We start from the raw sequence: 63,701 nt of genomic DNA on the forward strand, positions 1-63,701 counted from the left end.
AAATGCGACTGCAGATATGTTAGCCAAAGAGTCAGCCCTAACAGAAGAAGAAATGTTTGAACCTGAACCTCTCGAAGGTTTCAGCAGTTCAAAAAACAGACACGCATATCCCTTCTTTTGCGGAAGAACAAGAAAAAGATGCAACTTTGTCCAAAAGGACAGAAACCACCACTACTGTGAACCGCACCTGCAGACGGTCCATGGTTACAAATCGAGTACATTGGTCCATTACCATCAGGTAAAAATGGTCTCAGGTATGCATTGGTTGTAGTAGATGTTTTTTCTAAATGGGTTGAAATTTTACCTGTCAGGAAAGATGATGCTTTGTCTACAGCTAGAGCATTAGTTAATCGTGTCTTTTGTACTTGGGGGATCCCAAGAATGATTACCTCTGATCGAGGAAGTCACTTCACAGGAAAAATCATGCGAGCAGTTTGTGCTATTCTAGGGGTACAACAACAGTTTCATGTACCTTACCATCCACAGTCTGCTGGTATTGTGGAAAGGATGAATAAGACAATAAAATCCAGAATTGCCAAAATGTTATTGGACAAAGGTGATACTTGGGTGGATGCAGTACCTTTTGTACTGTTGAGTGTTAGAGGAACAACTTCCTACACAACTCAGTTTACTCCTTTTGAACTAATAACAGGAAGGAAAATGCCATTGATTTTCCCACATGAACCATTTTTGTCCACATCTCAAAAAGATGCTGTTGCAAGGTCCAAATGGTTGCAATTGTTGCAGGAAAACTTGAAAACCATTCTTCCACATGAATGCAGAGGATGAAGCCACCATATGAATCCAAATTCAAAAAAGGGGCTCTAGTCATGATTAAAACTTTCAGGAAGAGTGGACCTTGGGAAAGTAACTGGGAAGGTCCCTTTGAAATAATCGACACCATGGGACAAGTTATGATCCTAGTGCGACCAGCATCCAACATGGTTAAAAATATCCGCAGACAGCAAAAATTGTGGGTACATGTTGATCAATGCAAATTGTGTATTGCAAAATAATGATACTGCATTTCTTTTAGGAAGAAATGGATTCCAATAAGAGCTGGAATACGGAATACCATGTCCTTGATGGAAGGGATTCAACACCAATCCTTCAAGAAAAGTTTCCCAGGAAAAGCTACTATTTGATGGAACTACATTTCTGCTACTTTGTACTATTTCAATTGTGATCTACGCAGAAGACATTTTATATCATGGAACAAATACTAGTGAAGTGAATGGACATATCAAAGGAACTTTACATTCACGAAAACCAAGAGGATCAAGTATACAAAATCTAATAGATGAAGACAAACCGGACGATTCAGTAGATATTACTGGAAACATTTGCATGGGTTATGGTGTAAAATGCTGAATTGAGCTACACTTCATAAACGACACTTAATATTACATGCTGCCATAGGACCTAAGTCTAAATTTACACAATTACAAGGAGATTAGATACATTATTAGATACATTATGTATCACATGACATGACAGGCATATGGGAATGTAATCCTACAGATGTGTTATACTGGAATATAGAGATAAGAGGTGAAGAGAAAGCTGTGTGGTCGGGTGATATTACTAATGATATGCTTGCAAAAGGGACATTTAGAACATCCGAAACAGAGATTGTGTTAAAGACACAAGTTTTGGGGAAATTTTTTTATCTTTCATTACTTTCTATTACAGAAGGAGATGAAGATTGGGTAAAAACATGGAATTTCCCAATAACCAGAGAATCAGTACAAGTATCTGTAGTTTTTACAGTAACAAATACGATCGCTCCAGAAGTAAGGGTTGCACCACAAGCAGTACATAGTCAAGAAAATATGTCTCCTCTTGAATTGAAATTCAACACAAGGTTAGAGTTACCTCCCTAGTCTTTGTTAACTTGGACCAGAAACAAATTATTTTTGGGAAGTTTTTCAAATGGTCCAACAAATGTTATACATAGAAGTCAATATGGGAATGTGAGATGGTTGGATAAGAATTTTGATTTTTCTCTAGATAATCGATCTCCTAGGGATTCGGGACTTTACCAATGTTGTGTTTTAACTAAAAATAATTATAAACAATGTAAAGATGTAAATTTTTTGTCAGCAGTAGATAATGTATGTACACAGACAAGGTTTCAACCATCTACTCCTTTCCAAATCAATCAATTCCAATCTAAACCTCTATTAAGGGATGGAGTGTTGATGACTATTGTCTGGACTTTTAACATGTCTAGTTGGAAAATCTCATCCAGATATCCCCAATGTCAATCACATCTCATTAACATGGAAATGGGAATAGAACAATGGTTTGGGAAAAGAACTTCAACACAGGTTAGAAGTAAGAGGGGGATATTAGAAGGTATTTTGGGGGGGATTAGGAACAGTGGGAAGTTTAATTAACACTATGGACATTCATACACTTAAATCAGATTTGGAAAATATTGGGTATATTGGATGTAAAGGGGTAAAAATTCAGAAAAGTTTGAATCAACTCCTTGAGAAGATGGTTTTGAACACTGCTGCTGTGTTGGGATCTTCAGTGTCACATCTACAAGATGCTACTTTAGCTCTAATAGAAAGTGAACAGGAATCCCAATGGCCAGAGCATGTCTAGAAATTCAGATTGAATATGCCACCAATCTGAAAATGATTGCACAGGCATTGCAGAGTGGAATTACACCTTTAGGAATAATGAGAAATTTGCCTGCAGAAGATAATTTTAGATCACACAGATTTGTGGGTAAATAAGTGGTTAGGATGTGAACAGAACATTTGTATAGGAATATGGCTAATCCCAATATCGGGAAGAGAAGAAACCATGGTTCCTATAACTGTTCTGGGAATTCCTGTTAGTAATACACAATTACTATATTATCTATTACAGGACACAGATTTTGCATTTGATGGCACAAACACTGGACAATTAGACATTTCTTCATACTTACATTTTGTTTGTAAGGTAATGTGTCTACCTGGACAGGATAAAGTCATTTATAACTCGTGTTTCCATAATCATACCTCATGTCATGCCAGAGTTGAGAATGTGCACACGATACATGACTTGGTGACCCCAATAAGCTCAAACAAAATTTGTTTCCAAGTTATGTCAGAAAAATATGTCATTTCTGCATTCTTCTCATCTTGTGTACATGCTGAAAATCTGACAATAGGTTTATATTATATTGAGGGAAATGTGAAAAATATCTCCAAGAAGGAAGGAAGTATTAATATTACGTCAATAGGGACAAGAAATCAGAAAATCCTTCCGATACAGTTCAATTTGTCCCAAATAAATAATTTCCCTTGGGATATGTGGACAAATGAGATAAAGAAAGACAAAGGTTTGTTAACAAAACAACTAAAAGAAGCTGAAATTGTATTCAGACATGAACAAGGTAACTTAAATGATGTTGAACATGAGTGGACAAGTATGTCAGCCTCATCTTGGAGGAGAAATCTAGGAAGATCAGTTACTAGTTGGTCACAGTCTTCAGCGAAAATGGCAGCAGGAAATGTATTATCCAATCCAATCATAATCATATTTATTTTGATCTTGCTGTGTATCATTTATCAGATTTTAATAACGTGTAAAATTAAGAAAATATATAAAAAAATAATGACAGAAATGAAAAAGGAGGATGATATTTTAAGAGAAATGCTAAAAAGAAAAAAATATAACTTTTTGAGTGAATTTTTATTTTTAATTTTTCATTCAGAAGCTTTTGGGAACTCTGATGACATTCAGTACAGGAGTTGATACAAGGTTTTCAGAATAAAGAATGAATGTGATACGAATGGTGAGAGAATGAGTTTAGGATTGATTATGATATTTCTTAAATCAATCAGGGGGGACTGTAAAATATTAATCTCTTATGATAAAAAATACATAATAAGTCAATATGGGTTATTTGGAGATAACTAATGATCCTTTTAAAGGTCATTAGACATATGCCAACATGAGGTAATTGTGCACGTAGTCAAAATACATATTCCATTACTAGGTTTGCCTTAATATGGAGACGCTACGAATATATTAGCAAGTCGCCATATTGGGTTATGAAACTGTAAAAATAGTCTTCAATGTATGTCTATGAGGCAAGATGGTATATAAGGAGAGGCAGTTGTATGGAGAGTAGATATCTCACACCTTGAGAATCTCCACCACGGATCATCTCATGCTTCTAAGACTGGATATGTAAGAACTTATAATTGTTTCTTTTCTCTTTTTAACCTTATACCTCTTTGTGTGCTATGAACTATTTTTTCCGTTTTTGTAATCACTTGTGAATGAACATTAAATAAGCTTTTGTTTTATCCACACAACTCAAGATTGCTTTTCTTCTCTCTTCACCGTGTCCTTACCTAGAGTAAGGAAGTGTTTAATTTTTCTAACAAACCGAACCTTATATTGGATGGGCTTGACCTTAAGGTGAAGTTATCGAGAAGTAAGGATGCTTTTTGTCTCATGTCCGCAGAAGCCGACTCGTTCAAGGTGCAAATCTTACAGGCCGCTCTCTATGTAAAGAGGGTGCAAGTCTCACCGGCTGTCCATATAGGCCACTGCCAGGCAGTACTAGCGGCCACCGCCAAATATGCACTTGATCGGGCTTGTTTAAAAGTTTACAGTATTCCAGCTGGTACGCGCGTAAGAAACCACGAAAATATCTTCCTCGGGCAGCTACCTAAAACCGTTATATTAGGTTTTGTCAATAATGAAGCATTTAGCGGCACGATTAATAAAAATCCATTGCTGTTCCATCATTATAATGTGAACCACGCCGTGCTATACCTGGACGGACAACAGATCCATGCAAGGCCCTTCCAGCCTAATTTTAATGTCGATTTAGCAGTCAGGGAGTATATGGCACTTGCGCACATATCTGGCAAGTACAAGTCTGATAGCGGACTGTCAATAGACCGTGAAGAATTTATGGATGGCCACCGCTTGAGTAGGAGAATTCTCCCATGCTATCAGTGACGTGCATGAGGTGAGCTGAGTTCATTGGACATGACCTCGGCTCATCTTTATGCCGTCACAGCCAGACACTGAGAAGCTTCACTGAGGAGCTTCTCAGTGTCTGCAGCATGGCAAGCTGGATGGCAGCATTCTGCTGCTGTGCAGCCTGTCATGTCAATGTAGCAGAGCTGAAGCTGTCCTGGGAACCATGGAAAGGTAAGGATGAGGTTGCTTTATTATTTTTCTTTTATTGCAGGAGATCGTTGGCTTCAGCTGGAATGGGCGTGACGGTAAGTATGGTTTAATTTAGAATAAAGGATTGTGTGTTTATTTAAATTAAAGGACTTTATTCTGGGTGTTTGTGGTTTTTTTTAACTTTGACTATTGGGTTAGTAATGGGGGTGTCTTATAGACGCCTCTCCATTACTAACCTGGGCTTGATGTCAGCTGGCATTATAAGCTGACATCAACCCCAACCTTATTACCCACTGCCACCGCTACAGGGCAGTGAAAAGAGCGAGGCTAAGTGCCAGAATTGGCGCATCCTGTGGATGCGCCATTTCTGGGGCGGCTGACGACTGGTGTTTCTAGCCTGGGAGGGGGCCAGTATTCATGGCATCCTTCCTGGGCTATTAATATCAGCCCCCAGCTGTCTGCCTAGCCTTTGCTAGCTATTAAAATAGGGGGAACCTCACGTCATTTTTTTTTTGGGTCCCCAATTTTAATAGCTAGTAAAGGCTATGTATTCAGCTGGGGGCTCATATTAGTAGCCTGGGAAGCTCAATGGGTATTACGCCCTTCCCAGGCTTCAAACATCTGCCCCAACCGTCTGCTTAACCTCCGCTAGAGACAAAAATTACGGGGAACTCCACGCCAATTTTTTTTTTTAATAAATCCTTTATTTTAACACTAAATGACAAGTGCAGTAACCAACACTGTCACTGTACTTATTATATATGTGACTGACATGTTTCTCTCTATCTAATCTATGTGTGATTCTCTATTCTTTCTGTTCTAAATTGTCGGGTACCGATGTATGCCGCTGATGAATTGCCGGCCAGCTTTTTTAAAGAGACAAAAACACTATTATTTTTTTTTAATAAATCCTTTATTTTAACACTAAATAACAAGTACAGTAACCAACACTGTCACTGTACTTATTATATATGTGATTGACATGTTTCTATCTATCTAATCTATGTGTGATGCTCTATTCTTTCTGTTCTAAATTGTCGGGTACTGGTGTATGCCGCTGATGAATTGCTGGCTGGCTTTTTTAAAGAGACGGGTTCATGAAAATCGCAGGGCACTTGTGTGTTCCAAGTGCCCTGCTATGTTTTTCATACACCCTCCTATATACCCTGCCTGCCTGTCTGCCTATATATTCTGCCTGCCTGATGTTTAATTGAGCACTGTTCCCATCGATTTGGCAATTTTTGACCTTCTGCAGACCGCCGGGGGGGGACGGTTCACCAGAAAAATGCTCGAGTTTGCCATAGACTTACATTGGGCTCGTTGCTCTGGTCGAGCACCCGAGTATTCCAATGTGCTCGACCCGAGCTTCGAGCACCCGAGCATTTTAGTGCTCGCTCATCACTAATCCTCACCAGTGCTTAGTAAATGATCTGTTAATTAGTGAGTGTGTATAAAAAGAAGCCCAGCACCCCAGACCTTCACTTGAACTGCAACTTGAGCTCTGACAACATGCCAAAAATCCACCCTGAAACCAAAGCCTTGATTATCAAGAGGCTGAAGACCAAATCCACTGCAGAGGTGGCTGGCACCTTTAATATGTCTCAGCGTCAAATACAAAGAATTAAAAAAAGATTTGAAGAGACTGGACAAGCCCAGGTCCAGCAGACCCCGCAAGACAACTGCTCAGGAGAAACGTTTGTTGGTTAGAAAATCCAAAGCAAGCCCCTCTTCCACTGCAGCAGAGCTCCAACAGGCCTGGTCACCTCAAGTCCCTGTGTCAACTAGAACAGTTTGTAGGATTCTGTCTCAAAATGGCCTCCATGGTCGAATCAGTGCCCAAAAGCCAGCACTAAACAAAAGGCAAATAAAAAAATGCGTGGCATTTACAAAGTCCCACAGCCTGCTAAACAGATGGATGCTGGAAAAGTGGAAGAAGGTGGATTTCTCTGATGAATCTTCAGTAGAATTACACCACAGCTGCTGCAAATACTGCAGGAGACCTACTGGAGCCCATATGAATCCATAATACACCCAGAAAACAGTTAAATTTGGTGGTGGAAAGATCATGGTCTGGGGTTACATTCAGTATGGGGGTGTGTGAAACATTTGCATAGTGGAAGGCAATATCAATAGCCTAAAATATCAAGAAGTCTTAGCTACCTCTTACATTCCAAATCATAAAAGGGGTCAAATTCTGCAGCAGGATGGTGCTCCATTTCATACATCCATCTCTACAAAAATTCCTCCAGGCAAAAAAGATCAAGGTGCTCAAGGACTGGCCAGCCCAGTCACCAGACATGAACATCATTGAGCATGTTTGGGGTAGGATGAAAGAGGAAGCTTGGAAGACCAAACCAAACTCTAGATGAACTCTGGGAGGCATGTAAGACTGCATTCTTTGCTATTCCTGATGACTTCATTAATAAATTGTATAAATCATTGTTGAACCGCATGGATGCAGTCCTTCAAGCTTATGGAAGTCACACAAAATATTAAATATGACTAATAGCACCACAACTTCATTCACCAATGTTATGCAACATACAATGTGTTCCAAATTATTAGGCAAATAATAGTTTCTCAGATTTTCCCAAATTACCTATATGAATTGCTGTCATTGTAATTTTCCAGTCAAATAACTATTAGAGTACAATTGAAAGGTTTTTGTACAAACTGCCTATGATAACAGTATATTTGAAAAATAAAACACTCAAACTGCACTCAAAATGCATGTTCCAAATTATTATGCACAGCAGAGTTTTCAACCTTTTCATTTTAATAAAGAACAAAAAAATGTTCATTTTTGAAATTATAAGCATTAGCAGGTTATTACAAACTGAAATCAAACAGTTTTCAACTCAAAACTTTACTCTAGGTGATGTTACATTTGCACATAGGACCGCTTGTTCGAAAGGAGCTTCTGAACTCTCTCGTCCATTGAATTTGTCAGGTTTTGGATGGTTTCTGCTTCAATTGTTTTGCATGAGGACAGAATACCCTCCCAGAGCTGTTGCTTAGATGTGAACTGCCTCCCACCATCATAGACACTCCTTTTGATGATGCTCCAGAGGTTCTCAATGGGGTTGAGGTCAGGGGAGTATGGGGGCCACACCATAAGTTTGTCCCCTTTTATGCCCATAGCAGCCAGAGATGCAGATGTGTTATGTGCAGCATGAGACGGGGCATGAGACTGGAACACAGTGTATATTTGTATTTTAAGATAATTATTTGTTTGAATATCACATTACTTTCTGTGGGCGACAAAACTTTTGCCTTGCCAAAATCTGACCATTCTGTGTTCATTAAATGATCAATATTTCAGCATTGATGCCAATTTATTTTCTTAACCTAAACCAAATTTGGGAGGGTTTCAGCTTTCAAAAGAGTAATTTATAAAACCAATGGATGAATATAACGTCAGGTTATAAGATTTTATTGACATAACATGGATAAGCGACATAACTTCTGTCAGGGAGTGTACAGAGCGCATATTTGCAGGTGTGCCACCATGTGACTTGCTGCTGTCTGAGAGAGTGAACAAGAGACCCGCCGCCTTCATTATCAACACGGATCCCTTAGGTCGTCCCGGTCGGCACTGAATATTAATAGTGCTTTGCAATGATAAAAAGACCATATTTTTCGATAGTTACAGGTTCGAGCCAAATAATATTTTATTTCCCCGTGATTTTGCGACATTCTTGAATAGGAACTATGCGGCATATGCCTATCAAAATCGGCAGTTGCATGATACATTTAGTAGTGTGTGCGGACATTTCTGTGTATCTTTTCTGAATCATTTTGCCCGGGGGCTGACCTATAAGAAGATATTGAGCTTCTTCAATACAAATTTAAATCAAATTGGGCAAATAGTGACCCCGTTTCTGAAGAATAATCTATGTCCTGCACATTCATCCTATAGAACAAGCTACCTTTATAAGCAGCATTGTTTGGCCCTTTGTGATAAAAGCTAAAATTATCGTTATAGTTGCTAATGCGATAATGAATTCTTTGATTGCAGACATAAATTAGGTTTATTTTCTAGTGAGTAAAAATACACTTTTTCTGTGTTACCCTAGTATGGCGGTGTTTAGCTGACAATGTGATGTGTAATTGCTTTGAGCTGACCACACGGCTGCATCACGCTATCAGATGATAACACTGGACACTATCTGGTCAGGAGGAGGCGTTGCTGGGTTAGTGGTCATTTTATCTGGTAGCCAGGGCACCTAGCTGGTAATCGCTCTAAAAACAGTCTCTGACCATGCGGAAAATGATGCTGGCCCTGCGACATCCTCAATGTGTAGAGGTCAGCGGTCTGAGACGCGCTTGTAAAATGCCTGTGCTACTACATATTATGAAATACTTTTTATATTATTCTGAACACTTGTAAAACATTTTTTTAAATTCAACACCTTATGTTATTGTAATGCTTTACATCACTCTGTAATTTGGCTGAACTGTGATGTGTCTGATACATTCTATTTTTTTATAAAATCATTAAAACTTATAAAGTGCCTTCATATTCACTGTGCAGTACAACAACATAATAATAATAGTGAATTTGATAGTGACATACATAATATGCCACGATCAAATTCAACCAAATTCAAACAACATAATAATAATAATAATAATAATAGCCCCCGGACATTTAATTGACAGTAACACTATCAAATCTATTTTAATTGTGTCACTATCAAATTCATTGTGCAGCACAGACCCAAAAATAATAATAAACCCCGGAAATTGATAGTAACATTATCAAATCAATTAATTTATCAAAATTAAATGATTTGATAATGACCCTATCAATTTCAATTGATACACTAATAACACTATCAATTTCATAGTGTCAAAGGGGAGGGGTCAAGCTCTTCAAAAAGGGGAGGGGTTAGACAGTTTGATACACTTTGATGGGGACGGGGCACCTGTCAGATTGAGTTTGATGGATTATATGAAATCTCTACTACTAGTATTTTAACTCAGGAGTGAGAGCCGAAACCAGACGAGGAACAATCAGAGAAAAGGTATAATAGAAACAAGTCACCACTTCTGAATTTTTGACCCACTTCTGGTTTTGGCTCCCACTTTTTACGGATCCGGGTGATGGAGCCTCTGTGCTGCGGTGCAAGGAGGGACCAGAGGGGCGTAACTAAGTATTTACTTGGACTGACCAAGGTCGCACGGCGGTTCAATCGACTCCGTGAACCAGGGAGGGACTGAGCAGAGGGACCAGGTGCCACTCTGGGCCAGACCTTGTATGAGAGCAGGTGACTTCCGCGGGTCAGATGGCAGGGACTGACCGGTACAGCAGATGAGCACGGCAGGCAGGCTGACGGGTGGTCCGGGTAGACGGACCGGCGGACACCATGGGTAACTGGCAGGAGATTCTAGGTAGGCAGGGTGGCCAGCACGACTGGTAACAGGCAGGAGCCTCCAGGCAGGCAGGCTGGTAGGCACACCAGGTAACAGGCAGGAGCCTCCAGGTAGGCCGGCTGGTAGGCACGGCGGGTAGCAGGCAAGAGCCTCCAGGTAGGCAGACTGGTAGGCACGGCAGGTAACAGGCAGGAGCTTCCAGGTAGGCAGGCTGGTAGGCACGACAGGTAACAGGCAGGAGCCTCCAGGTAGGCAGGCTGGTAGGCACGAAAGGTAACAGGCAGGAGCCTATAGGTAGGCTGGCTGGCAGGCACCACAGGTTACTGGTAAGTTCTCCGGGTTGGCAGACTGGCCAAGCCCATAGACAGACTGGCGGGTTGGACCGTTGGCAGACTGTCGGGCTGGAGTGTGTACTGGCTGGCGGAGACAGGTAACAGGTAAAGGCTCCGGATAAGCGAACTGGCCAAGCCCATAGACAGACTGGCGGTTAAAAAAGGTTGGAGGGTAGCATTTGTGCTTGGATTTTAGAGAGCTCAATAAAATAACGGTTCACAATCCCTATCCTTTACCCCTTATACCGGACCAGTTTAACCAATTATCTGGAGCTGCATGGTTTTCCAAATGTGACTTGAGAGGGGTATACAACCTTATACTCATACGTCAGGGTGACGAATGGAAGACCGCATTCAATACCAGGGCTGTGGAGTCGATAAGCTAAACCTCTGACTCAGACTCCTCAATTTCCATGACACCAACTCCGACTCCCTCATACATGGCTCATGTTTAATTTACTGTAGCACAGGTTCATCTCAGCTAAAAGTCTAGACCCTTAGATCAGGGATAGGACAGATATTTACAGGACATTTCATAACTTTCCCAAATTCTTATGAAAAAAATATTCCCCACAAACTGCATTGAACTACTGTACCCAATTTATTATATATTTTAGGAGTTGGAGTCGGTTCATTTTATACCGACTCCATCAAAATGGAATCGGACTTTGACTCCACAGCCCTGTTCAATACTCCTCAATGTAATTTTGAAAATTTAGTGATGTAATTTGGGTTAACCAATGCTCTGGCCGTCTTTCAAACTTTCATACATTTTTTGCTTATTGGTGGGTAGATTTGTGGTGATTTACCCAGATGACATTGATTAATTCACATACTCTGGAGGAGCATTGTGAGCATGTCAGACAGTTTCTCCAGGTTCCATATGACAACCATTTATTTGCCAAACTGGAGAAATGTAAATTTGAGATCCAGCACATAAGGTGACTGTCTTGACCGATCATAAGAACCTGTTGTATATTGATGGTGCTAAGTGCATAAACACCAGACAGGCTTGGTGGGCCCTGTATTTTTTGCCCGCTTAGATTTTGCCATTACTTATCTCCCCAGATCTAAGAATGCTAACACGAAATTCCAGTCAAGATTCTTAGTGAGGTGGTGAAGATCTCAGGCACCATATTCAGGATGCTGAGGACAGTGTGAAGGAAGGTTTACCTATAAACAAACTTTATGTACCTCCCTCTTTACGCGTAGATCTTCTTAATGAAGTACATGATTCCGTTTTAGCTATGTGGGTTCGTCTGCCACTTGGAGATCTCTTTCTAGGTCCTTTGGTTTCAGAATGCTCTTAAGGATATTGAAGGGTATGTCTGTAAATACAAAGTCTGTGCCAGGGCTAAAGCCTCTCATCAAGGTCAGCGGGTTATCTCTTTCCTAACGATGTTCCGTCGCAGCCCTGGACCCACGTCCATGTACTTTGTCACCGATTTGCTGAACACTGGTAGTAACACTGTAGTGTTGTTGGTGGTGTACAGTTTTAGCAAAATGGTTCTTTTGGTCCCTCTTCAAAAGCTGCTTGGGTATCAAGCTGTCTTTTCTCTCAGTCTATCATCCCGAGACTAATGGACAAACGGAAAGAATGAACCAGGGAATAGAGCAGTATTAGGGAATTAGGGATGTTTTGTCTGCTCTAATCAGAAAGACAGGGTGGAATTTCTGCCCCTTACAAAGTGTGCGCTAAATAAACATTCCTCAAAGGGTACTTAGACCTTGCCTTTTTTAGCTGCGGTAGTTTTCATCCAGTGTTTGGGATTTTTTCAGGATTACAGTCCTCTATGCCAGAGGAGGAGAGATTTTGTTCCCAATTAATTAAGGTGTGGAGGGAGGTCGAAAGGTATCTTTTGGTAACTGGTGACCAGGCCAAAAGAGGTGCTAATCGCAGACGTAGGAAGGCTCCTGTCTTTAGGGTGGGGGGATTTTGTGTGGTTGTCCTCAAAAACTCTGCGCTTAAAGATCACAGCTAGAAAGTTTGCACTTAAATTTGTAAGTTCTTATAAAATTAAAATTTTAAATCCTGTGATATTTAAGTTGCAACTTCCTTTTGCCTGGAAAATCAATAATTCTTTCCATTCTTCTCTTTTAAAAAAAATTTGAGGGGACCTCAAGACATAATTGAGGTGGATTTGGAAGGGTATCGGGAGTATGAGGTAGGGCGAGTTCTTGGTTCCAGGTGGGTCAGGTGCTGTCTGCATTATCTCATTAAGTAAAAGATAATGGTCCTTAAGATAATTCCTAGAGGGAGCTTAAGGAGATAATTAAGTAGCAGGAAGAAAGGGTTTGGGTTCATGGAGAACTAGGCAGACTTTTCTGTCAGCTACAGGCTCTACGATAGAGACAGGCTGCAGTTCTAATGGGGAGGGTGCAGCTGTGCTGGGGAAAAACTGGCTAGATGGATGGAGGAGCTTTCAAACTAGGATGTGGGGGAGGGAGGGTAGCTGTGCAAATAAGGGGGTAGAGTAGACAGAGTGACACAGTAGGGGTCAATGAGGATTTAGGGGGGCTGGAACATTCAAGTGCTAATAGTATTAAATGTCTGCAGACAAATGCAAGAAGTCTTGAAAACAAAATGAATGAATTAGAGACTCTTCTGTCAGCCACAGATTACGATGTAGTGGCCATTACGGAAACCTGGCTGGATGAAAGCTTGGGTGATAAACAGAGAGGGTTACACTACATTCAAAAGGATAGGAAAGAAAAGAAGGTAGAGGGGTGGGTAATTTTGTTAAATCCAACTTAAGACCTTTTAGCTCAATGACAACATAAGGGGAAGCTTCGACAATGTAGAGCACACATGCCCAACTTTGGGTGATTATATTTGGCCTGCGATATCAGAACCACCACACCTATGTGGGGTTATTATTCTGCATAGAGGACTTTGTGTAGCCCATTATACTGTATGGAAAGCTATGTAGGGCCCATTATACTGTATGGAAAGCTATACGGGGCCCACTAAACTGTATGGAGGACTATGTGGGGCTCATTATACTGTATACTGGTTGGCCCACGACTTTGTTCAAGTTTTTCATTTTGGCCTTCTGCGTGTTTTGAGTTTTACATTCCTGATGTAAAATCAGTATGGGTAATGTACATGGAAATGGCAATAATGGAAAGCTGCTAATTGGACTTTGCTACAAGCCTCCTAATATAGCTGAACACGTAGAGGATGATATGCCACAACAAATTAAAAAGGAAACAAAAACAAGTCATGTTCAAAAGTGTTGGCTCCCTTGAAATTGTTCCAGAAAATGAAGTAATTCTCCCAGAAAATTATTGCAATTACACTTTTTGTTATACACGTTTATTTTCTTTGTGTGTATTGGAACAACACAAGAAAACAGAGAAAAAAAGGCAAATTGAACAAAATTTCACACAAAACCACATAAAATGGGCCTGAAAAAATTGTTGGCACCTTGCCAAAATTGTGGGTAAACAACTTTTTTTCAAGCACGTGAAGCTTGTTCAAACGCAATTGTGGCAAGTAACAGGTGTGGGCAATGTGAAAATCACACCTAAAACCAGATAAAAAAGGGAGAAGTTGATTCAATCTTTGCATTGTGTGCATGCATATGCCACACTAAGCATGGAGAAATCAGAAGAAGAAGAGAACTGTCTGAGGACTTGAGAACCAAAATTGTTGAAAAATATCAACAATTTCAAGATTACAAGTCCATCTTCAGAGATCCGGATGTTCCTTTGTCCATGGTGCGCAATATAATCAATACATTTACAATTCATACAGTCAAATAGGGTGGAGGTTCAAAGATGTTTTGGGGTTGTTTTTCTGCCTCTGGCACTTGGCACCCTGACTGTGTGCAAGGCATCATAAAATCTGAAGATTAGCAAAGGATTTGGGGTCACAATGTAGTGCCTAGTGTCAGAAAGCTGGGTTTGCGTCCTAGGTCATGTGTCTTCCAGCATGACAATGACATACTTCAAGAAGAACCTAGAAATGGATGGAAACAAAGTGCTTGAGCGTTCTGACCAGCAAGGAGTCAGGAGCTAAATCCCATTGAACACATGTGGAAAGATCTTAAAATTGCTGTTTGGAGAAAAATACTAAAATTTGGGAGTCCTCAGTGGTTGATACCTTTTAATGGCTAACTGAAAAGGTTGCAAATTGCAAGCTTTCGAGACTACTCAGGTCTCTTTATCAACACGAAATCTGAAGTCTCATATTTATACACAACAGGGCACAGGAATAATGCAATAGATAAGACAAGTGACGTGAAGCAGAACTATCAGTATGGGAGAGGGAGAAGCAGTTGTGGCCGTAAATATTGGAACAGTTCAAAGATAAAGAGTGCGAAAGTTTTATTGTCCTGTGTCTGAGGTTTGGTTCATGATTGTGATGCCCTTAAATGGATTTGTCTTAGCTGATGTAAAAAGACAAATCCATGTGTCACATTCATTCCTGCTCTGTGTCAAAGGTTGTCATAACTCTGTCTCTCTGAGATTTGAAGTTACCTTTTAATACAAATAGTTTCATGTCCATGATGCTGTGATCAGGGATACAAAAATATTTTGTAACAAGTAGGTCTATTCTTTAATTGTATGGCGATGAGAATTCATCCGTGTTCTAAGTTTTTGCCCTGTCTCCCCTACATACAGACCCCCAGTTGGACATTTGGTACATATAATTAAGTACACTACATTAGATGTGATGCATCTGAAAGTACCTGGGATCTTGTGGTCCTGATGTGAGTTGGGAATCTTTATCTTGTCCGTGGTCATTATAAATGGACAGGTTTTACAGTTACAGTTGGTGAGGATGAATTTTGTAAGCTTCACCACAAAGGTGAAACTATCCTCCCGGTCAGTTTGCTTTCCCTCCCAGTATCTTTTCATGCTAACAATGTTAGGTTTCTGGGAGATTATACTTGTTCCTTTTATTTTAGGTTCTCCTTAGCTTGACTTCTTTGCCCTATATGAATATGTTTTACTTTCTCACTCAGGGTTTTCATATATTTCTTCATATTTTCCTTTCCCCTTGTTCACAGTGTTGCGACCTCCCCTCTGGTTCCTCAGGAGGCACGAGAAACTCATCAACGGCCTATTAGGGAGTTAGGTCCATGGTGGCGTTTTTAGTTGTGCAGCTAGGGCCTTTCTAGTCTGTACAGAGACTAGTTGGGTGTGGCTGCAGCATTCTTACCTGGGTGGTTTCTCCGGTGGCTATCAAGATGCCCTTACAGGTTAAAACATTTTCCACATACTGAACATGAAAAAGGCTTTTCCCCTGTGTGGGTTCTCTGATGTGTATTAAGTTGTGATTTCTGTACAAAACATTTTCCACAATCTGAACATGATAAAGGCTTCTCCCCTGTGTGAGTTCTCTGGTGCTTAACAAAATCTGATTTCTGGCTAAAACATTTTCCACATTCTGAACAGGAAAAAGGCTTCTCCCCTGTGTGAGTTCTCTGATGTTTGGTAAGATTTGATTTCTTTGAAAAACATTTCCCACATTCTGAACATGAAAATGGCTTCTCCCCTGTGTGAGTTCTCTGGTGCCTAACAAGATCCGATTTCTGCTTAAAACATTTTTCACATTCTGAACATGAAAAAGGCTTCTCTCCTGTGTGAGTTCTCTGGTGCTTAACAAAATCTGATTTCTGGTTAAAACATTTTCCACATTCTGAACATGGAAAAGGCTTCTTCCCTGTGTGAGTTCTCTGATGTTTGCAAAGATTTGATTTCTTTGCAAAACATTTCCCACATTCTGAACATGAAAATGGCTTCTCTCCTGTGTGAGTTCTCTGATGTGTGATAAGATTTGATTTCTCTGTAAAGCAGTTCCCACATTCGGAACATGAAAATGGCTTCTCTCCTGTGTGGGTTTTCTGGTGCCTAACAAGATCTGATTTCTGGTTAAAACATTTTTCACATTCTGAACATGAAAAAGGCTTCTCTCCTGTGTGAGTTCTCTGGTGCCTAACAAGATCTGATTTCTGATTAAAACATCTCCAACATGTGGAACAAGAAAATCTATTCTTCGCTGTGTGAATTTTTTTATGTTTATGAAAACACTTTTTAAGGGAAAAACTATTTCTATATTCTGAACCTGAAAATGGCTTCTTTGCTTTAGGAGCAATTTGTTTTTTAATGCTTATTTTGTGACTTTCATTTTCCTGAGTAGTCTGTAATGAATCAGAAGATAGAACCTGTTTCAAAGGATCAGATGACAGATCTTTGCTGTGAAGGGATGATGGTATATCTGGAGAAATGGCATTAATTTCAATTGTATTCTGTTGGATATCAAAATTATCTGATTTGAAAATTGAAGATGTCAGCTGTCCCTCTGATCTCCTGGTACAATCATCTGCCAAGAATAAAAACAATTATTATTTTTTAATAAAAAATTGTTGAATTTTATATTTTTGAACATCTCTACTTAAACTGTCTGAAAAAATGGCAAGTTTTGCAAAAAAATTTACTCCTCACCTCGACAATGACAGTTCACAGTCTAATAGACAACCTCATAGCATGAACCAGTATAGTGTGGTGTTCAATTGTTTGTTCATTCTGCCTCCCAAATATGGAATAAAAAGCCACCAATGTTATGTAGGCGAAAATAATACCAATAAAAACTTCTACTCATCTCACAAAAAAACAAGTCCCCACTCAGGTCCATCATCTGTCAATGGAAAAACAGAGGTTTCCACATTATTAGTGGCTCAAAGGCTCTTGAAAAGCAACATGGCTTCCATAAACCAATCCAGCAATATCCGCTCTCCCAAAGTCAGATCTCCCCCTCACTTCTGAGCCTTGCAGTGTGCCCAAACCACATTTAGCATCTATGAATTCGGCATTACTATAATGAGAAGAACCCACTTAATTTACGGTTTGTGTGTCTCCTAAAGCACAATCTGGGCACTATGTGTTGGGTTATAAAACGACAAATGTGCAATTTTCACTCTACAACATCCGCTGCGTGCTAATTTCAGGAAAGTGACTGTGGAGTCAAAATAGTCACTACTCCTATAGATTAATTCACTGAGGATTATAATTTCCAAAATGGAGTCACTTCATGGTGATTTATACTGCTCTGGTTTTCGGCCATTTTGTAACATTAGGGCTTCTGAAAATGGTGTGTCCCATCTCCTCTGGGATCTCCTTGTGCGACGTCTGTTTCTGTCACCAGGAAGCGTCTTATTCAATATGTAGGCGGCGCTGGAGGAGACATCAGAAAAAGAAGCTCTGGGCGGTGCAGGCTCTGTTCAGCCACCAATAACCCCAGCCCCCTGAGGAAGCCAGACATGGCGAAACTTGTTGGGGAGGATATGTATATATTTTAGTTAGCACTATGGAACCTGTGTATGTCCTAAATAATCTGACCAACCAATCTATGAACTACAGGCACAGAGTAAGACTATAATGAATATAATGAGCTCATGATATCAGATGTATTCTAATACTATACAGTTTCAAGAGACTTATTATTATAGTAAGGAAAACAAAAGCAGTTGGAGTGCCAATGGGGAAGAGCCTGACGTTTGGGGGGGGGAATGAAGGGGGAGGATGTTGTGACCACTCACCTGGTCCTGTTGTGCAAAGGGGCCCCGCACAACAAGGGAAAAAGCTTCCAGGTGGGAGTCTGTAAGATGACCGCAGCTTAGCAGAGACTGCTGTAAGGAGTTTCTGTCGGCTACAGAGGTCACATGACCGGGACCATGTGACCAAAGTGGGCGTTCCACAATGACATCACGGCAGGTCCTGTAGAAGGCTAGTTGTAAACAGAGCAGCTTCCACCGCTCTCCACAGGGGAGATTAGCAATCAAGAAAGAAAGAAGTGTGCGGTGTTAGGGAAGCGCTAGAACAACTAGACAGGGGATTAGGTTATAACACACAAACCTTTTATTGTTTAATACGCTCTCTAACGCCACGACGCGTTTCGATAGCAGAAGCTATCTTCCTCAGCTAGATACTATCTGATCTACCTGAGATAGGAGGTCCTCCTCCACAGCAACACCCTCTAGTTGAGTAAGCAGGTGAGGTGTATGCCGAACATATGAAGGCAGGGAGATCTCAAAAGGACGCAATATTCTGTCAATGTAAATACCGTTATTTTGTGATAGCGAATCTACTCCAGCAACCATAGGGAGACTTTTTAATGGACTGAGGACCTTATGGACCTTCGGGAGTGCATAGAAGGTAGGTACTGTTGGTGTTTCAGGTTTGAGATATTCAAATTCATTATTTGAGAATAGACGTCTTTTTCTGCCCTCTTCTAAGTTATCAAGCAAGATAACCCTTCAGGTGTTTCACAGGAATTGATGGTATGTGGAAGGAAAAAAAAATGAACATTTAACTATTTTTCACAGAAATATTAATTTACACCCAATTTTTTTTTGTCTTATAAGGGTAACAGGAGAAAATGGACACCAAAATTAGTTGTGCTTTTTCTACTGAGCGCGCCGATACCCCTCATGGGGGAAACAACTGTTTGAAGTATGGTGAGCACCTTGAACCCACATGTTCGTCACAGAAAAAGTTTATAATGTTGAGACGTGAAAATACAGAAAATCTAATTTTTCCCACAAAAATGTTTTTATTTGGCCCCAAATTTAGCTTTTTCACAAGGGTAACAAGTAAAATTGCACCACACAATTTGTTGTCCAATTTCTCCTGAGTACGCAGATACCCCATATGTGGGGGAAAACTACTGTGGGGGCGCATGCCACGCCTCAGAAAGGAAGGAGTGACGTTTCTTTGATGGAATGGTCCGCGGGTGTCATGTCATGTTTGGAGAGCCCCTGATGTGCCTAAACAGAGGAAAACTTCCACAAGTGACCCCATTTTGGAAACTAGACCCCTTAAGGAATTTATCTACCATATTTTTTGGACTATAAGAAAAATTAGTTAAAAAGTGTGTGCGTCATAGTCCGGAGGCAGCTTCCTATGATGGATGAGAACGCTGACACCGCGTTCTCCCCGATCACAGAGAGAGCTGCTGTTTACTCTCCTTCTCTGCACTAATCTATGTGATTGTTGCAGAGCAGGAGAGAAAGCTTACCGACAGAACAGAGGCTGCAGGAGCTGAGCAGCTGAAGTACCTTCTGCAACAAGAATTCCACACCTTTCAGGTCATGTGACTAATCACATATCCTGAAATGTACTTAACTTAATAAAGTGGAATGCTCTGCAGATGCTCTTCTGTTGCAGCCTCCGTACAGGACCCGATCAGGAACTGCAGGATGTGGTAATGTATAGTGTGTGTGTGTGTGTGTGTGTGTGTGTGTGTGTGTGTGTGTGTGTGTGTGTGTGTGTGTGTGTGTGCATACAGCAGAGCTGTTTGTGTGTGTATATGTGCATACAGCAGAGCGGTTTGTGTGTGTATATGTGCATACAGCAGAGCTGTTTGTGTGTGTATATGTGCATACAGCAGAGCTGTTTGTGTGTGGATATGTGCATACAGCAGAGCTGTTTGTGTGTGTATATGTGCATACAGCAGAGCTGTTTGTGTGTGTGTATATGTGCATACAGCAGAGCTGTTTGTGTGTGTATATGTGCATACAGCAGAGCTGTTTGTGTGTGTATATGTGCATACAGCAGAGCTGTTTGTGTGTGTATATGTGCATTTGTAAGAGAATGAGAAGTCCTAATATTCTGAGCAGCCATGATAAACCTAGCAGCCATCTTGTTCAGAAGTTTGAGAACTGAGTTTTGCAGCTAATGAGATGCATGTCCTACACATGTCCTAGTCACAATGGCGCCATAAAATGATGTCAGTGCCATTAGCAGGTATGGTTAGTATTCACAAAGGTTAATGGGAACATCTGCAGAATTGTGAAAGTAAATAAGTGGTGTTATAAGGTAGTAAATAATGTTATTGTAATAGTGGTATAGAAATTAGGACAATATAGTTGTCAATATGTCATTTCTTAAGTAAGGACATGGGAATTTATGGATTGAATGGAGTTTGGTAAAAATACTCATGAATATTGTCATGTTGCATGATCACATTGTTGTTCTAAAATGCACGTCCTCCCTGCAGTATGATGTTATCATGTATACGCCTTTTGCCACAATATGTAGTTCCTTTGTTTAAGCTATGCATAAAAAGGCTCGGATACTGTTGTACGGGGCAATTCTATCGCCAGTCTACAGGTAGTTCATCGCCAAGGCCACACCATGGCCAGATATCCCAATGCTGTTTTGCTTATCTAGATACCTGTGAGTGTCAAGTGTATTTTCCCTGCCTGCATTCTGAACTGTTCTGCCGTGTAACTCTGAATAAACTTCATTCTCTGCTTTGAAGAATTATCTACACTATTTTCCAGGATCTTCCAGTTCTCAGTAAGGACTTTCTTACAATTGGCGCAGCCAGCCAGGAGGAGCGGCTCAGGAGAGCTGCCTGCAGAAGAACCAAAGGAGAGGATTGTAGATGAGCAGCTAGAGACTGGAAAGGTAGAAAAGGCGTGGCGCCACGTGTAAATCGCTCAAAGTAAGCCAACCGGATAGAGGACCCCTCGTGGAGCGCTTCAAGCCTGCCAGAATTTATAAGAAAACTACAAAAGCGAAGGACTATAAAAATATATGTGCAACAAAGAAGAAACCTCTACGTGAGTTATCTACAAGGACGTGAAGAAGACGTTGTGAGCCCTGTAGCAATGAGGCTTTAAAAGGCGGAGGGAGACGCCTGGCAAGCGTAGCGAGAGAGGCTGGAAACGCGGCCACACCTCTTTTGGTCGACTCAGACCGGCAAAGGGTCTTCCAGACAGAGAGGTGTGAGTATCTAACTTTTGCTTAAATTGCACTTATTAATACCCGAACAGAGAAAACGCGTCCTTGTAGTCCTCCAGTATGGAGTGGTTACAGAAAGCAGGCAGATAAGCATACTGGCACACCCTAGCTGGAGGGGGTTAATGTTAAATCCACTTGGCTAAATTGTTTGCAGTGGTTAACAAAAGAAAGCAGAGAACTAGATGAGAAAAGGGCTTTGGGGAAAGATAGTAGCCAAACAGTGGCTTTGTGTAAGAGAGTTATTGCTTTTGATCAGTCCATTGACAGATTTCCTGCAAGGCTGCATGTTAATGTGATCACCCAGGGAGGGGCAGTGTTCAGAGAGAAAGTAGAAAAGCTGGATGAAACTCTAAAGGAAGCAGAGATAGTAGGGAAAGATGGGTATGAATACTGGGCTTTACAAATAGTCATTGATGAGATGGCAGGGGTAGCAGAGATTGACAGGAATAAGATTGAGGACAGGAGACATAGAATAGAAGAACGGACATTTAGAAAAACAGAATGTGGTGATAAGACATCTTGAAAGCGTTGAGGAACAGTTTAGAAAAGAGTTTATGTAATTTTTATAGAAAATACCCTTAGAGGCGGCTTTCAAGTCAGGAGTCTTGCAGAATGCTGAATCTATTGATGATGTTGTAGAGACTTTGTTAACCAGTAATCTCCTTGTCCTGCTGTAAATTATCCTAGGCAATATCAGCGGTATAAAGGTCTTCAGATCGTTAACCCTGTCTCTCAGGCGCCTTCTGCTCCTGCTTTCTCTCCAGAAGCCCCAGCTGTCCAGCACTGAGATCAATGTTATTCAGGGAAGAGTCACCCCTCCTAATCTCCATGCTCCTTTAATGAAGGAACTGCGTGACCATGAGGACTGGTTTCTTACTGAAGAGCTCTTTGGGGCGGAGGTGGGAGCAGCAGGATGGAAAACTTTCTCAGATGAGAATGATGGATTTTTCGGGCTTCCCACCGCAGGTAACACCGACTGATAATGTGCTTCCCCTGTTCCCCTTGCCTTCCTTGTCCCTCTTTCCCTGAGCAAGGATGGAAGACCTTATGTTAAAGGGATAATAGAGGGACTGCCATGGTAAGACATCCTCATCGATACAGAAGCCTCAGTTTCAGTAACAGGACACAAATTGCAGTCACCCCCTGGACTGCCTGAGACTACCACTTTGGTAGGATTTGAGGGCTCCTGTATTCAAGCAGTAAAAAAACGTCCAGTGAACCTGAAATTTCAGGATGCAGGGGGATCGAAGAAAAGGGATTTTCGAAGCACTTTTTGGGTAAATCTACAATTATGGTCCACTATTCTGGGTACCAATGTTGTGGGAGTAATGGGAATTGTTGTTGATTTATGTAACAAAGTTCTGTGGAACAAAGAAGCAAATATTTGTTCTATAATTGTACCTGTGGAGGAGAAGTTGGAGAGTCACAAATTACCCATTGCCAGTCTAAGTTTATGTACTTGCTGATGAAAATGTTGATAATGATGTTCTTAAAAATGAATTGAAACAAAGATTCCCTGAATTATGGATCTCAAAAGAAAACTCATCATGTGTTAATGCAAACTTAAAATTGATAAAGAAGTACCACCTGTCCAGCATCAGCACCAAATTCCTGAGGATGCAATGCCTCACATAAGGGTTGCTTTCGAATGGTTGTAGAGTTGAGATTTGTAAATAAGTACACTCCCTTAGCTGCTCACCTTGTTGCATCTGTCCCTGAAGTTATGTCACAGCTGAGGAGTGATTGTAAAGTGTTTTCTTGTTTAGACATTGCAAATGGCTTTTTCTCAGTACCCGTAACACCTGAATCTGCCCTCCGCTTTGCATTCATGTTTGAGAATGTGCAGTACTTGTTCATGCGGTTGCCCATTGGATTCCACAGTTCCCCTGTGTATTTCCATCAGGCATTGGCTCAGGTCTTAGAACCCCTTGGTTATGGAGACAAAGTCTTATAATATGTTGATAATTTGTTAATTCAAACTGTTGATGAATATGAACACAAAGAGACCCTTAAAACTTGACACTGGACTCAAAATGAGCCTGACAAAGTACAATTGATGAAGTCAGAGGTTAAATTTCTGGGTGTGTCAATTCCAGCAGAAAACAAAAAAAAAACAAAAAATGCATGCTAGGGTTAATGCTACTGAAGCTGTTCCCATACCAACTAATATTATTGAGCTTTGAAAATTTTGAGTCTTGTAAATTTTTCCAGAGAATTTGACTTTGCTCATCTGGCTAAACCATTGTATGATTTGTTAAAAGAAGTTGATAATGATCACGCCCCTGTCATTATAGAGGGAGAAGCCTTACAAGCTTTTGAAGGTATGAAGTAAGTCCTTACGGCAGCCACTGCGTTAATCAGCCCTGACCCTTCCCAGTCCTTTTACATTCAAGCCCACACCGGTGATATATCTATTTCCTCTGTGCTTTTACAAAAATGGCCCAAAGATAGTCCTGAAGTGTCCAGTCAGTTGTATGCCCAGGGTTACTGCTCCAGGTTGCTTAACCCCATGGAGTAAGATTTTACTTCGTGCATGCAGCACTTACTGGGTGTGCACTGGACGATGAATCAAGTAAGACACATAGTGGGATTTGCTCCGTTAATTCTACAAACCCACATTTTACTCTAAAAACTCTGTTGAAAGGAAAAGCCTTGGGGGTAAATTCACAGAGAATGGCTCAATGGATCATTGACTTTGAGACCAGAGACTTACAAGTTGAAGTGGGTGAAAATATCATTTAGCCCAGATGGTGCAGTACACAGGAAAATGTCACGACTGTCAAGTTGAACAGCTAATGTCACTCCCTCCCCCTTCCGAGCAGACTTTCAGGAGGGCGTCCCTTGTGCCTGTATTGATGGAGCTTGATATTGGTATAATGGATGCTATGCCACAGGTTATGCTGTATGCTTTCCCGATAAACAGTTGTCGCTGCACTACAGACTCCCAGGTCACTTCTCTGCCCAGTAAGATGAATTAGAAGCAGCTCTACAAGTTATTCTAGCGTTCACTGAAACTATGAATATTTTCAGTGACAGTGCCTATGTTGTTTCCTCCGTCACTTTGTATCTAAATGTTGCGGCCCTGAGGAGGATGATTGATTCACAGAACAAGCCCTTACAACATGCAGAGATTCTCAGACAAATTGTGCAGCGGGGCAAAGAATTCCCAAATTTATGGTCCTTTTGTAAAATCAAAGGTCACCAAAAACTAACTCCTGACCCCCACACCCTTGGCAATGCATATGTAGATCATGAAGCCAAGGAAGCCGCCCTTACAGGGGAGGAAAAATACCCTCATTAGTCATTAAGTGATCGCTGCTGTTACTAAAAAGCCTCAAGAGCCCCCCCTTGTTTTTTCTCCTTGTCAGGACCTTATAAAAGCACAGGAGAAGGATGGAGACTCATCCTTGTTTAATTCCCTCGAGTTTAAGTCCATGGAAAAAGGGGAGTGTCTGTACTACAAAAGGGTTAATGATAAGCTCGTGCCTTACATCTCCACAACAATGATCAAGCCCCTGATTAAATTTAATCATTCAGTTTTTTCTCACCTGGGACCAGAGGCTTTACTAGAGCTTGTACAACACAAAATGTGGCATCCCCACTTGAGAGCTTTGTGTCATGAGATACACGATGAATGCCTTATCTGTTTACAAAATAATCCCAAAGAAAAAGGCAAGCCCCATCTCCGGAGAATACAAGTAGAAGAGGGTCCCTGGCAGTCTACTCAGATTGATTTTATTGGTCCCTTCCCTCCAGCAAAAGGAGGTTTTAAATATGCCGTTGTGTTAGTTGATGTCTCTTCTAAATGAGTAGTGGCACTCCCAGCCACAAACAATACTGCCCTGACTACAGCTAGACTTCTGTGGAAAAATGTCTTCTCACATTGGAGTCTCCCTAAAATAATTGAAAGTAACAATGGCCCTCACTTTGTGCGACAGGTTATGACCCAGCTTTTTGCTCTGCTGGGGATCCAGCAGCGGTTTCATGTCCCCTATCATGAGCAGTCTGCAGGAAAGGTAGAGCGCACGAACAGAACCCTAAAGTCGAAAATGTCCATGATGATTCAGGAAAAAGGCAATGATTGGGTCAATCATTTACCGTCCGTTCTGTTAGCCATCTATGCTGCGGCATTCAAGCCAACCGGCATTTCCCCATTTGAATTAATGACTGGGAGACAGATGCCTGTTCAGTTGCCAAGTGATATTGTACTTCCTAGTCCTGAGCAAGTCGTAGTCAAGAGGGATCAGTGGTTACCACAAATACAACAACACATTAAGCACCTTCAGCAGTATGCTGCTTTTCAGGTGGCTAAGAGTTGTGCAGATCCTACGAGTCTAAATTTGTTGAAGGCGCTCAGGTGATGATTAACAATTTCAGAAAAACAGGACCCTGGGAAGCTAATTGGGAAGGTCCCTTTGCTACTCAAATTATTGGCCCCATGGTTTTAGGAGTGAGAAGGGTTAACAAACCAGGGGACAAAGGTGTTAAAATTGTTATTGTTGGTGTTAAAATTGTTCATATTGATCAGTGTAGACTTTTTAATTATCTTACAGAGATTTCTTGTAAGGATTGATACTCCACATTTTTTCTGCTCAGGTCAGCCGAAGATTTTCATATTCGACTCCTGTGACCATGAACCTACCAGATGATCAGGAGAAGGTGTTTCACACTATACAGTGGGAATCTTATAGTGTGACAGGGGGAGAAGACCAGGAAAATCCGGAATCCAAAGAATAAGAAGAAAAAAAAGGAAGACACCGATCAAAATACATAACTATTAGAGGACTTATTATCTTGGGACTAATACTGTAATGACTTTGTATTATTTTTTGCTTTTTTTAGGGATTTTTGCCGCTCCAGACACAAGTTTATAAAATGATGAATTACCGTAAAAATCATGTTTATAATAATTAATCTTTTCATATTACATCAATGTAAAGTTGTACTCTGGAAAGAGTACAAGAGGGGGGGACTTGTAAGAGAATGAGAAATCCTAATATTCTGAGCAGCCATGTTAAACCTAGCAGCCATCTTGTTCAGAAGTTTGAGAACTGAGTTTTGCAGCTAATGAGATGCATGTCCTACACATGTCCTAGTCACAATGCAGCCATAAAATGATGTCAGTGCCATTAGCAGGTATGGTTAGTATACACAAAGGTTAATAGCAGCAGCTGCAGGTCAATGTGAGAGTAAATAAGTGGTGTTAAATGGTAGTAAATATTGTTATTGTAATTGTTGTATAGAAATTAGGACAATACAGTTGTCAATATGTAATTTCTTAAGTAAGGACATGGGGATTTATGGATTTAATGGAGTTTGGTAAAAATACTCATGAATATTGTCATGTTGCATTATCACATTGTTGTCTAAAATGCACGTCCTCCCTGCAGTATGATGTTATCATGTATATGCCTTTTGCCGCAATATGTAGTTCCTTTGTTTAAGCTATGCATAAAAAGGCTCTGATACTGTTGTCCGGGGCCATTCTATCGCCAGTCTACAGGCAGTCCATGAAAGTCCATCGCCAAGGCCACACCATGGCCAGACCGAAGCCACTCCATGGCCAGACCATCGCCAGATATCCCAATGCTGTTTTGCTTATCTAGACACCTGCGAGTGTCAAGTGTATTTTCCCTGCCTGCATTCTGAACTGTTCTGCCGCGTACCTCTGAGTAAACTTCATTCTCTGCTTTGAAGAATTACAGTCATATGAAAAAGTTTGGGCACCCCTATTAATCTTAAGCTTAATGTTTTATAAAAATTGGTGTTTTTGCAACAGCTATTTCAGTTTGATATATGTAATAACTGTTGAACACAGTAATGTTTCTGCCTTGAAATGAGGTTTATTGTACTAACAGAAAATGTGCAATCTGCATTCAAACAAAATTTGACAGGTGCATAAGTATGGGCACCTCACCAGAAAAGTGACATTAATATTTAGTAGATCCTCCTTTTGCAAAAATAACAGCCTCTAGTCGCTTCCTGTAGCTTTTAATGAGTTCCTGGATCCTGGATGAAGGTATTTTTGACCATTCCTCTTTACAAAACAATTCCAGTTCAGTTAAGTTTGATGGTCGCCGAGCATGGACAGCCCTCTTCAAATGATCCCACAGATGTTCAATGATATTCAGGTCTGGGGACTGGGATGACCATTCCAGAACATTGTAATTGTTCCTCTGCATGAATGCCTGAGTAGATCTGGAGCGGTGTTTTGGATCATTGTCTTGCTGAAAGATCCATCCACTGCGTAACTTCAACTTTATCACTGATTCTTGAACACTATTGCCAAGAATCTGCTGATACTGAGTGGAATCCATGCGTCCCTCAACTTTAACAAGATTCCCAGTGCCGGCATTGACCACACAGCCCCAAAGCATGATGGAACCTCCATCAAATTTTACTGTGGGTAGCAAGTGTTTTTCTTGGAATGCTGTGTTTTTTTGCCACCATGCATAGCGCCTTTTTGTATGACCAAACAACTCAATCTTGGTTTCATCAGTCCACAGGACCTTCTTCCAAAAAGAAATAGGCTTCTTCAAATGTGCTTTTGCATACCTCAGCCGACTCTGTTTGTGCGTACTTGCAGAAACGGCTTCTTTCGCATCACTCTCCCATACAGCTTCTCCTTGTGCAAAGTGCGTTGTATAGTTGACCGATGCACAGTGACACCATCTGCAGCAAGTTGATGCTGCAGCTCTCTGGAGGTGGTTTGAGGATTGTCCTTGACTGATCTCACCATTCTTCTTCTCTGCCTTTCTGATGTTTTTCTTGTCCTGACACTTCTGGCCTTAACAAGAACTGTCCCTATGTTCTTCCATTTCCTTACTATGTTCCTCACAGTGGAAACTGACAGGTTAAATCTCTGAGACAGCTTTTTGTATCCTTCCCCTGAACAACTATGTTGAATAATCTTTGTTTTCAGATCATTTGACAGTTGTTTTGAGGAGCCCATGATGCCACTCTTCAGAGGAGATTCAAACAGGAGAACAACTTGCAAGTGGCCACTTTAAGTAGCTTTTCTCATGATTGCATACACCTGGCTATAAAGTTCAAAGCTCAATGAGGTTACAAAACCAAAAAAAGTGCTTTAGTAAGTCAGTAAAAAGTAGGCAGAAGTATTTAAAACAAGAAAATGATAAGGGTGCCCATACTTATGCACCGGTCAAATTTTGTTTGAATGCAGATTGCACATTTTCTGTTAGCACAATAAACCTCATTTCAAGGCAGAAACATTACTGTGTCCAACAGTTATTACATATATCAAACTGAAATAGCTGTTGCAAAAACACCAATTTTTATAAAACATTAAGCTTAAGATTAATAGGGGTGCCCAAACTTTTTCATATGACTGTATCTACACTGTTTTCCAGGATCTTCTAGTTCTCAGTAAGGACTTTCTTACACATTCAGCAGAGCTGTGTGTGTGTGTATATATGTGCATGTAGCAGAGCTGTTTGTGTGTGTGTACATATGTGCATGTAGCAGAGCTGTTTGTGTGTGTATATATGTGCATGTAGCAGAGCTGTTTGTGTGTGTATACAGTACAGACCAAAAGTTTGGACACACCTTCTCATTTAAAGATTTTTCTGTATTTTCATGACTATGAAAATTGTACATTCACACTGAAGGCATCAAAACTATGAATTAACACATGTGGAATTATATACTTAACAAAAAAGTGTGAAACAACTGAAAATATGTCTTATATTCTAGGTTCTTCAAAGTAGCCACCTTTTGCTTTGATGACTGCTTTGCACACTCTTTAAATGAGAAGGTGTGTCCAAACTTTTGGTCTGTACTGTACATGTGCATGTAGCAGAGCTGTTTGTGTGTGTATATATGTGCATGTAGCAGAGCTGTTTGTGTGTGTATATATGTGCATGTAGCAGTGCTGTTTGTGTGTATATATGTGCATGTAGCAGAGCTGTTTGTGTGTGGATATGTGCATACAGCAGAGCTGTTTGTGTGGATATGTGCATACAGCAGAGCTGTTTGTGTGGCTAAGTGCATACAGCAGAGATGTTTGTGTGGATAAGTGCATACAGCAGAGCTGTTTGTGTGTGTATGTGTGCATGTAGCAAAGCTGTTTGTGTTTTTATCTGCATGTAGCAGAGCTGTTTGTGTGTATATGTGCATGTACCAGAGCTATGTGTGTACATGTGCATGTATTAGAGCTATGTGTGTGTGTGTGTGTGTGTGTATATATGTGCATGCAGCAGAGCTATGTTGTGTATATAACACTGCAGAGAGACACTAACAATAGATTTATTACATCCCTATTCTACCCCAGTACATAAAATTTGTGATACTGACCCCTCCATTTTACACCACCAGGGAAGTTTTAATTAATAGGAAATAAATTATTTCCTATTATATTATTATAGCACCATTTATTCCATGGCGCTTTACATGTGAAAAGGGGGTATATATAGCAAATACACTTACAATAATCTTGAACAAAATGAGTTAGCAACTGGTACAGGATGAGAGAGGACCCTGCCCGCAAGGGCTCACAATGGGTGCGGATACAGTAGGTGAGGGTAGTGCAGCTGTATGGTGGAGCGGTGGGTTTTCTTTTTTCTGCTGTCTAAAGTTGAGGTGCGTCTTATAGTCTGAAAAATGTGGTATATGTGTGGTGAGCACATTGAGCCCCCAGGTGTTTCACAGAAGTTTATAATATTAAGCTGTGAATATACAGAAAATTAAATTTTTCCCACAAAAATGTTTTTTAGCCCTAAATTTTGGATTTTCACAAGTGTAACAGGAGAAACTGCACCATGTAATTTGTTGTGCAATTTCTTCTGAGTACGCCGATACCCAATATGTGGATGAAAACTACTGTTTGGGCTCACAGCAGGACTTGTAAGGGAAGAAGCATCAAAATTTGCTGGAATAATTAGCGGATGCCATGTCGCGTTTGGAGAGCCATTTCACTTTTCCAGAGCCTCTGTGCTTCCAGTACCGTGGAAGCTCCAATATTTCCATTGACAGATGACGGACCTGAGTGAGGGCTTTTTTGTGGATTGATTTGAATCTTTTATTAGGAACATTTTACATAACATTTGGGATCACATTTATCCTACATTCTACACTGAGCACTTACATCGGGGTTTCCATATAAATCTCTGAGTGACGGGATTCAGATGAAACCCCCAAGGGATCCATTAACTATAATGAGGCAGCAGAGTTACTCTGGACTCCGTCTGGCGTCTGTTCAGCGTCATCCCTTCTTTTCAGAAGTGCACAAAACTGTGGCCGTCCATACTTTTATGCACGCCTAAATAGACAGGACACTGCCGGATCATAAGCTAGACTGCATTCACAGTGCCTTCATCTGCCTCATTACATTGAGTCTTCCGCCGAGAGTTCTGTCTGTATCACATATTTCAGAGATTTACATGGAAACCCTGGTGTAAGCGCTCAGCACAGGATAAATGTGAGCCAAGCTTTACTGCAATCTTTGAGAGGCAGAATGAACAAATCAGCAGCAGATGAAGAATTGTTTTTATTTATTTTTTACACCGTTCATCGTGCAGCATGAGTGACTAGGCGACATTATTCTTCGGGGCGGTGCAATAACAGCAATACCATATTTATATAGTTTTTTTAAGTTTGGCTTTTGTCACACACTAAAAGATGAAAAGATGATTTTTTTGCAAAAATTAGTATCGCCATATTTTGAAAGCTATAATTTTTCCATATTTCTGCCGACAGTCATGCAATAGCTTATTTTTTGCGGAACGAGTTGATTCTTTTATTGGTAACATTTTTGGGCACATAACATTTTTTGATCACTTTCTATTGCAATTTTTGGGAGGCAGAATCAATAAAAAACAGAAATTCAGGAATTGTTTTTTTTTTTAATGTTGTTCCGCATGTGGTAAAATTGATAAGGCAGGATTATTCTTCGGGTCAGTACGATTACAGCGATACCACATTTATTTCTTGTTTTTTTATGTTTTGGCGCTTTTACACAATAAAAACTATTTTATAAAAAAAATATTTTTGCATCACTTTATTTTAAGAGAGCTATAACTTTTTTTATGTTTCCACTGAAGGAGCTGTCTGGCAGCTTGTTTTTTGCAGGACAAGATGACGTTTTCAGAGATACCATATTTATTTACATTTCTATTTTTGATCACTGTGAAGAAACGGCACCAGGGGGGCCCCTCAGAATCCCGCTGTCACCGCTTCTTCTGGTGGATCCACACCCCGCCATCCGCCTGACGTCACACTACGCCAGATGGAGCACATGATACGGATCTACCCTTTGCACCGTGACGTTCCGCACCCCCCTCAGGGACGCGTAAGGTCAGATCGGCACAGTTCTACACCGTCACCTCCTGTCCATGCGGGTACAGAGAGGCACCAGGGAGTGGGACAAGGTGGTCCACTCAGACGCTGATGTGGCCCAACACCCTCCCACACTCTTGACAGGCTGAGAGACTCTTTCACTACTCCAGTGAAGTAGAGCCTTGTAGGCCTGGATAGAGCTGCCACCAGTTTCTATTTGATATAACAGACTTATATTGAGCTAGAAACCAGCCCGGTAGTGCATTCGTTGGACCAAACAACAGACGTAAGGGTCGTGGTTCGAGATAAAAGAACAGCCCAAGATTAAAAGTATATATTTAATCGCCATAAGGGCTCACTAAACAATCTACTATATACATCAGGCTTTATATATACAGTGGGCAGAGTTACAAATACAAAAGCATGGTACATCAAGCATAACAGATCTTAAAGTCAATTACCGGTTAGATGGAAAGCATGCCTCGGGGATTGGGCGACCACATGGGGAAGAATGTGTGCCCTGCTTGGTTGCTGGACTTGTCCCTCAAGTCTGCATGTCACAAGCTTCCCCAGGGAAAAGACAATAGGCTTTTGCTACACAGACCTTCCAACTCTCTGGGAACTCCCACTACCTGCCCCCTGTTCATCCCAAGTCTCCGCCCCCTGTTCCTTCCTGGCTAAGAGACTCCCAGAACTAACATGGCCCATACCTCCTTACTGGATGGTCCCAGGGAACCGATTCTGGTGTCAATGGACCCGGCTGGGCCCCTGCTACGTGTGAGTACCAAACACAGCAGTTGTAGGAGGTTTCAAAAGGCTAAGACGTGTATCTCCTTGTCCCTACATGCTAGAGTGGGCTAGGATGCAGTCTGGCGTTCACTATCTTCCCCTGAGCTAGAAAATCCATTTTGTGAAGAGCTGGGACATATAGTTCTTCCACAGCTCGGTATTGAAGTATGGTACCTTACACAACATAGCACATGTTGAGAACAAAGAGAGGATCTCGGCAGGAAGCCTGCCTGTAGCTCAGCTCACAGCTGCCAGGGGAGGGGGATTTCTCACCCCTCTTTGCTGGCTACAAAGGAATTCAAGAGAGTCGGATTACACTATGCCTGGAGACCTGACAACCAGGGCACATGTGATTATTCTAGAATATTCTTCATAATCACATTTTATTCCACTTTTTGTTTGGCAGTATGATGATAAAACATCATTTTTTGGCTTGTTTTTATTTTTTAATTTTTTACGGTGTTCAATAAAGGGGTTAACTGGCGGGAAGTTTTATAGGTCGGGTCATTCCAGACGCAGCAATACCAATTATGTGTACTTTATTTGTTTATTTTTTTATCGTAAAAATATTTATGTACAAAATATATATATTTTATTATTTTGTGATTTTTTTTTTGATATTTTTAAAATTTTTTTACTTTGTTCCACTATGAAACTTTCACTTTTTGCAGTCTGATCGCTTATAAAGAATAGCAATGCAATAGCTTTGCTATGCTTTACAAACTGTCAGCGCTGCACTGGCAGACAAACTTGCTCTGAGCATGGTGTGATAAGTTTGCTAGCTCTGATGACCCGGATGTCGTCATGATGACATCGGTTCAGCATGGCGCGGGGGGCGCCGATTGGAGGGCAGAGGGGGCTCCCTCCTAAATGCTGGGATGGATATCAATAGCAGCTGTGAGAGGCTAAAGTAGCAGGAGCGGTGCACTGAGTGCCGGGTGTCAGCTGTCAGATCAGTTATTAACTAAGTGCAATAAGGCAAATGATCCCTAACTCAAGATTCTCTATTAATATATAACGTTTATTTACCAATAACAATAAAAGAAAAATTGTGCAATTTTTAAATGACAGTGAATGTGTGGTCTTTATATAGTCTTGATGTAAAGCGTTCTAATTTATTGATTTGTCACCAGTGAGAGAAACTATATTGTCTTTTCCAACTTATCGTCTATATTCATTGATAATGAACACATCCATTAGAGGACGTCTCCTACTAGTCTGTTGTCTCACTGCCAAAATGTATGATTTTTTTAAAGTATGATTGTTTTGCACATTCTGCACTTTAATATTATATTTTATATTGGAGTTCTTGTGCATGCACTATTCACTTTATGTATTATATCTCATACATCACGTTGCACTTTTTGGATCATGTCTAACCATTGCACTATGCACTTTACGAACTGATCTAATGAACACTCAGCTATGCATTTCTTGAATTTTTCTTTCATATATTTTGCACATTTAAGTGTCCCTAATCTTATAATTGCACCATAATGTCTATTCTTCAGGCAGTTATGTACTTGATGAATTCTTCTCAAATGCATTCAGTTTATTTGTATCATTCGCTCACTCTTTTGACATATTTGGGCTGGATTCCCTGGCTACGTGTCCTGCTTTGCCTCTCTCCTCCCGCATTGTGTTTACACGTGTGGGCGGGCGAGGGGTGACACGGGTTTATCCCCTCCTACCTGGATGGGTTGCCATGGTCTGCGTGTCCCTGTCTTTCCTCTCCCCACCCACATTCGGATCTAGTGCGTGGGTGGTATTAGGTGGCTTGGGTCACAGGTCCATTGCTCCCTGCCAGCTGGGCTTCTGTGGTTAGGCGTCCCAGCTTTGCCTCTCCCCGCCCGCACTGTGGTCACGTGTGTGGGAGGGCGGAGGTGACAGATCGCCATGGCAACGCATCCCTACCTTGTCTCTCCCCGTCCACATCAAAATTTCTTCCAGTGTGGGTTGGCGGAGGTGACGTGGGACGCCGACCCTGGTTGTTCCAGCGTGGGATACAGGCAACGTGAACATCTCAAACACCTGTCATTGGTAAGCCATGATATATAAACCTTCTCCTGACACCTTTGCATCACCCCTCAGAGGAAGCTGCACGTGAAACGCGCATCAGGGGTGTCCCATTGGCAGTCACACAGGTCACCTTATATCTTCATATTTTAGGTATACTCTGGGCCTTTTCTTTACTTGGATTCATCCATATAACATATTTCAGGCAGACATTCAACTCTTTTTACCTAAGTTCCTGTGTCACCATATTTGTGTGTTGTTAAGGACACACTGATTCCTTGCTTTATTTTATTTGACTCGCTCAGGTCAGTCGTATATCATGGTTTGGTTTAGTGCATAAGGAAATCTCCTTTGTTAGGATTTATTGCCACCATTGTATTCATTCATTTATTTATAAGCATGAATATGTAGACCATGCATAGTGTTTTTTTGGGAATCATTGTCTATGACTATGATTGCAGCATTTTTTCCTTCATGATGCTGTTGGTGTCCAACATTCTTCCTGAGTGACATTGCCTATGTCTAATACTCTCTTTTTACCAGTAATGTATTGTGTTAGTTGTGTTAATAAACAGTCTTATGTTTGGCTTATACTCCTGTGTATTTATTATGATTTTGTAATCTTCTAATCCCAGGGAGTAGGTGGCTCCTCCAGGTTGTAAGTTCTATAGAAAAGGGCTTTTAATGCACAAAGTCATTCAAACAGTTTTGGGTGGAGGAGAACGTTGTGGTCTAGAAGCAAAATGGTAATCACACGATTGTGATAAGGCCGGACTACACCATTGATAAAGCAGCCACAGCCGGTGACTGAGAAGAATCTGTAAATGTTTTGGATTTTCAGATGATTATGAATTTCAGAAATACCTTATGACAGTTTTTCATTAATACTTTTTATGTTTTTGTCTGATATTTGTAGTTTTTATTTTTTTGTCTTTATGCTGTAGTACACACTGATGACGGTCTTGAGGACCGAAACAATTGTACCTGTGTTGGACTGCAATTAAATACTTTAAAATTATGCCTGTTTGATTGCCAAGTTTCATTTGCCTTTTGCATGGTTTTAGACCCTACTTGCGCACCTATTCCAGCAGTGCTGCAGTTTTCTACACTATTATCTACTCCAGTATGTAAGCACGCTGAAGTGTCATGTCCTCTTCCACGTTCTCGTATAACGTTGAGGAAACATCAAATATCATTGCACAATATAACCTATTGTGTGATTTCTTAAAAGTCCCCCCGAAGGAGATGCGAGGATGGAACTTATAGCGAGAATTTCGCCACCTCACCAGCATCGAGTTGCATTGTGCCACATTGTTGGAATACTTGAGAGTACAAAGGATCCCAAGGGCATTGAGGGTCCCAATTTGTCCAACCCTGTTTAGCGATCAGTCTGAGTACTGCATAAAATTTGAACATATACTTAATAAATGTTCTTTTGATATTATTACCCTAACAAATGACTACTTACAGAAGGCTATTGTATCTACCAAGGAACAGGTAAAAAATATTGAAACTCAGCTTGCTGCTACTATCTCTACACAAGAACTCATCACTCTACAAAACAAGATGAGCATCAACGAGATACGGAGAGCAAAAAAAGGAATAAGTTTGCGAGATAATGAAGATTATGAGCAAGACTGGGTCTATAGATGGCAAGACAGATACACCTCAAGAAATTATCCTCCCAGATTTGCCAAATCCACTACAGATCCTTCTACCTCCGGTTCGGACACAGGCAGGAGGGACCTTTTCACCACTTCTGCTCGTTTTTTTTAGATCAAGGAAAAAGATATTCTCAACACAGAAGAACAGAAGAGGTGGCCAACACAAGGGAAAACACTGACTTCATCTGAGTGACCCGCTCCCAGGGACACAGCACCCTTGGTGGTAAATATCTCCTCTAGGACTTTGAGTATTGCACAACTTTCTGTACCACAGAAGGGGTTATCTTTTTGTCCCACTAACAAGTACAAAATGTTCAATCTTGATATGGAGTTACAGCGATTTTGTCGCTCACTACGCCTTAGGACACACTTTACCAATGACACACCAGGCAATACCTTGTCTATTCCCTCTACCCTCTCTGATGATAATACCTCCATCACGGCGCCAGTCTCGTCCTACACCCCAAAAGTGCATACAGACCCCCACATGACTCACATGCGCTTGAGACCTTCATTGGTTTCGTGGATAGTGCCTTTACAGACTTACATTCCAAGGTAGACAAAGGGCTGCTTCATTACCAGTCCAATCTTTCTCCCCTTGACCTTCAGGCCCTCAGAAGCCTTCAGGAAGAGAGTAATCTTATCATCAAACTGGCATACAAAGGGGACACCATAGTAGTGATGAATAAAGGGGATTATCTCCTGGAAGTCAATAGACAACTTAACTCCACATACCATAGACTACTCCATGACCCAACACACCAAGTCAGGACAGCAATAGCATCTGTGTTGGAACATTTTCTCACCAGAGGAGTGATTGATAGTAAGACAAGTGATTTTCTCACTAAGCAACATCCTATCACACCTGTCTTTTATGTACTCCCCAAAATTCACAAAAGCCTTGACCATCCCCCCGGTCATCCTATAGTAACCTCGACAGACTTGCTTCTTTAACCTTTATCAATTTTCATAGAGAAAATATTGATACCATTGATTAAAAAAGTCCCTCCTTTTTACTAGATACAGGAGCTTTTCTCAGTTTTATCACCGACCTAAAATGTGTCCCCCCTGAATCCGTCTAGGTTTCTTTTAAAGTCAACAGACTCTATGTTTGCATTCCACATTCCGAAGGTGTACGTGCTGTACAGTCTGTTGCTTGAGTCACAGACATATGCCCTTATCATTGAACTTTGAATTGAACTCCTGACGTTAGTTCTTACCAAAAATAATTTCTTGTTCCAAGATACTTTCTTCCTACACACTAAAGGGACAGTGATGGGCTCTAACGTGGCCCCCGCTTATGCAAACTGTTATATGGCCACCTTTGAGGCCCAAGTAGTTTACTCCAATCCATTCTTTCGTAATCACTCCATCGCATGGAAACATTACATCAATGACATTTTTTGCATATGGGGGTGCCCACAGGAATCTCTAAATGAGTTCTATGACCTCCTGAATTCCAGACCTGGGCTTTACCATGACTCACAGTTCTCATCAAATCAGTTTCCTGGATACCATAGTCCTCAAGGACCAACAAGGATTACTAACCACTGACTTTTACACAAAACCTACCGATCTAACTGGTCTCTTACACTTTAAGAATAATCACGCTTTACAAATGAAACAGTCAATTCCAAATCCCAGCTCCAGCGGGTAAATAGGATAGTGGCAATGATCAATTACGCTCAGAGAGGCTACAGGATATGTGCCACAAATTTGAGAAAAGGGGCTATTCCCCCGAAATCCTACACCAACATAACACATATTCAGCCCACACCAGTCCTAAACCCATGAACCGGAGTCTGGTTGTCCACACTTACCATCCGTTCCCATACATCTTGCACAAAACCATCCGGAGGCATTGGAACATTCTACAATCCGCTTATCCCCACATCCCAGAGTTCCAACAACCATTTTTTCCACGTTTCAAACGGGCACCCAGTCTCAAGGATTCACTACTTCGTGCTGACGTGGGCCCCACACATACAGGGGTCAAACAACGTTTTTTACTAATCCCTAAGAGGGGGACCTTCCCCTGCTTGCAGTGCCACCAATGCAACAACGTCCTACATGGGAACACCATTTACCATCCCCATACCAGTAAACAATACCAGATTAAAGGGTATTTTACGTGTTACACCAACTTCGCAGTATACCTCATTAAATTCCCTTGTGGTCTGGCATACATTGGTGAGACAACACAACCACAAGCATAAGTCCACAATTAGATGTAAGAATCTGCTACTACTCTTGCTACAACATTTCATTATATTAGGCCATAACCAATCTCAACTCAAGTTCCAGGTCATTGAACAGGTGCTTCCCACTATTCGCAGAGGTGACCGTGTACGCCTACCGAAGGGAGGCCTTTTGGATCCATGAACTTCAAGCCCTTACCCCCAGGGGGCTCAATATGGATTATGATTTGTCAGTCCTGTGATAATTTTAGGGAGAACTGCATAAGATGTACCACATTGTTGTTGTTAACCTTGAGTTTTTTCACTGTTGGAGTGTACATATATGTGTTTTGAGACACAGTATTTGCATGTCATTTAAGAGAGATTAATTTTCTTTCATTATCATGGTACTAATTTTGTATTCTTTATTCACTGATCATCATCCTCCACGGCCCACAGGCTGCTCTACTTACACCTGTTCACCTCCTGTCACATTTCCAGGCTTATTATTCTTTTCTCCACTTCTTGGAACGTTGCACCAGCGGTTCACCCTGATTGGTCTCCTGGGACATTAGTTCCCGCCCTCTGACCACATATACTAGGCTTTCTCCTCCCTTGACATGGCAACCTTAGGAACCAGCGGCGGATGCCACGTTCCACGCCTGTCACACTTCCTACACTCACTACTGGGTATGTTTCTACATATAATTGCTGGTCCCTATTGGATAACCCCTATGGGGCTGATGTTCTTATGGCTGTTTGACTCCCTAGATCCTGTCTTTCCACTGAGACACTGTGTCCTTCCTGCTTTTACCTTTAACTATATTCCTAGCAGTCTGGTAGGTCACACTTATTATACAGTCATTATGTGCACTCTATTGCAATGTTTTGGATTTTCAGATGATTATGAATTTCAGAAATACAACAGTTTGTTTCTAGTACTTTTTATGCTTTTGTCTGATATATGTAGTTTTTACTTTTTTTGTTTTTATGCTGCAGTACACACTGATGAAGGTCTTGAAGACCAAACCAATTGTACCTGTGTTGAACTGCAATTAAATACTTTATAATTATGCCTGTTTGAGTGCCAAGTTTCATTTGATATTGAATGGCTTTGGGCCCTACTTACGCACCTATTCCACCAGTGTTGCAGTTTTCTACACTATTATCTGAGAAGAATCTGTGACTTCTCTGCATTTAGTGGTTGCTACTCACTTTGGCGGTTATCTGTAGGAATCTCCTCTTTACACCGCTCATCATCCCTCACATATGTCTCTGTAGTATTAATATGGGTCAGATCTTCACCCTGAAACAAATATCGTAAAAGTCACAGACAGCTGGAGAAGTCCCATCTATGATCAGCTCTAATCCTGCCATCTCCACCGTTCTCATTACCAAAGTATAAAACATATAATACTGGTGGATAAAACAAGACTGAACACAAGACCTTCACAGCCGTCTACACATCATAGGGGAGATCTCATGACATCTTCTCTCCATCTACCTGATGATCCTGAGGAACATTAGGATCTTCTGGTTTACAGTCTTGTGGAAGAAGAGGATGGGGACATCTCTCTGGTGTTGTCCTCTTACTGGATAGATCTGGAGGAAACACATACAGGGACTGAATTCATTCTTTACATACAGATAATTATAGGCTGTGTGTATTTAGTCCTGTCTATTACCTGGTGATGTGAGGGGCTGGGGAACCTCCATCATGACGTTCTTGTACAGATCTTTGTGTCCTTCTAAATACTTCCACTCCTCCATGGAGAAATAGACAGCGACATCCCGACACCTTATAGGAACCTGACACATACAATGGTAGAGTCATCCCCCGATCCCTTCATAGCATTACTGTATAATGTCCCAGCATTCCCAGCAGTGTCACCTCTCCAGTCAGCAGCTCAATCATCTTGTAGGTGAGTTCTAGGATCTTCTGGTCATTGATGTCCTCATGTATCAGGGGGTGAGGTGGAGGCCCTGTGATTGGGCTCAGGGGTCTTCCCCATCCCTCAGACACAGGGTCCTGACAGCGTTCACTAGAGGTCCTCTTCACTACTGTGTAATCCTGGTTATGGAGAGACACATTAATAAATATGACTACAGACATTTCCAGAGTCCTCACCTCTCCAGTTCTGACCATCTGTTATTCCCAGACAACAATGGTGTAATGTGATATCATCAGAATCTCTCACCTCTCCAGTAAGCCGGAAGAGGATCTCTAGGGTGAGGTGTAATATCCTCTCCGCCATCTTGTCCCTGTCCATATCCATGCTTAATGAATGAATCAGAAAAATTTTCTTATTTAGGGGGATCCGATATTGTAGAGACCTGAATAGGAAAATGAGACGATGTAAATTCATAAAAATCTTGTGTAATAATACAATCACTAGAGATAATAAGGGAAACATATGAGATTTATTATTTTACAGTATTTAGTTTTCTTCTTTACATCTACTAATAAAACCTATATATTTTAGGCCACAGACAACAAGCAGTTTCTTCCTCAGAGTCTGCAGATGAATACGTTTCTCATAGACTCATCTTCCTTATTGCTAATTCTCGTCTCATTTACCGACACTGGAATCGGCATTAGTAATACTGCAGGAGATATTCATTACACGTGACATGAGAAATAACTACTTCATGAGGAGGACGACATCTTCATCTTCTACTATGGCTCCAGAAACATATTTGGCCAGAGTCCTGTCACCCACTACATCCCCACCAGCCGTCTATATGAATGTTTCCCGTCTTCCCCAGACTGTAATCTTCTATCATGTTAGATCTCAGGTCTGATTCACACACAGAAGTTTGAGACATTATAAAAGCTTGTTTGTAAGAACACCAAGACAGGAGGTATTTGATGCCAAATTCTCCATATACAATGTATATTTTTCTCTGGATATGATAGGATTTTTTTTAGCATTTTCATGTAGGTTTCCAAATATTACATGAAAAACACCCCCAAAAAATACAATTGGGAATGGAGATACTGTGGGAACATTATACAGAGTGTGAGTGGATGGCGGTACTAGGGGAACAGTATTCTGTGTGTGGGGGCCAAGAAAGGGGCACTGTACTATGGGAGCAATACATGAATCCTTCACAAAAACACCCTAAATATAACATTTTTAAAACCATCCCACAATTTGTGAATCTTCAGGGTAAATCGCTATATAACCATTTGATTAGAGCTGATACTATTACGCTAAAGTATCTAAACAGACTTTCTTTCAGATCCATAAAGGGGCACTTTTCCATGTTTGTCATGCCAGAACTGTTGGAGGATTATTACAGGTGACAGTTTTCCCACCAATTAGAAGGGACACCTGTGGATATTGGTGTTTTTTTTTACCAGCTACAGTTCTGATGTGATTTACTCGGTAAAGTTCCCTTGTGGTAAAGTGGACAAACGTCATGATCAATGAAATCAGCCTGAAGGAACATCGCTCCTCTATTCAGCTCTATGAACCTAGGATGAAATCCACTGCGGCCCCTGCAAGAAAAAGAATGAAGAAGAGCAGAAGTTTGGTGAGACCACTGTGGCCAGACATTTCTCGGAGATAGTGATAAAAGTTCTGATCTCCGATGGTCGGTGGTAGAAGAGACGACCGCAGCGGATTCACAATCACAACGCAGTAAACTTCTACAGAGACGTGTTCTGGATTTACTCCCTGGAATCACTTTTGCCCAAAGGGTTAAATGACATCTGTAACTTCCATGTCCTTCTATGAAGCTTCTTCTCTGAACTTTATTCCTCTGTTCTCTGCAGTATTTATATTACTCTCCAGAATCAGAAATGTATTAAGTCCTATAGAAACTGCTGAGAAATAATCATCTAATTCTGTGTTCCCAGGATTATTCTTGTGGGAATTGGCTGCGATATCCCCTGAGTAATATATTTCTAGTATTAACCCCTTTACGTCCTTGCCCGTAATAGTACGTAGCTGCGCCCTGGGCTTTATAGACCAGCTATGTACTATTACGCGTGTGGCGATGGAGCCCGCACACAAGCAGTGCGGGGCGATCGCCGCCGGGTGTCAGCTGATGGTCACAGCTGACAGCCGGTGCTATGTGCCAGCTCCCACAATGCTGCGATTGAAGTTGATTGCAGCATTGCGGAACTAAGCATCGGTACTCACCTCCTCTCCCGGCGTCCCGTGGCATCTGAGTCTGGTCTCGGATGTCGTCATGACAACATCCGGGTCAACAGGAGGCAGGAAGTTACTTTGGTCATGCGCAGTGCATGACCAAAGTAACCTCCCTGGGTGCAGCGCTGACAGGCTGCATAGCATAGGGAGCTGCTGCTGCTCTCTGTGCTATACAGCCGATCAGGCTGCAAAAAGTGAAAGTCCCATAATAGGACAATGTAAAAGAAAAAAAATTGTAAAAATATTAAAAAAAAAAAGATGAAAAAAATAATACCCAAAAAATAAAAATATAATATACCCATCAATAAATATTATTATGAAAAAAACAAAACAATAAAAAGTAAACTTATTTAGTATCGCCGCGTCCGGAACGACCTGACCTATAAAACTGTCTCACTAGTTAACCCCTTTAGTGAACACTGTAAAAAAAAATAAAAAAAAGAAGCAAAAAATGATGCTTTATCATCATAAAACCAAACAAAAAATGGAATAAAACGCGAGCAAACAAACGAATGTAAATAAAAATGGTACCGCTGAAAACTTCATCTTGTCCTGCAAAAAACAAGCCGCCATACAGCTCCATCAGCCGAAAAAATAAAAAAAGTTAGAGCTCTCAGAATAAAGCGATACAAAAAAATTCTTTTTTTTTATAAAATAGTTTTTATTGTGTAAAAGCGCCAAAACATAAAAAAATTATATAAATGTGGTACCGCTGTAAATGTACTGACCCGAAGAATAAAGCTGCATTATCAATTTCACCATACGCGGAACGGCATAAAAAAAAAAAACAATTCCTGAATTGTTGGTTTTTGTTTATTCTGCCTCCCAAAAATCAGAATAGAAAGTGATCAAAAAATGTCACATGCCTGAAAATGGCACCAATAAAAACATCAACTCGTTCCGCAAAAAACAAGCCGTCACATGACTCTGTCGGCCGAAATATGGAAAAATTATAGCTCTCAAAATATGGCGATGCAAAAAATAGTCTTTGCAAAAAAATGCGTCTTTAGTGTGTGACAGCTGTCAATCATAAAAACCCGATAAGAATAAAGTCGTCTAATCACTTATACCGCACGAGGAACGGCGTAAAAAATAAACTCTAGGGTTAGGGTTGTGCTAGGGTTGGGATTTTTTCATAAGTAAAAAAAAATAAAAATAAAAATGATGACGATATGGTGACTAGTGTTGAGTGCCGGGTGCTTGGGTATGCACTGAGTATCGCGGGTGCTTGAATAACATGCTTGAGTTTCCGCCCCATATGCTTAGCGGCCAAAAAAAACTCGCGGGGATTGCCTGCCATGCATGAGCGAACCCCGCGTGTTTTTTTTGGGTGTCAAATAACCGTGAAACATGCGGGGCGGGGACTCAAGCATGTTACTGCACACCTGAGTACCTGGTGCAAACTCAAGTAGCGAGCACTTGCGCTCAAGACTAGTGTTGAGCCACCCCCGTAGTGTTCGAGTTCGGTTCGGTTCGTCGAACACCCGTGTGTTCGCCGAACTGTTCGTCGAACTGTTCGTCGAACACCTTCGAACACCGTTAAAACCAATGGCAGGCAAACAAAAACACATAGAAACACATAGAAAACACCTTCAAAGGTGTCCAAAAGCTGACAAACTGCTCAGAAGACACAACTAACACATGGAAAAGTGACAAGTACATATAGTCATGCGAAAAGAAAAGAGGTGGAGGAGTAAAAGGAGGGGGAGACACAGATATAGGCATGTCATGCCCTTCTAAAATCCAAAAAGTGAGAAGCCGAGACGGCCAGTCCGCTCCTGCCCGTGCCACCTCCGTGTCGCCGGGTTTGTGCCAGAGCCGCGGTGAACCCTGACGGCCAGCCCCCCTCTCCCAATACTGGTGCCTGTCCGCTGGTGGGTCGAGAGAGCCCCCCTGTGGTGGAGGCAGCTCTAAGCTTTTTAATTTAAATTGTCCCTCTAATTTGAATGAATACACTTTAAATCCATTTACAAGGATCTATTGGAGGGCAAGTCTCATGCCAGCAGCCGCGTAATTCCAGCTCCAGTAGCGTCCACTAAAGCTGCTGCAGTTAAAAAGCTTTTATAAGGATCGAGCTCGGCTGTCCACCGCAAGGCATCCTAGTGCCAGTCCCAGCCCCTATGCCTTTGGGTGCCTCCTGATGCTCTTCACTAAGTATCCCGTGGTCCCGAAGCATTTCCTTTGAAAAAATTAAGTGTCCAAACTACAGGTGGTGTAGCTTGCTTAACAGCCGGGATAATCCGCTGACTAGCAGACACTGCTACTAGGCACAAAGTATTTCCTGGGCTAGATGCAGTTAAAAATTTGTAAGTAGATACTCTCGTTGGATGCTGAGAAAGCATTCCATAGAGTCTCCTGGCACGCCATATATGATTCTCTTAAAAAGCTTGGGGTAGGGGTCTAGGGGACCCTTTTATAGCCAAAATCACGGCCCTGTATCACAATACGTCACCTAGGCTGAAGATAAATGGAACTGTAGCACCGAGGGCTCGGTTGCTACAGACGTATTGCACCTCACCCAGAGGTGTGATATCTCACTCTCAGATAAGGATGGAGTGTGGATCAGGACCCGACACCTGCATGCATTACACCACATTGCCGTGGGGCAGGGCGACCAATATGCCCCTGAGATGGGCACGACAGTCCCTGTCCCTGGCTGGAGTGGGGGGAGGGAACACTGAGGAAGGGGAACCCTGCAGTGCAGGAGCAGGGAGGAAGCAGTTCCTGGGTGCATTGAGAAGGGAGTATAAAAGGTGGGCACCATCTTAGTTCAGTGCAGAGAAGTCTGAGCAGAAGTGGCAGGGAGCAGGGGCTCTGCATGAGCTCTGCTCCGGAGGCGGGCCTAGTAACAGAGGCCCAGGCCTGCAAGAGGGAGAAGGAAGGAAGAGGAGCGGAGAAGGCTCCAGGAACGAGGAATGAAGGGATCCCAGGGGTGCGGACGGGCGAGTCGCCACCGCACGCCCGAATCCACCTGCGTGGAGGGGTCAGGCCAAAGGGGGAGACCGGTCCCCGAACTAGTGGAGGCAGGAAACGACCCTCAGCTAGAAACCGGAGGCTCTGACATTTTATGTGGCGCAGCCCCTTGCTCCACCCGCTAGGAAGGCACCACATAGGGTCAGGGAAACTGGCGCCAAGTTTACCAAGAGGAGGCCCGAGGCAGCCGGACAGAAGTGTTGGTAAGAAAGGCCAGACAAAGGACACACAAAGGGGGTCCTGTGAAGCGCTCCAAAGTTATCTGGGAGTTGTCTGAGCCCCTCACCTGGTGAGCACAGTACGACGTGGGCAGCCGTTACCTGCAGACGTGGTCTGGATAATAAGAACTGTGAGTAAAGGCCCTGAACTGCATCACTGACTCCGTGTCGTTACTGCTGCTGCCCTGCACCATCACCCCCATCCTCCGCATACACTGCCCTGAGGCTATACTCCTTCCGTGGGGAGTTATGCTACGCTCTGCTGCACCCACAACACCAGCCTTAGCGGTCTGCCCTGTAGCGGCGGTTCACTCTGACCGCAATCCACGGGTGGCGTAGTCGGACATTTAAACATCAAAACCACATAAATAGTTCCGCCACTGGTTTGACCGCCCTGAGCCACGGAACCGGATCGCCGCCACGAAGACTACAACCACCAGCATCCACCAAAAAGGGTCCGGCTCCGGGTGTCCCAAGGCCCAGGGGGTGCGTCAGAACATTTTCATCACCTTTCACAATCACCAATGGGACAAGGCAGGGATGTCCTCTGTCCCCTCTCTTATACATCCTAGTGACGGAGCACCTGCTCTCATCAATTCGCCATAACCCCAATATTAGGTGGATTGAGGTGGGAGGCACCGAGTACAAGTGCTCTCTATTTGCTGATGATGTCCTAGTATATATCACTCAATCACATATATCCATCCCTGCTGTTATGGCTGAAATAGATCACTTTGTTACATGGTAAAATTTTAAAATCAATGCAGCGAAGTCTGAGGCCCTCGATGTCTCCCTCCCTAAATCCATATAGGATTCCATCCAGTCCAACTTTCCCTTTGCCTGGCCCTCACAGGGTATCAAATACTTAGGAATTCCTATTCATAGAGACCTCTCCCATCTATGTTATCTTAATTTTGGGCCCTTTATTGAACAATTCCATACAGACCACGGTTGGCAAGTTAGAACTGTAAGATTCACTACGTGAACCACTGGTGTTTTGTGGAAAAGCACATGTACACCGCGTTCCAAATTATTATGCAAAAAGTGTTTAGGAGTGATAAGGGAAGAATTTGTTTGTTTGTCAGTTAAACTCATTGATGGTGATGTGTGTCAGGGCTCTTTATATCACTGTAAGCAATTGCAGACACCTGTGCTAATTAGTTTGGCAGGTGTGTCCAATGAAAGGCAAGACTACTTAAGAAGGCTCTCTCACATTATTAAGCAGCCTACATTTTCTGCCAAAATGGGAAAGAAAAAGGATGTGTCGGCTGCTGAGAAGCAACAAATTGTGGAGTGTTTAGGTCAAGGCATGACTACAATCAACATTGTGCGATGATCAGGATGAAGTGTCTTGGCAATCAAGAAGTATGTAGCTGATTCACAGTACACACGTGTGCGTGCTGATAAGGGCAAATTGAGGACTCTTTCCTACAGGCAATTACGTCAGGTTGAAACAGCAGCGGCAAAAAAGCCTTGTCATAGCAGCAGACAAGTTTTTGAAGCTGCTTGTGCCTCCAACGTCCCCCGAACAACAAGATGCAGGGTCCTTCAGAGGTTTGCAGCTGTGCATATGCCATCCTGTCGACCTCCTCTATCCACTTCACACAAGCAGAAACGGCTCCAGTGGGCCAAACATTACATGAAGACTGATTTCAAAACTGTTTTGTTCACGGATGAGTGCCGTGCAGCGCTCGATGGTCCAGATGAATGGAGTGGAGGATGGCTGGTTGATGGACACCCCACGCAAACACGGCTACAGCGCCAACAAGGAGGAGGTGGAGTAATGTTTTGGGCTGGAATCATGGGGAGAAAGATTGTCGGCCCCTTTAGGATCCCTGAAGGCGCTAAAGATGAACTCCATAATGTATGTGGATTTTCTCAAACAGCACTTCCTGCCATGGTTCAAGAAGAAGAACTGTGTATTTCACAGCAAGATCATTTTTCTGCATGATAATGCACCATCTCATGCTGCACATAAAACATCTGCATCTCTGGCTGATATGGGCATAAAAGGGGACAAACTTATGGTGTGACCCCCATGCTCCCCTGACCTCTACCCCATTCAGAACCTTTGGAGCATCATTAAAAGGAGTGTCTATGATGGCGGGAGGCAGTTCACATCTAAGCAACAGCTCTGGGAGGGTATTCTGTCCTCATGCAAAACAATTGAAGCAGAAACCATCCAAAACCTGACAAATTCAATGGACGAGAGAGTTCAGAAGCTCCTTTCGAACAAGGGGTCCTATGTGAAAATGTAACATCACCTAGAATAAAGTTTTGAGTTGAAAACTGTTTGATTTCAGTTTCTAACAACCTGCTAATGCTTATAATTTCAAAAATGACCATTTTTTTGGTCTTTATTAAAATGAAAAGGTTGATCGAAAAGTTTGGGGGATCTAAGAGTGTGGCAACCCAGTAGTCATGATTACTTCGAATTCTGACAATATGAGGGTCATGCTGCAGGTAGTGCAGCAAGAAGGCACTTATGTGTCTTGCGCATCTCGGAGCCCCAAAATTATTTTCCGGGCTAGATGCAGCTAAAAATTATTTTTAATTTTAAATCTGGTGAAGCTTATTATAGATGGCCTAATAGGATCAGTGCTGCACACTGCTACAAAGCCCAAATTATTTTCCAGTCAAGATACAGATAAACATGATTAGTAATTTGAAAGCTTAAAACGGTTGGTAGGGTGATTTTAACCAATCATCAAGCTTTTACTCTCCCCAGGATGACACAGGGGTAGAAAAGTCGTTTCGGATCCATGATTTGTTCATCTTTATGAACGTGAGTCTGTCTACATTATCAGTGGAGAGCCGCGTGCGCTTATCTGTCAGCACACCACCAGCAGCGCTGAACACACGTTCAGACAGAACGCTGGCTGCGGGGCATGACAAGATCTCCAAGGCGTAAGTGGCTAGCTCCGGCCATTTATCCAGATTGGAAGCCCAAAAAGAGCAAGGGTCCAGTGACACAGTCGTGGCTTCAATGTTTACTTGGAGATACTCCTGTACCATCGTCTCTAGGCGTTGACTATGTGTCAGACTTCTTGTCTCCTGTGGCCTTGCAAAGGATGGGCTAAAAAAGTGGTGAAATGATTCCGCAAAATTGATGTTACCAGCAGATACTGTGGTTCTGTTACGGTTTGAGTGCTGAACACTTGACGGTCCCACGGTTGGCAAGTTGGAACTGTGAGATTCACTACGTGCACCACTGGTATTTTGTGGAAAAGCACATGTAAGATTCTGCAACAGTCTCTGCTGATACTCCTGCATGCGTGCATCCCTTTCTATGGCAGGAATAATTTCTGCAAATTTACTTTTGTACCGGGGATCTAACAGTGTGGCAACCCAGTAGTTAGGATTATTTCTAATTCTCACAATTCGAGGGTCATGTTGCAGGTAGTGCAGCAAGAAGGCACTCATGTGTGTTGCGCATCCAGGAGCACCAAGTCCCTGTTGTGTTGGTGGCGAGGTAACAATCATGCTTCCTTCCTCTGTCCTCTCCCCCCAACCTCGCACAACAGAAATGTGATCAAGGTCTCCCTCATCTGATGAGTCTTCCATCAGTTCGTCCTCCACTTCTTCCTGGGCTCCTGCACCTTCCTCACTAGTTTGGCTGCTACCATGTGCCCTGGTAAAACCATCTCCCCCACCCTCACATGCCTGCCGCCTTGGTGCTGCCGACCGTCTGGACCTTGCAGATGTTAGCCCTTCCGCATACAACTCCTCCTCCTCTACTTCCTCCACCTCCTCTTGTGCCACCACCTGACTCCGAATTCTGTTTAACATGTGCTCCAGCATGTAAATCACCGGAATAGTCATGCTGATAATGGCATCGTCAGCACTAAACATCTTCGTCGCCATTTCAAAACTGTGCAGAAGGGTGCATAGGTTCCTGATCTGAGACCACTCCTCCAGCGTGATTTGCCCCACCTCTGAATCTCGTTGGCCCAGGCTATACGTCAGAACGTATTGCACCAGGGCTTGTCGGTGCTGCCACAGTCGCTGCAACATGTGCAGAGTTGAATTCCACCGGGTAGGCACATCGCATTTTAGCCGGTGAAGTGGCAGGCCCAACGACTTCTGTAGAGATGTAAGTCGCTGAGCTGCGGGATGCGATCGGCGGAAGTGAGCACACAGCGACCGTGCCCTCTGCAGAAGGCCATCTAGTCTGGGATAGTGGGCTAAAAATTGCTGGACAACCAGGTTCAACACGTGAGCCATACAAGGCACGTGTGTGACATTGCCCCGGCGAAGGGCCGCACCCAGGTTTGCAGCATTGTCGCACACGGCCTTCCCTGGTTTCAGGTCCAGTGGAGACAACCATTCATGAAATTGGTTCTCCAGAGCTGACCACAACTCCTCAGCTGTGTGACTCACATTTCCCAGACATTTCAATGTAAAAACGGCCTGATGACGTTGAGCCCTACTGCCAGCATAGTAAGGAGGTGTGCAGGATCCCTTCTGCGCAGTTAGAAAGCTTGTGGCATGACCAGACAGGCTTTGGGTGCAGGTGGAAGACCGAGAGGAGGTTGAGGAGGCAGAAGCAGTGGAGGAACTTTGACATAAAGAGGATTGACGCACAACTCGTGGGGACGGCAAGACTTGGACAGCAGCCCCTTGTCCTGCTGTCACCATAGTTACCCAGTGCCCAGTCAGCGACATGTAACGCCCCTGTCCATGCCTACTCGTCCAAGTGTCTGTGGTGAAATGCACCCTGTCACACACAGAGTTTCTCAAAGAAGCGGTGATGTTGTGTGCGACATGCTGGTGGAGCGCAGGCACACCTTTCTTTGAGAAGTAGTGCCGACTGGGCATCTGGTACTGGGGCACTGCGACGGACATAAGGTCTCGAAAATCCTCTGTGTCCACCAGGCGGAAAGGCAGCATTTCTGTAGCCAAGAGCTTGCAGATGGTGAAATTCAACCTCTTAGCTTTCTCATGGCTAGGAGGAAATGGTCTTTTACTTGTCCACATCTGAGGGACCGAGGGCTGGCTATTGTGCTTAGACGGGGTTGATAAGGGTGTCCCCGGCAAACTGCCGGTCTGTGAGGAAGATGCAGGCGGACATGTTAGGTTGCCTTGATCCAAAGGTGGTGCTATCGATGTCGGACAGCGCTCAACACCAGCTGGTGTTACCACCTCCAAAGAAAATGATGACCTGCCAATCACGCTGGCTGTTGCGGGTAAAGAGGTGGCAGGTCTGCGCCCCAAAACAGGTGTGACTGCTGTCCCCCCAGTCACAGAGGATGAAGAGGCCGCGGATGCACAAGATATGGCAGACGGTGGTTGGCCCGGCCGGCTAGGCCGCATTGTAGCACACTGAGCTTCCCACTGCAACTTATGCTTCATGTCCATGTGCCGGTTCATGCATGAAGTACTCAAACTATGTATTTTTTGGCCTCTACTTAGCTTTTGCTGACAAATGTTACAGATAACACGAGTTGGGTCATCTTTATCGATCTGAAAAAATGCCCAGGCTATGCAAGGCTTAGCACCCATGCGACCTGAAGAGCCACCACGACTTGTGGTCAGAGGCAGAGTTGTGTTTGAGGATGCAGTTGTTGACGTGCTTCCAGTACTACGTCTCTGTCCAGGAAGGCGCAACCTGACCTCGTCGTCACTAGCATCTTCCTCCACCTCCTCTGCTGACCTCATCTCTTGGCTGACTGTGGGCTGACAGTAAGTGGGATCTCCAACCTCATCATCATCACCCTGTGCGTTATCACACCCGTCGTCCTCAGAACCAACCTGTTCCTGCCCTGATAAAAAACTAAAGTTGTCGCTCCAATCAGGTATTTGAGTCTTATCATCGTCTTCCTCATTGTCTCCACCAACAGGAGTTACAGTTTGGGAATGAGGGTCTACATTATGGTCAGAACCTTCTGCGTCTGGTCCTGGATCCGACTCATAAAGATTCTGGGCATCAGTGCAGATCATTTCCTCGTCTGGATTCACAGAAGCGCTGGAGTCGACCTCTGATTCCCAGGCTATAGTATGAGTAAACAGCTCTGCAGACTCAACCATCTGTTCTACCTCATACTCAGACGGGCAGCTGGAGATTTGGGAGCTGTGAGGAAGCAAGTGCGATTTGGGTGACACCTTTGAGGACTGGAGTATTTGTGATGTTGAAGTTGATGTGGAGGAGAGCCCACTTAAAGGAGCACTTGATATCCGTTGAAGCACCTGCTGTTTTTGTGCCTCATCTGGAATTTGTAGCGATTGGCGTGGCCGTAAGAAAGGGATCTTATCACATTGTCCGCTAAAAGAAGTAGACATTTTAGTTTGGCTGGAAGATGGTCTTTCTTCTGCACCTACCCCACGGACACAACCTTTTTTCCCCTTCCCAACACGCCTATTCCCCTTTCCACCAGCAGCAGGCCTTTTTCCACTCATTTTGGTGGTTAACTAATTCACAACTCTGGAGTTGTTTGCACAAAAAAACAATGGATGGTAACCGAGCAGAGCTGAGTGGCCAAACTGTGGTATTAGGCCAAAACTATTGGCTGGGCTAGATGCAGAAAAAAATTATTTTTAATTTGCAACCTGATGGAGGTCAGTATAGATGGACTAATAGAACAAGTCCCACACGCTGCTAGAAGCCCAAATATTTTTTCAGAGATAAATGAAGAAAAAAATTATTTTTAATTTGCAACCTGATGGAGGTCAGTATAGATGGACTAATAGACCAAGTCCCACACACTGCTAGAAGCCCAAATATTTTTTCAGAGCTAGATGCAGAAAAAAATTATTTTTAATTTGCAACCTGATGGAGGTCAGTATAGATGGACTAATAGAACAAGTCCCACACGCTGCTAGAAGCCCAAATATTTTTTCAGAGATAAATGAAGAAAAAAATTATTTTTAATTTGCAACCTGATGGAGGTCAGTATAGATGGACTAATAGACCAAGTCCCACACACTGCTAGAAGCCCAAATATTTTTTCAGAGCTAGATGCAGAAAAAAATTATTTTTAATTTGCAACCTGATGGAGGTCAGTATAGATGGACTAATAGACCAAGTCCCACACACTGCTAGAAGCCCAAATATTTTTTCAGAGCTAGATGCAGAAAAAAATTATTTTTAATTTGCAACCTGATGGAGGTCAGTATAGATGGACTAATAGACCAAGTCCCACACGCTGCTAGAAGCCCAAATATTTTTTCAGAGATAAATGAAGAAAAAAATTATTTTTAATTTGCAACCTGATGGAGGTCAGTATAGATGGACTAATAGACCAAGTCCCACACACTGCTAGAAGCCCAAATATTTTTTCAGAGCTAGATGCAGAAAAAAATTATTTTTAATTTGCAACCTGATGGAGGTCAGTATAGATGGACTAATAGACCAAGTCCCACACACTGCTAGAAGCCCAAATATTTTTTCAGAGCTAGATGCAGAAAAAAATTATTTTTAATTTGCAACCTGATGGAGGTCAGTATAGATGGACTAATAGACCAAGTCCCACACACCGCTAGAAGCCCAAATATTTTTTCAGAGCTAGATGCAGAAAATTTTTTTATTCAATTTGCAACCTGATGGAGGTCAGTATAGATGGACTAATAGACCAAGTCCCACACACTGCTAGAAGCCCAAATATTTTTTCAGAGCTAGATGCAGAAAATTTTTTTATTCAATTTGCAACCTGATGGAGGTCAGTATAGATGGACTAATAGACCAAGTCCCACACACTGCTAGAAGCCCAAATATTTTTTCAGAGCTAGATGCAGAAAATTTTTTTATTCAATTTGCAACCTGATGGAGGTCAGTATAGATGGATTAATAGACCAAGTCCCACACACTGCTAGAAGCCCAAATATTTTTTCAGAGCTAGATGCAGAAAAAAATTATTTTTAATTTGCAACCTGATGGAGGTCAGTATAGATGGACTAATAGACCAAGTCCCACACACTGCTAGAAGCCCAAATATTTTTTCAGAGCTACATGCAGAAAAAAATTATTTTTAATTTGCAACCTGATGGAGGTCAGTATAGATGGACTAATAGAACAAGTCCCACACGCTGCTAGAAGCCCAAATATTTTTTCAGAGATAAATGAAGAAAAAAATTATTTTTAATTTGCAACCTGATGGAGGTCAGTATAGATGGACTAATAGACCAAGTCCCACACACTGCTAGAAGCCCAAATATTTTTTCAGAGCTAGATGCAGAAAAAAATTATTTTTAATTTGCAACCTGATGGAGGTCAGTATAGATGGACTAATAGACCAAGTCCCACACACTGCTAGAAGCCCAAATATTTTTTCAGAGCTAGATGCAGAAAAAAATTATTTTTAATTTGCAACCTGATGGAGGTCAGTATAGATGGACTAATAGACCAAGTCCCACACACCGCTAGAAGCCCAAATATTTTTTCAGAGCTAGATGCAGAAAAAAATTATATTCAGTTTGCAACCTGATGGAGGTCAGTATAGATGGACTAATAGAATGATGCTATGCCCAAAAGATCTTACTTCACTAGGTGCAGTAAAAAAATTGGTATTCTATACACAGGTGGTATATCTTGCAACACAGATAGGCTACTCCACTGACTAACACACTCTGCAATAGGCCAAAAAGGATTAGCTTTGCTAGATTCAGCCAAATGCTGTGAAAAAAACTTGCACAGCACTGGCACAGACCTGCCTGGCAAAAACTGATAGGAACTGATGTAACCTAGTCCTGAAAAGGACTCCAATTACAATTAGTCTTTACTCCCACAATCTATCTATTTAAGAGCACAGACCTGCCTGATAAAAGTCGTAGGAAATGCTGTAACCTAGTCCTTAAAAGGACTGCAATCACAACTCTTCCCTACTCCCAAGCTATCTGTAGATTTGTGCGAAAATTGGCTTGAAATTAACAAGGTATAGCGCACACAGCAACAGCGGTGCCGTCTAACACGCAGCTGCAGCAGTGAGAAAATGGTGGCGACGGGGAAAATGGCTTGGTCTTATAGGGCAAGGACATGTGACATACACTGCCAATCACACATGCCCTTGCTTGTGTGAAAAAAAGCACTTCGCTCCGTGTGTGCGCTGCTGATAGGCTGACAGATTGCACCTCCCCACTGCAAATGCGGGAAAGAGAAAAAAAAATGGAGATCTTCATTGTTCCTGCAGAGATCCATCCCCTGCCCCTCCCCCCGCCCCGCTGTACACTCAAACTGCGTATTAACATTAATTTTCATCATTACTGAGAAAAAATCCAGTTATGATTTTGGTGCACGAACAGTTATCGAACATAACCTCGAACAGCCGAATTTTTCTCAAATTGTTCGTGTTCGCCGACCGGCTCGAACACCGCCCAAAACAGCTCGAATTTGAGATTGGCGAACAGTTCGAGTAGAACAACGCTCATCTCTACTCAAGACTGATGACAGCTTATTCAATATGATGACCTAATGCTATCAAATTCTGTGTCGTACTTCTGGGTTCAAAATGTTCACTACACCCCTTGAAAAAATCCTGGAGGGGTGTAGTTTCCAAAATGGGGTCACTTGTGATGGGGTTTCCACTATTTAGGCACATCAGGGGCTCTACAAATGCGACATGGCGTCCGCTCTCAATTCCAGCCAATTTTGCGTTCAAAAAGTCACACAGTGCTCCTTCCCTTCTGAACTCTGCCGTGCGCCCAAACACTGTATTTTCCCCACATATGGGGTATCGGCGTACTCAGGAGAAATTGCACAAAAGTTTTTGGGGTCCATTTTCTCCTCTTACCCTTGTGAAAATATAAAAATTAGGGCTAAAACATAATTTTTGTGGAAAAAGTTTGATTTTTTTATTTTCACAGCTCCATGTTATAAACTTCTGTGAAGCACCTGGGGGGTTCAAGGTGTTCACCACACATCTAGATAAGTTCCCTGAGGGGTCTAGTTTCCAAAATTGTGTCACTTCTGGGGGTTTCCACTGTTTAGGCACATCAGGGGCTCCCCAAATGCGACATGGCGTCCTCTAATTATTCACGCAAATTTTACATTCAAAAAGTCAAATGGCGTTCCTTCCCTTCCGAACCCTGCCGTGCGCCCAAGCAGTGGTTTTTCCCCACTATCTGCGTACTCAGGGGAAATTGCACAACAAATTTTGTCCATTTTTTCCTGTTACCCCTGCGAAAATAAAAAAATTGGGCCTAAAGTAACATTTTTGTGAAATAAGTTAAATGTTCATTTTTTTCTTCCCCATTCCAAAAAATCCTGTGAAGCACGTGAATGTAAATGTAGTTTTGAGCACCTTGAGGGTTGCAGTTTTTAGAATGGTGTCACTTTTGGGTATTTTCTGTCATATAGACCCCTCAAAGTCACTTCAAATGTGATGTGGTCCCTAAAAAAATGGTTTTGTAAATTTTGTTGTAAAAATGAGAAATCGCTGGTCGACTTTTAACCCTTATAGCTCCCTAACAAAAAAAAATTTTGGATCCAAAACTGTGCTGATGTAAAGTAGACATGTGGGAAATGTTATTTATTAACTATTTTGTGTGACATATCTCTCTGATTTAAGGGCATAAAAATTCAAATTTTGAAAATTGCAAAATTCTCTAAATTTTCACCAAATTTCAATTTTTTTCACAAATAAACGCAAGTGATATCGAAGAAATTTTACCACAATCATGAAGTACAATATGTCCCGAAAAACAATCTCAGAATCAGGGGGATCCGTTGAAGCGTTTCAGAGTAATTACCTCATAAAGTGACAGTGGTCAGAATTGTAAAAATTGGCCCGGTCATTAACGTGCAAACCACCCTCGGGGTGAATGCGCCAATAATGGGGAATCTCCACATACCTCCACCTGCAGAGCCGCCACCACATATATGGCTGCTCTGTGCGCACAGGACCTGTGATGAGGTCACAGGAGGGGAGGAGTCAGGGGTCACATGATCAGGGGCCTCAGTGGATGCAGGACTCTGCTGTGCTGGTTGTCATGGTGCTGGATGAGCTGAAGTTTATGTGTGGGGTCAGGAGGGGTTTACAGTGTGGATGTAGCAGAGCCGCGTGTGTACGAGGTGTACGGAGCGGAGCCGCGCGTGTACGAGGTGTACGGAGCAGAGCCGCGTGTGTACGAGGTGTACGGAGCGGAGCCGTGTGTGTACGAGGCGTACGGAGCAGAGCCGTGTGTGTACGAGGTGTACGGAGCGGAGCCGCGTGTGTACGAGGTGTACGGAGCGGAGCCGTGTGTACGAGGTGTACGGAGCGGAACCGCGTGTGTACGAGGTGTACGGAGCGAAGTCGCATGTGTAAGAGGTGTACGGAGCGAAGTCGCGTGTGTACGGAGCGGAGCCGCGTGTGTACGAGGCGTACGGAGAGGAGCCGCGTGTGTACGAGGCGTACGGAGCGGAGCCGCGTGTGTACGAGGTGTACGGAGCGGAGCCGCGTGTGTACGAGGTGTACGGAGCGGAGCCGCGCGTGTACGAGGTGTACGGAGCGGAGCCGCGCGTGTACGAGGTGTACGGAGAGGAGCCGCGAGTGTACGAGGTGTACGGAGCGGAGCCGCGCGTGTACGAGGTGTACGGAGCGGAGCCGCGCGTGTACGAGGTGTACGGAGCGGAGCCGCGCGTGTACGAGGTGTACGGAGCGGAGCCGCGCGTGTACGAGGTGTACGGAGCGGAGCCGCGCGTGTACGAGGTGTACGGAGCGGAGCCGCGCGTGTATGAGGTGTACGGAGCGGAGCCGCGCGTGTACAAGGTGTACGGAGCGGAGCCGCGCGTGTACGAGGTGTACGGAGCGGATCCGCGCGTGTACGAGGTGTACGAAGCGGAGCCGCGGGTGTACGAGGTGTACGGAGCGGAGCCGCGTGTGTACGAGGTGTACGGAGCGGATCTGCGCGTGTACGAGGTGTATGGAGCGGAGCCGTGTGTGTGCGGAGTGGAGCCGTGACTATAATCAGCTTTTGGGGGCTAAATGGTTTTTTAACCTTGACCTTAGAGGGGCTTACTACAGTTTGATTTGCACCAAGAACGGTGATGAATGGAAAATAGAGTTTTTATTGTCTGAGGGTTTACTCGATAATCTCGTTCTGCCATTTGGATTCTCCAATGCACCAACAGGATTTCACAGCTTTCTGAATGATATTTCTCAGATTACATTGGGAGATTTGTTGTGATTTACCTTGATTATATATATTTTTTTCTCGTGATTTGGATTCTCACCAGAAACATGTCGGTGTTTCTCCTCCAGAACCTACATCCTCGAGTCTACCTAAAGGCATTGCGGTTTTCTGTGATATCTTTGGAGTTGGAAGCTGAGATCCGTAAAGTCCAGTCATTGGCTCCTTCCACCACTTCTGGGTCCAAATTATTTGTAGCTGTGTACCTAAGATTGCGTCTGTTGCAGGAGTTTCATGATTCCATCTTGAATGGTCATCCTGAGGTCACAGCTATGCGGAAAGCTATTAATAGACTTTTTGGTGGCCATCTATGAATAATGATATTAAAGGTTTTGTATCCACTTGTGAAGTTTGTGCACAAGATAAAGTCTGTCATAACTGACCGGCCGGTAATTGGCACCATTGCTAATTCCTGAAAGACAGTGGACTCATCTGTCCATGGATTTCATCATGGATTTGCCTCGGTGTGGTGAGAAGACTGTTATTTGGGTGGTGGTTGACTGATTCAGTAAACAGGCTCATTTTGTTCCCTTGTCAGGGTTACCTAATGCTGAGACCCTCTCCAGGTTGTTTATTTGTCATGTTGTGAGATTGCATGGAATTCCTCTTAACATTGTGTCTGATAGGGGAGCGCAATTTGCTTCCAAATTCTGGAGAGCGTTTTGTAAAACACTGGGGATTGACTTGTCATGTTCCTGTGCCTACCACCCTGAAACCAACGGTCAGACAGAAAGGATAAATCAATCTTTGGAACAAATTTTAAGGTGTTTTGTTGCGGCTCAGCAGGAGGACTGGTCTTCATTCTTACCTATTGCTTATTTCGCCTTTAAGAGTCAGATCAATCAGTCCACTAGAACCTCACTGTTTTTTGCAATTATGGTTTTCATCCCTATTTTGGTGTATTTTATAAGATAAGTTCTGAATGTCCTGGGGTGGAGATCGCTATACAGAAAGTTGGGGATGTTACCTATGTTGAAAAAAGACCTAAGTCCATCAAGTTCAAGCTTTCTCCACCAATTACACATTTGTTGACACTAAATTATCTATAACCCACAATGTTATGTTTACTGAGGAAATCATCCAGCTCTTTTTTAAAAGTTGTTATAGTGTCTGCCATTATTACCTCTTATAGTAAAGCGTTCCACAGTCTGACTGCTCTAACTGTAAAAAGCCCTTTCCTGTTTGCCGGAATGATCATTCTGCCTCCCGTAATGAGTGCCCACTAGTCCTTAGCATCTTTGGAAGAAATAAGTCCGCTAGAGACTTATTCCTTATACCATTGTGCTGTCCAGAGACCACCAAGCATACCCTAGGTATAAGAGTAAATCAACGGCATACAATGGGTCCCATATTTAAATAAATTTATCTAAGATGTTTTACTAATTACTGCAGCAAGAACTTCAATTGCTATTGCAATCACTAAGGAAGACAGGGGGCATCCTTGTACCTCTGTGCAACAAAAAATGATTAGTCATAGAGCCATTCGCTCTTATTTTTGTCTTTGGGTCTGAATAAAGCAATTGCACCCATTATATAAATTTGTCACCAAAGCCAATCTGCCTCAACGTAGCCCACAAGTATTGCCATTCTACACTGTCAAAGGCCTTAGTGGCGTCCAAAGACAGGATCACCCTTTGACCAATATTATCAGCCCTTGCTTGCATATTAATATAAAGCCTTCTGAGATTGATCGTGGTGGACATATTGGGCATAAACCCAGACTGACCCGGATGTATTATTGAGATGACTTTTCAGAGTCTGTTTGCTAGCACCAGGGTCGGCTCCAGGTTTTCGTGGGCCCCGGGACGAAAGAGTCTCGGTGGGCCCCTTTAATACATACCACAATTCATGATGCACAGATAAGAAATATAAATAGTACAATGCCAAAGATTACACTTCTTACATTTCATGTGTGATATTTATTGTAAATTCTACAATAGCTCAGAAACCGGCAAATCCTTCTGGGTCCTCGTCTTCGGGGTCCTCGTTTTCTTCGGGGTGGTCTTCAGGGTCATCGTCTTCTTCAGGGTGGTCTTCAGGGTCCTCGTCTTCTTCGGGGTGGTCTTCAGGGTCCTCGTCTTCAGGGTCGTCGTCTTCGGGGTGGTCTTCAGGGTCCTCGTCTTCAGGGTCGTCGTCTTCGGGGTCCTCGTCTTCTTAGGGTTGGTCTTCAGGGTCCTCGTCTTCAGGGTCCTCGTCAGGGAGATCCAGAGTGATTACCAAGAACCATTTCAAAAAGCTTGAACTTGGAAATGTAGCAGAAGGTACAAGAAAGCTAGCGAACTACCGAGGACCAGTTGACGGTACTGGAACCCGGATGGGTAGCAGAAGGTACAAGAGCCAATGGAACTGCCGAAGACCAGCTGACGGTACTGGAACTCGGTTACTAAGCAGGAGGTACCTGTGCCAGAAAGCACTACCAAGGACCAGCAGACGTTGGTGGAACTTGGATACCGAGAAGGAGGCACCTAATCCAAAGGCACTGCCGAGAACCAGCTGACGGTACTGGAACCCGGATGGGTAGCAGAAGGTACCCATGTAAAAAAAAGTTCAAGGCCGCGAGCCGGCCGCAGTTACCAAAACCCACAGTCCTACAGGGGGTGCTTGTCCTATTGGCACTATGGAACCAGCCTTCATTGCCAGATCCCGCAGCCCACATAGGAGTCACCTAAACTGCTGGCACCATAGAGTCGGCTAACCCGACCGCAACACGACAGGACAACGCATTGGAGGCAAAGTGACGTTGACACTACCCGGAAACAGCTGGCGTGCTGGAACCAGGCTGGGCAGGAGGGAGTACCTGTGCCAAAGACACTGCTGAGAATCAGCTGACGGTACTGGAACCCGGATGGGTAGTAGAAGGTACAAGAGCCAATGGAACTGCCGAAGACCAGCTGACGGTACTGGAACTCGTTTACTAAGCAGGAGGTACCTGTGCCAGAAAGCACTACCAAGGACCAGCAGACGTTGGTGGAACTTGGATACCGAGAAGGAGGCACCTAATCCAAAGGCACTGCCGAGAACCAGCTGACGGTACTGGAACCCGGATGGGTAGCAGAAGGTACCCATGTAAAAAAAAGTTCAAGGCCGCGAGCCGGCCGCAGTTACCAAAACCCACAGTCCTACAGCGGGTGCTTGTCCTATTGGCACTATGGAACCAGCCTTCATTGCCAGATCCCGCAGCCCACATAGGAGTCACATAAACTGCAGGCACCATAGAGTCGGCTAACCCGACCGCAACATGACAGGACAACGCATTGGAGGCAAAGTGACGTTGACACTACCCGGAAACAGCTGGCGTGCTGGAACCAGGCTGGGCAGGAGGGAGTACCCGTGCCAAAGTCACTGTCGAGAACCAGCTGACGGTACTGGAACCCGGATGGGTAGTAGAAGGTACAAGAGCAAATGGAACTACCGAGGACCAGCTGACGGTACTGGAACCCGGATGGGTAGTAGAAGGTACAAGAGCCAATGGAACTGCCAAAGACCAGCTGACGGTACTGGAACTCGGTTACTAAGCAGGAGGTACCTGTGCCAGAAAGCACTACCAAGGACCAGCAGATGTTGGTGGAACTTGGATACCGAGAAGTAGGCACCTAATCCAAAGGCACTGCCGAGAACCTGCTGACGGTACTGGAACCTAGATGGGTAGCAAAAGGTACCCATGTAAAAAATAGTTCAAGGCCGCGAGCCGGCCGCAGTTACCAAAACCCACAGTCCTACAGGGGGTGCTTGTCCTATTGGCACTATGGAACCAGCCTTCATTGCCAGATCCCGCAGCCCACATAGGAGTCACCTAAACTGCTGGCACCATAGAGTCGGCTAACCCGACCGCAACACGACAGGACAACGCATTGGAGGCAAAGTGACGTTGACACTACCCGGAAACAGCTGGCGTGCTGGAACCAGGCTGGGCAGGAGGGAGTACCCGTGCCAAAGACACTGCCGAGAACCAGCTGATGGTACTGGAACCCGGATGGGTAGTAGAAGGTACAAGAGCCAATGGAACTGCCGAAGACCAGCTCACGGTACTGGAACTCGGTTACTAAGCAGGAGGTACCTGTGCCAGAAAGCACTACCAAGGACCAGCAGACGTTGGTGGAACTTGGATATCGAGAAGGAGGCACCTAATCCAAAGGCACTGCCGAGAACCAGCTGACGGTACTGGAACCCGGATGGGTAGCAGAAGGTACCCATGTAAAAAAAAGTTCAAGGCCGCGAGCCGGCCGCAGTTACCAAAACCCACAGTCCTACAGGGGGTGCTTGTCCTATTGGCACTATGGAACCAGCCTTCATTGCCAGATCCCGCAGCCCACATAGGAGTCACCTAAACTGCAGGCACCATAGAGTCGGCTAACCCGACCGCAACACGACAGGACAACGCATTGGAGGCAAAGTGACGTTGACACTACCCGGAAACAGCTGGCGTGCTGGAACCAGGCTGGGCAGGAGGGAGTACCGTGCCAAAGTCACTGCCGAGAACCAGCTGATGGTACTGGAACCCGGATGGGTAGTAGAAGGTACAAGAGCAAATGGAACTACCGAGGACCAGCTGACGGTACTGGAACCCGGATGGGTAGCAGAAGGTACAAGAGCCAATGGAACTCCCGAAGACCAGCTGACGGTACTGGAACTCGGTTACTAAGCAGGAGGTACCTGTGCCAGAAAGCACTACCAAGAACCAGCAGACGTTGGTGGAACTTGGATACCGAGAAGGAGGCACCTAATCCAAAGGCACTGCCGAGAACCAGCTGACGGTACTGGAACCTGGATGGGTAGTAGAAGGTACAAGAGCAAATGGAACTACCGAGAACCAGCTGGCGGTGCTGGAACCCAGGGTAAATACTAAAAACAGAGTAGAGCCAGAGGTGTAATTGGAGCAAGTTTTAAATCAGTAGTACAGTGGATGTGGACAAAGCAGGAGAATTTGCCGGACACACAGCAGGGGAACAGCTGACGTTACTGAACCCCAATAACACTGGAGCAAGCGTTGACTGTGCAGACGGCACTTCTGAGCAGCAACTAGCGGTATTGGAGCCCAGGGTAAATACTAAAAACAGAGGAGCCAGAGGTGTATTTGGAGGAGGTTTTAAATCAGTAGTACAGTGGATGTGGACAAAGCAGGAGAAATTACCGTCCGCACAGCAGGGGAACAGCTGACGTTACCGAACCCCAATAACACGGCAGCAAGTGTTGACTGTGCAGACGGCACTTCCGAGCGCCAACTGGCGGTGTTGGAGCTCAGGGATAATACTGAGAACAGAGGAGCCAGAGGTGTATTTGGAGGAGGTTTTAAATCAGTAGTACAGTGGATGTGGACAGAGCAGGAGAAATTGCCGTCCGCACAGCAGGGGAACAGCTGACGTTACTGAACCCCAATAAAACGGCAGCAAGTGTTGACTGTGCAGACGGCACTTCCAAGCGCCAACTGGCGGTGTTGTAGCTCAGGGATAATACTGAAAACAGAGGAGCCAGAGGTGTAATTGGAGCAACTTTAAAATCTGTAGTAGTGAGAATGTGGACAGAGCAGGAGAAATTGCCGTCCGCACAGCCGGGGAACAGCTGACGTTACTGAACCCCAATGACACGGCAGCAAGTGTTGACTGTGCAGACGGCACTTCCGAGCGCCAACTGGCGGTGTTGGAGCTCAGGGATTACAGTTCAGGTGGTAGAAACATGAACAGAACAGGAGACCTGGATA

General features: G+C 43.1%; 1 protein-coding gene across 1 annotated transcript; it reads right to left on the reverse strand.

Annotated features, from left to right (window-relative positions):
* Positions 1-39,523: 39,523 nt before the first annotated feature.
* LOC141197728 (uncharacterized) lies at positions 39,524-56,711 on the reverse strand. The gene is made up of 6 exons (XM_073662812.1): positions 56,582-56,711; positions 40,752-40,887; positions 40,445-40,624; positions 40,239-40,362; positions 40,058-40,155; positions 39,524-39,859 (listed from the first exon to the last, which is right to left on the reverse strand). Exons 1-6 carry the CDS (start codon positions 56,707-56,709, stop codon positions 39,761-39,763), a joined length of 765 nt encoding a protein of 254 aa, XP_073518913.1. The 5' UTR covers positions 56,710-56,711; the 3' UTR covers positions 39,524-39,760.
* Positions 56,712-63,701: the final 6,990 nt, after the last annotated feature.

Source organism: Phyllobates terribilis, unplaced genomic scaffold (genome assembly GCF_046119375.1).
Source record: "Phyllobates terribilis strain yellow unplaced genomic scaffold, ASM4611937v1 Scaffold_86__1_contigs__length_6382490, whole genome shotgun sequence".
Classification (NCBI taxonomy): Eukaryota; Metazoa; Chordata; class Amphibia; order Anura; family Dendrobatidae; genus Phyllobates; species Phyllobates terribilis.

Excerpts from the sequence above, each read along its gene's own strand:
- LOC141197728 (XM_073662812.1), bottom strand. The coding sequence starts at position 56,709 with ATGTGGTGGCGGCTCTGCAGGTGGAGGTATGTGGAGATTCCCCATTAT. Across the intron at positions 40,888-56,581 it reads GACCACTGTCACTTTATGAG|GTCTCTACAATATCGGATCC; the intron begins GTAATTACTCTG and ends TTTCCTATTCAG. Across the intron at positions 40,625-40,751 it reads TCTTCCGGCTTACTGGAGAG|GATTACACAGTAGTGAAGAG; the intron begins GTGAGAGATTCT and ends CTCCATAACCAG.